This window comes from Mercurialis annua, linkage group LG8 (assembly GCF_937616625.2).
Source record: "Mercurialis annua linkage group LG8, ddMerAnnu1.2, whole genome shotgun sequence".
NCBI classification, from domain to species: Eukaryota; Viridiplantae; Streptophyta; class Magnoliopsida; order Malpighiales; family Euphorbiaceae; genus Mercurialis; species Mercurialis annua.
Genome location: NC_065577.1, coordinates 39,071,561 through 39,143,649, shown reverse-complemented (window position 1 = coordinate 39,143,649; position 72,089 = coordinate 39,071,561). Strand labels below are relative to the sequence as shown.

General features: G+C 34.2%; 2 protein-coding genes, 1 long non-coding RNA gene, 1 other non-coding gene and 1 pseudogene across 4 annotated transcripts; 3 read left to right on the top strand and 2 right to left on the bottom strand.

Moving 5' to 3' along the window:
* Window positions 1-21,134: 21,134 nt before the first annotated feature.
* Window positions 21,135-23,348, top strand: LOC126660362 (uncharacterized). The gene is made up of 3 exons (XR_007635333.2): window positions 21,135-21,222; window positions 22,741-22,813; window positions 23,218-23,348. It is a non-coding gene; the product is annotated as an uncharacterized LOC126660362 (long non-coding RNA).
* Window positions 23,349-44,318: 20,970 nt separating this feature from the next.
* Window positions 44,319-45,896, top strand: LOC126660361 (root-specific lectin-like). Its single transcript, XM_050353823.2, has 3 exons — window positions 44,319-44,557; window positions 44,704-44,835; window positions 45,656-45,896. Exons 1-3 carry the CDS (start codon window positions 44,374-44,376, stop codon window positions 45,730-45,732), a joined length of 393 nt encoding a protein of 130 aa, XP_050209780.1. The 5' UTR covers window positions 44,319-44,373; the 3' UTR covers window positions 45,733-45,896.
* A 2,397-nt stretch (window positions 45,897-48,293) lies between these two features.
* Window positions 48,294-49,810, bottom strand: LOC126662062 (CASP-like protein 4D1; annotated as a pseudogene).
* A 10,748-nt stretch (window positions 49,811-60,558) lies between these two features.
* On the bottom strand, window positions 60,559-62,896 carry LOC126660359 (B3 domain-containing transcription factor VRN1-like). The gene is made up of 6 exons (XM_050353820.2): window positions 62,541-62,896; window positions 62,015-62,444; window positions 61,788-61,927; window positions 61,407-61,683; window positions 61,138-61,298; window positions 60,559-60,916 (listed from the first exon to the last, which is right to left on the bottom strand). Exons 1-6 carry the CDS (start codon window positions 62,643-62,645, stop codon window positions 60,869-60,871), a joined length of 1,161 nt encoding a protein of 386 aa, XP_050209777.1. The 5' UTR covers window positions 62,646-62,896; the 3' UTR covers window positions 60,559-60,868.
* Window positions 62,897-70,793: 7,897 nt separating this feature from the next.
* LOC126662437 (small nucleolar RNA R71) lies at window positions 70,794-70,899 on the top strand. The gene has a single exon (XR_007635810.1). It is a non-coding gene; the product is annotated as a small nucleolar RNA R71 (small nucleolar RNA).
* Window positions 70,900-72,089: the final 1,190 nt, after the last annotated feature.

The following is a 72,089-nucleotide window of genomic DNA, read 5'->3' as shown; positions in this document are numbered from 1 at the left end:
AGCATGCTAATATTGGCAAAAAAAAAATAAGCATGCTAATATAGGAATTCAAAAATTAATTTTACCAAAATAATTCCAATTTAGGAAAGAAACACAAGATCCAGCTGTTTCTTTTTTGTTGGTCATTATCCGCACAGACTCTATCTTTTATCACTTTTCAAAAAAAAAATAGACCACACCTTAACTGCATCTACCACTATTAATTATTGGCTAAATCCATATAGCAGTCCCTGCATGGGCAGTTCTTTTACTTGCAGTTCTGATTAAACAAAAAAAAGTGGTCATCTAACCGCTAAATTTGGAACTCTATGTCTATTGAAGCGCAACACCTGACGTGACTATTTATAACAACCAATTAATAAAAAAATATATTTATTTTAAATAAAATATATTAAATAATTATTAATAAATATATTTTTATTAATTAATTGCCATATATGATTACGCCACGTGCCGTATATTAAATAAATGATTTATAATAAATGTTGTAAAAAGGCCAAATCTTTTATAAAAGTTTCACAAAGTCCTGATCTTTCAATTTTATCGATTTTGGCCAAAAACAGATTATTTGGTTTCAATTGTGATCAACTCTCAATTTGTTTTCAATTTTACCTATGTGGCGTCTACGTGGCATGCACATATATTGAAAGGTCAGGACTTTTGTGAAACCAAATAATACATTTTTGACCAAAATCGACAAAATTGAAAGGTCAGAACTTTTGTGAAACCAAATAATCAGTTTTTCGCCAAAATTGATAAAATTAAAAGGTCAGGATTTTTATAAAACTTTTTGTAAAAGGTTTGGTCTTTTTACGATATTTGGCCTTTATTATACTATGTGGTAGACTTGATTCACATGAGAATTTTTTTAATTCCACCCCACATATATGAACTAAACTTAAATAAAAAAAATCACATATATCATAACATGAAAGTTAGAGAATCAAACATATCATAACTATATTTTCTTTTTCTTTATTAATTCCTTTTTTCTTTTCTCTTTTCTTCTTCTTTTTTCTCGCAACCACCGTAGCTATGCATCGGTTAGTTCGGTTTAATTGATTTAAAATCTGTCAAAATCGACCAACCAAAATTTCTAAATGTTTTAAACCAAATCCAATCAAATTTTAAATTAAGATTACACTTAATCAAATTTGTTCGATTAAAAAACTGAAACTGTCACATTTTTTACTTTTTTACTTTTTATCTTAAAATCAGTTTATATATAAATTATTAGTGTCTAATAAAATTAAAATATTTATTAGCATATTTATATGTTGTATGAAATTTATTTACTAATGTATCCACTATAATTTCGTTGTAAAGACCAAAAAGGTTTAAAATATGTTATAAAAATTGGATTGGTTCTTTTTTAAAATCTTTTCAGCTATCTGTTCTTGTTAACGGTAGTCCTAGTAAGAATTTCAGTATGAGCAGACGAGTCAGACAAGGTGATCCTATTTCACCAGTACTTTTTGTCCTCACTGTAGAAGGTCTTAAAGTATTATTTGTGAAAGTTGTTGATTTAGGCCTAATTAATGGCTATTTCGAGCCAATTTCCACTCTGCAATTCTCACATGATACGCTTTTGTTTTTGCCAAAGGATATGGAGATGATCTAGAATTTATTGAAGATTTTTAGATGTTTCGAGTTGGTCTCTTGCTTGAAATTACCAATAAAAAATTGTCTATTATTGAAATTAATGTAGATGATATTTCTTTGGCTACAGTTTGTTGTATTCTTAATTGCAAAATTGAAAAATTGCCAATTACTTATCTTGGTTTGCTTCTATCTCTGAAGCTGATTAAAGCTAAACATTGGGATCCCATCATAAGTAACTTCTCCACTCAATTAGCGGTTGGAAAGGAAATTTATTATCTCATGCTCATAGACTTATTTTGGTTAAGTCCGTTCTTTGCATTCTCCCGGTTTATTATCTTTCTTCTTTTCACATTTCCAACTCAGTGATTTTGTCTTTGGAACAGTTGATGCACCGCTTTTTATGGAGTGGTTTGCTTTTAAACTCGGGTTTTAGCAAAGTCTCATGGGTGGATGTTTACCTGCCTTTTTCAAATGGGGGTTTAAATATTACTCCTCTAAAATTCAAAAATTAGAATTTACTTTTAATGTAGATTTGGAAACTTATTATCTTGGATAAACTCTCTCTTTGGTTTAACGTAATCAATTGCAGTTTGAGTTTGTCACATTTATTTGATATCGATCAGGCTGATACTCATCATTTATCTCATCATTAGAACTGCGTTCATTCCTCTTGTGTTTCAAATTAGCAGGTTTAGAGCTTCTTCAAGAATGGTTTACGTATCACATAGGTCCGGGAGAAAATGTGAGATTTTGGTCTGATCTTTGGGCGGGAAACGCTGCTCACTACGTTCCTCGATCTTCAAAGAAGACTGACTGAATTTTGGAATTCTGATAGGTTTATTTTATTTTGATACTATATATCCTACAAATATATTAAAATTTTCAAACCTCTTTTTCCTAGTTTGTTCCATCTTTGCCGCACCAATCATTCTTTTGTGTCGGATTTGTTCGATTCTGGACAATAGAACTTCAGTTTCATTTGGCAGCAGGGTTTGTGACTTGGAGAGCGGTACCATCTAAGTTCTCTGTTGGCCATTATTTCCAATCATTTTCCTTCAATGGGACCAGACCTGTTTAACAGGAACATGAAATTCTTCTCTCCGGAAGCTTTCTCCATCTCCTGGCATACTTCGGTTCTGTCTCCTTCTCTTAACCTAGGCAGATTTTGGAAATTCAGAATTTCTCGCATTCAATTTTTTTTGTGGCTTGTTGGCAAAATACTGCAAGCGTACGGTGCCAACTTGTAATACAGACTATGAAGTCCTACTAGATACACCCAATTATGATACTCAATTTGAATAGCCAAAAAATATTTGATTGAAGTTATTATACTAAATAAACTAAAATAGCAATTATGATTAAAATTAACTAACGCTGTAATAAAATAAGATTTAAACAATAATAAGAGAAACCGGGGATTATTAAGTATCATTATACTATTCATCAAATGAGTTACGGGATTGTTTGTCAAATTATGGTTCAGGCTAATTGAAAGCACCTATAACTCTTTTTCTCTCTCTCTCTCTCAAGTCGCTATAGGTAAAAACAAGAAATAATCACTTAAACAGGCAAATTACTCATTCTCATGTTATAATCAACCTAATTAACTAACAAATTGATGTTTATTAAGCAAACTCAAAGAGCATGTATTTGTTAACTCACTCTCGTGTTATTAACTCCTACGTTATTGATTATATTGATCTATATCAATTTAGCTCTCTCGAGTCGAAACTAAAACACAAGGCGATAAATAAATTGACCAAATAAATTCAAACATTAACGAGCAATAATTAATATATAAATAAGATAAAAAAACCATATATCCAATTTGATTAAATAAACATATATCAAGTCAATAATTCCCGAAAATGGGTTTAACTACTCATAACCATTAGAAAACTCAATAAATCATATATAGAATTCACAATTAAAAGAAAAAAAAAACAATAATGATCTCTCTATAATTACCGTACCTCGGTCACTAGAATTCCAATACAAAACTGAAGAGAAATCTAGAAAATAATCGCAAACGATGAACAAACTATAAAGTTACACTACTACAATGTTTATGTCTAATCTCGAATTAAAAAACTCTTGCTTCGATGTGTAAAATTTTTTATATGCGTCTTCCGGCTTCAATGACCTAGCTGCTGTCAACGACTGTGTCGTAATCACCAGCAGGTTTTGTTTCTTGCTCACCACGTTTGGAAGGAACCTATTCCTCCTCGACTTCAGTTCTTTTTCTGGTTGTTGGCTCGTGATCGGATATCGTCAAATCTTTCTTTGGTTACGCGGTATTCTTCAACACAATCAAGCTTCTTGTTCCCTTTGTCAGCTAGAGGAATCTAGTCTTCATATCGTCATCCATTGCGGTTTTGCCTGGGGTTTTTGAACGAACATTCTTTCAAAATGTCATGTTAGTTGGGTTGCACCGGATTCTTTAGAACACTTCTTCGATTTCTGGAATTCTTTAGCTGCAGGACGTCATCGCTCTCTTTGGAAGTTAATTTGTTTTTTTGGAGTTTTGCATCTTTGGAAATCTAAGTACAAACGTGTCTTTAAGAACGAAATGGAAGATCGGAACAACTTGATTTTTTTGACTATTTGCAAGGCGGTGGAGTTCTATCGTGCTAGGAATCATAGCTTCCCATTTAATGGGAATGATGTTTTTAGATCGATTGACTTCTTTTGTAATTATTCCTAGTTTCTAACTCTATTTTGCCGCTCGCGCTTTGCGGGTGAGCTAATCCACTTATCATTTATCCAACAAAAAAAGAATGACTTTTAGTCGAGCTATGGAGAAATATCAAAAGTACCCTCAAGATTTGTGGTGATCGGAGCTGTTTCGGTGCATTTTTATCTAATTCTGCCGTTTTTACTCAATAAGTGTGCGTTCGCACATTAAGGATTATGCGTTCGCACACTTCTCTTTTGTTTGGAGGTGTGCGTTCGCACACTTCCTTCTTCATTGTCTTTGGAAAATTATATAGTTTTTGGCAAACTATATGGTTTTTTTTTTGTATTTGGTAGTCGTGGAAAGCATGGAATAGGAAGAATTTTAGTCATGAAACTATGGACATCACTACTTTGGTGTATTTTTCTATATACAAAACGGTTGCTTATTACAAGGATAACTATAGGTGTTTTGGTTATTCGGCTAATCATGTTTTTAGAAATGTAAACTTATTCTGTAATTTCTTGTAGCCTATTTCTTTTTTGAAAACACTTTTATCTTTCACTGTTTTGTTGGTTGAGTTAATTCAATAATTATTTATCCAAAAAAAATATATTTAAATTTTAATAGTAATTTTTCTTTTGATGAATAATTTTAATACTATTTAAAATTATAATAGTATTTAATGTTCAATAAAATAGAAAATTTATTAGATTTTTCTATTATATATATATATATATATATATATATATATATCATAAATCGATACATATTGTAATTGTGAAAGCATCAATTTTTTTTAGTTTTATAATTATGGTTGGATTCATTCTTTTTGAGCTAAAAATTGAACTAATCGAAATAAATTTAACATGTTTAATGTAAATACAACATAACTATTGGTCATTTAATGAGTTTAATTCATAATTTATAAGATATATTAGTAACTAATTTATTAAATCTACTAAAAATAATTTTTAATAACTTAGTTGGAGAATTTTAGAAATTTTGAAATTTTTATCTAAATTATTAAAAATAAAATTTAAAGATCTAAATATGTAGAAATTTTATTTTTTTATAATTATTTATAGGAATTAATTTAGATATTTTATTAATCTGGATTGGTATCATCAATTCATTTCATATTAAAAGACCAATTTTTTTTTAAAAAAAAATTGTAAGATTTTATTTACAACAAAAACTATATGATATAAAATGAAGGGCTAATCACTCAAAAGCCCTTCACCTTTAAACTTTTCTTCAATTGCAGTGAAAAACTCTCTTAAAATCTTTCCATCTTTAAATTCCATTTCAATTGGACCCTAACGTAGGAAAATTCTCTCAACATTCCTCCATCTTTAGATTTTTTTTCAATTGTACCCTAAATTAAAAAAATTTATAGTTTTAATTTTAAAAAGTTACTAGATATAATTTTAGAAAGAATGATTTTTTACATTATAAATAATATTAGTGTTTAATTAGAATATAAACTAAAAAAAAGATTATTTTAAAAAAAATTATATAAAAAGAGGTCAATTTAATAAATTAAAAAAAATGATTTTTTATCAAAATAATTCCAATTTAGGGAAGAAACACAAAATCCAGCTTTTTTTTTTGTTGATCATTATCCGAATAGACTCTATCTTTTCTCTCTTTTCAAAATAAAAATACTCCATAGCTTCAAAAATAGACCACACTTTCAAAATGGTACCATTATAATTAATAATTGCATCTACCACTATTAATTATTACCCAAATCCATATAGAAGTCCCTGCATGGGCAGTTCTTTTACTTGCATTTCTGATTTAAAAAAAAAAAAAGTAGTCATCTAACGCTGAACTTGGGATTTTCGCTGTCCTGGTCCCTCTATCCATGACCGTTAACCAAATTTCACACTACACATACATGAACTAAAGCTAAATAAAACATATATATCGTTCTCTCGAGTTGTTACGAACAAAAATCCAATTAAATTAATTAATAAATAAATAACTAATTCTCGTATATTTATAAATCTAATTACAAATTAATGAACAAAAACATTTCATTTTCTTCTTTTACTTTCTCTTCTTCTTCTTCTTTCTCGCTACAATAAATATGTATCGGTTAGTTCGGTTCAGTTAATTTAGAATCCGTAGAAATTGACCAATCGAAGTTTATAAATTTTTTAAACGGAACCCAATCAAATTTTAAATTAAGATTACACTGAATCAAAATTAGATTAGGTTCGGTTCGGTTAAAAAACTGAAATTTTATATATTTATTTTTTTATCTTAAAATTATTTCTTGCTAGTAAATTGGGGCGGCAAATGGTAAAACCCTTTAAAAATCGGCCTAATAATTTAAAAAAATCTCACCTTGAACTTTTTTTTTGTTTATACCCTGACCTTGTAAAAAAAGTCATTTGTACCCAATTTTAGGTTTTTAGGTTTCATCTTTACCCAATACAATAATATAATTCACAATTTAATCAATTAAATGATATAAAATTTAAAAATAATTAAATAAAAGGTTATATCATACGTCTAATTAGTATATAAATATAAATTAAAGGATTATTTTAAACTTTTTTCAAGTGAAATGAGGCTATTATTTTAACTTTTTTTCAAGTGAAAAGAGGCAATTTTAGTACTTTTGGGTAGAGATGAAACCTAAAAATCCAAAATTGAATACAAATGACTTTTTTACAAGGTCAGGTTATAAACGAAAAAAAAATTCAAGGTGGGATTTTTTAAAATTAATTAAGCCTTAAAAATTTAAAGTGATTCTAGATAGTACAATTTTCATATTTACCTTCTCATTAATGACTATATGTAATGAATCAAAACATTGATGATAAATAATGATTAATTATTAAAGTTACATTAGTCGTTATCTTTAATAACTAAGATAAAAGTAACACTTCCTTAATTTGTATGATATAGTCTAGATGGACAGGGAAATAAAAATGAAGGGAGTATAATCTAATGATATTAAAGAAAATTTAGTAATTATTTTTTATTATTATTGTAGTTTGTGAACTTATAGTAGAAGAACTCTTCACCCCGTTTAAAAAGAGACATATTCTTTTTGCACATGGATTAAAAGGTTAATAATTTTTTTGATGAGGTTTCGCACAAGAAATAACATACAAAATGTATATTAGAGACTACGACTTACGAAAAGACAAAATCAAGAGTCTGAAAATAAAATACATAAAGGATTTCTAGAGAAATTCAAACCAGAATAAAGAAAGCTCGTATTATAGTTGGCATACAACCAAACTGCTTTAGAAAAACAGTTTTAAATCAAAACATACTTATTTTCAAAAAAATAATAATCCAAACATACTTCTTTGTGCCCTTTTTTTGAAAACTCTTTCATTTCTGCTCATCTAAATCTCTCAAACAATAATCATTTAGAGTACCTTCCAAAGTTTTTCGTATGAACCTCTCAAAATAGTATCTTGCCACTAATTCATAAAATCCACTAACGTAGAAGGAAAAATCCAATACATATCCAACTTCTGAAGTACACACATCAAATAATCCAAGCATATTGACAATGAATAAAAATATTTTCTTGCGTCTCCAACACACCGCAATTAGAACATAAAGAGCTGAAATTATAGTACGGACTGTCAGAAAATGGAGAGGTGGAACTCTATTACGAAAAAAACTCAGATAAAAATTTAACTCTTGGAATAAATCACACAAATTAAGAAAATAATTAATTTATAATAAATTACTGACTATTCACATCATCTAGTGCTCATTCAATTATTTATTTTGTAAATTCCAATAAAAAAATTGATGTATTTTTTGAAAAAAGAAGAAAAGTAAGAGAAACCAATATTTTAAAATTTGTACAGGTAATAAAACCAGTGTGATCAATAATAATAAACCAGTTGAACCGGTTAAATAGAAAGAGTTAAATGTGTAGTCTAACGAAAATAATAAGAAAAATGCTCTATAATCCACCTTTTTAACCAAATTCTTTTAACCCACCTAACGTGGTAAGGTTTCATTCGTCTAATTTCCACCCAAAAATGTGTATTTCAAAAAACAGAATCTAATCAATCCACTATTTGATTGACATATCAGAAGGTACAAAAAATGGTTAAAAATGTTGGGTTATATAGCATCACTCAAATAATAAACTGCTTGAACAAAAGATAAAAATTGTTAAATATTATGTGTGATGGAAATCCCACATTGGAAAGATATGAGTAGAATGTGGAATATATAAGTGGGATGGACTACCTAACCCATTACCTTAGGGTTTTGGGTTTAATGTGGTGTCCGGCCCACGGTTATATGTTTCACATTCTGGGCCTCATGAATGTATTCTCCCATACATTGCGCTCAACTTGGACCAACAATTGGTATCAAAGCCCGGTTCGGCTGGGTGGAACTTGGTGACTCCGGGTAGCTATCCCGAAAGGGTTTGAGTCTAGTTCCGAGGTAAGTTGAGCGGTCCAATGTGGAAGGGTATCACACTTAAGGGGGAGATTGTTGAATATTAAGTGTGATGGAAATCCCACATTGGAAAGATATGAGTAGAATGTGGAATATATAAGTGGGATGGACTACCTAACCCATTACCTTAGGGTTTTGGGTTTAATGTGGTGTCCGGCCCACGGTTATATGCTTCACATTCTGGGCCTCATGAATGTATTCTTCCATACATTGCGCTCAACTTGGACCAACAAAAATTAAATTTGAGGGTTTGTGTTTCTTAAAGCCTTACACTTATTAACCTTTAGCCTAAGCTTCTCTCATGTTACATTATTCGTTTATTTAAAAAAAATATACTTTTTAAAGGCTTACACTAATTAACCTTTTTTATTTTTTATTATTTCTTTTCTCTTTCACATTGGCTCTTCTATTTTTTTTATATTTTCTTCATCTTCCGTATCTTTATTTTTTCAAAAGGTTTTTAGGCCCTTAGATAGAATTCATTGATAAACATTAAGCTATATAAGGAAAGTCATATCATAAGGCTAAAATATAATCTTTCAATTTGTAGATATAGAAAATCATAACAACACCTATGATACAAGTTAAGTATATCGAATGATCGACAAATCTAGCCATAAATTCCGCATATAATTTGACCGAATGAGAAGCTAGACTTCCGTTGTAGCGGGACTTGGATAATGCGCTTGTTGAGAATAAACCCAACTCGTAGTAAATCCGGAAGTCGGATGTCGATCCCACGAGGACTAAAGGTTTAAAGTGAGTGAATTACGATCTTGAGTTTCAATTCGGAAAGCAACAATTAAAGATTGGTTTTAGGTGACAAATTCTAACAACTAACAATTAACTAACAAAGAACTTGCAATTAACAACTAAGAAACACTAATTATCAAAGATGTAATTCAATAAAAGGGAAACGTCAAGGGATTGGTAGTCCCACCTAGGTTATGCATTTCATGGTTGGTCAAATTGGAAGTTGCTAAGGACCGAGCGAGGTCTAAAACATCATTCCCGCTCTCTCGAGCCTCAAAGAATGAGAAAACCGCTATCTAATCATCTAATCAGTACCAAGCTCACTCTCGTGTCACACGGCAAAACCAAATCATTAGCTAGCGATTAATCAATCCACTCTAGGGCCACCTAGGTTCAAACCCACTCTCGTGGTGCTCTAAAATCTAGGTTTTCAATCCTATTAGTCAATCTAATCAACCACCTCTCGGTGTATCAATCAAACTCTAAACAAGAGTAAGGTAGCTAATCATAATCAAGCAATAAGCAATAGGAGTGAAACATAAGCATACAACACTAAGAACCAACCATTCAATAAAACCCTAGGTCATCATACCAACTCCCTAACAAGGGGGGTTTAGCCACTCATACTTAAAGCAAAACAAGCAATCAATGAATAAGAGTGATAGAGCATTATAAAGTAAAGATGGGTTACCTTAATTAAATGAGTAGAGCAATCAATCACAAGAGATAATGAAGATTCAATAATAAATAAGCTTGCAATAATAATGAAGATCTTGTTTATACAAAGCAAATAAAAGCTTCAAGAGCTTCAACAATGAAGGAAGCTATGGAGCACTTAATTCTAAAGAGATTCTATTCTAAGAAAAGTAATAGCAAGGGAATAATTCTCTAGAGTAAAGTTGTGACCTAAAAATAGAGATAATGTTGTTTTTATAGTACCCACAAAAGAGGAAAGGAAAACATTTATTACACAAGTGTTGGGCCCAAAATGGCAAATGAATCAAGCCTTGTTGTTGTTTGAAATCAATCACCCCCCCTCTTTTCCTCTTGGCTCGAATCGAGCTCACTCTAGCCAAGTGAGGAGCTCGATTCGAGCTCAATCAATCTGGGTTCAGATTGAGGTGGCTCGAATCGAGCCACATTGGTAGCAAGTGAGCTCGATTCGAGCTCACTCTTCTCGCTCCGAACCGCTGTCTTCAAACCTTCGTAACTTGTTGTAGACATGTCCGTTTGAGTCAATTCTCAAACCGTTGGAAAGCTTGGGACGTCTACTTTAACTTTCATGAAGAACACGAATTCATTTAAAGCTTCTAGCTGGTCCAAATTGGTCAAATAGTGCACGGGGTCTGCTTTTCAGATTTGCAAATGAGCTTCCGCATCTCTTTTGTCGACTTTTCCAACTTTTGCACCAAAATACTTCCACAATGCTCTCAAGTACCTGAAATAATAAAACACGTAATAAGGCATTTGGAATACCATAAAACCGTGATAAAATATAATGAAAACATGCGGAAAAGACACTCAAAATAGGAGTAAAATACTCATATCAAACCTCCTCACACTAAATCTTTGCTTGTCCCCAAGTAAGAAATGAACTTAGGTTGCGTTTAATTGATTGAAAGTATTTTGAAATTCGGTCGAGTTAGCGTTATTTTCTGTTTTTACTTTTTGTTGATTCATCTTGCGTGTTTTTGTGATTTACGCTAGGTTCTCTTGTCTTTGTTTGTGTAGGAATTTACCCTTTGTGTATGCATAATACACGACGTGCTAATCTCCCACTAGAACCTTTCCAAGAGGATCTTGGTAGTTACGAAAGAGGCGTGAGAAGAAGAGCCCGAATTTCTTTAGTTATGGAAGGTGACAGGCATGATTATGAGGTAGAAGAAGGATTCAATCCTCTAGTGGATGAAGGGGAACAACAATATCCACCCCCTCCTCCACTTGAGAATGTGAATCAACAAAGGCAACAAGAGCGACCAAGGGATGTTCGCCCTCGGGTGCAACCGCAAGTGCAAAATCAACCGAGGCAAACTTTGGGCGAGTTCTTCTTGCCGGATGTGGATAATTCCACGTTCGAATGTTTCACTATGCCGGTTCAAGCGGCGACTTTTGAGATCAAGCCTAGTACTATCCAACTCTTGGAGAACCGTTGTGCTTTTTATGGGTTGAAACATGAGGATCCAAATGCACATATAGCCAAGTTCTTGGGGGCTCTTAACACGTTCAAGCTTCATGGGATAACCGCGGACCAAATCAAGCTCCGGATGTTCCCCTTCTCTTTGAGGGATAAAGCTAGTTTGTGGCTCCAAACTCTACCCAATGAATCGATCCATACTTGGCGGGAGTTAGCTCAAGCTTTTCTTAACAAGTACTTCCCACATGGCAAGACAACAAAGCTAACCAAAGACATTCTCGAGTTTGTGCAATTCGACGGGGAGTCGCTCTATGAAGCTTGGGAGCGTTTTAAGGATTTACAAAGAAGTGTCCCCCATCATAAGCTTAACAAGGAGCATGTGATTCAAATTTTCTATGATGCAAGGAATGTGTAATAACCCGTAAAATTTTTAAATTTAATTTGCGACTTTCGGAAATATTTTGAATCGTTACGTTTCGGAAATATTTTGAATCGTTTACGTATTTTGAATTCGTTTGTTTGATTTGGGTTAGGGATATTTTTTTTTGGGTTTGGTTTTGGCCAAAGGCATTTTTCTTTCGGTTGGGCCTTTGGTTGGCCCAACCGAAATAATTCTTTCACAGCTCCTACATGCAGAGGCACGTTTCCCTCCCTCCCCTAACCAACTTCTACTCCGGATTTCTCGAGATTCACTCAGTATTTTAAAACGTTTTGAAAACCAAAATTGTTCACCACATATTCATCAAACCCTAGCCTCTCTTTTCCTTTCAAAGATCGTCCTGAATCCTCCTCCAATTTGCTCTGAAGTTCAGTAAGTAATCAAGCTTTAAATTCTGTTTTAATGTCTCTAATCGACATCTCTGTTCATAGCTGATATCTCTTTCGTTTCAGAATCGAAATAGGTTCCGTTTCCTTCCAGTGATAGAAGACTCGCGTATCTACAAATCCCAATTTTTGTTTTGTCAAACGGTACGTAAACGAACTCGTACCAATCGCCGCCGTTTTGCCGTTTTCTGGAAAATTCTGTTTTAAGTTTAATTCGATCCTTATGAAATTTAATTCGTTTGGCAGCCGTTTGGAGGTCGAAATCAATTCCGTTTGTTTCCCGTGAAAGTAGACTCACGCATCTACGTTTCTACACCTTTCGTTCGTCAAACGGTACGTAAACGAACCCGTAGTAATCGCCGCCGTCTCACCGTACTTATTTGTTCAATTCTGAGTTTTACTTGATTAATAGTTACTGCCGAATCCATAGATCTTGTAGCTTTGATTTTGCTTCCTTTTGGGGTTTATGATTAAGCTAGATTATGATTATAAGCTTGAATGTTAGAGTCATTAAACTCTTAAATAGTATTATCCTTCGGTTTCATAATTATCCGTTTTACTTTCTCGGTTTCAAGTTTCTGGCTTTGGTTTCTCTTATTGTGTTGGCTCGAATCTTTTATCTTGCTTAAGGTTTTATTCTTGTTAGGGGTTCAATGTGTCTATAGTTGGTTGAAATTGGAAAGCTTTTAATTTACTAAGTTGAGATTTGGTTCTGTACTTAGAAGTTGGGTTGGCGGGATAGTTTCATGAATTAGGAAGAAGATGATGAGGTGTCTCTTTGTGATTTGTTGTTTTAAATTTGTTTTGGCTAAGAGTTGCTTTTGGTTATTGAATTCTTGTGGCTTAATTAAATGAGTTCCTAAAGTTATTTATTAACTAAATTATATTCGATTTTATTAATTTATTATTTGACTTTGACTTCTAACTCGGGGATTTCATTTTTAAATTGAAATATAACAACTCGATAATTTATTTCTGAAAATTTTATTTAAATTCATTTATAATTAAATCGTTATATTATTTATAAATAAAAAAAAAAAATGGATCTTTATTTTTAATCTATAATTTTATAGATTCCCGGATGATCAATACTATTTTGAAATTTTACCAACTCAACAATATTATTTTAAATCTAAAAATAATATTTGAATCCATTTAAAATTAATTTATTATTGTCTTTATTATTTTAAATGAGGTTGAATATTTATTATCAAATTATAAATTTATGAATTTATAAATTTTCGGATGGCACTTTTTGGCTTAATGTGCCAATGTGATTTAATTTTAATTTAACTTTTAAATTATTTATGCGATTTATTATAAAAGAAAATATGATATTTTATCTAATTTTTGGTTTGTGATTTTGGCTTAGAATGCCAATTGGCTAAATTTATGATTTAGCCGTTTATTTGAATTATTGAATATTTAGTGAGATATTTTGCCGGTAATATTTAATTACTTGATTTTCAAGCTATTGAGTTCTATTTTGATATTAATTAATATTTTATTTAATATTAATTATAAACTGTGGTTTATAACTTTGGTTTTATGGTTGGGTCGGTTTGGACTTGGGTCACCGACATGTGAGTTTAACTTGGTAGTTTTGAAAAATTCGGCTAACTCACTATTTGAGGAATTGATTTTATTTATCAATTAAATATTATTTTAATAATATTTTCGGATTGGATTTAAGTGAGGACTCAATAGTCTTGAATTAATTACGGCATTATAATTTATTTGAGAATTGTGTTCTTCGGTGATTCATCTGGTTATTTAATCGTGCTAGTCCTACGTGGTGTTTAGTGATCTTAGAGTTAGGGGTCAACGGATTTTAACCTATTTATTATTTTAGACCCGTCGACTGTTCGTGCTTCGGAGTCTACGCAGGGTTAGCTGTTTGCCAAGATCACGTGGATAAGCAAGCAGTGAGTTTGTAGTGCTATTTACCGCTTTATTAAGTACCGCATCATATTTTAATATTATAAATGTTTGTGAACTGTTTTTACGGATTATGGAACTGGATTGAAACGAGCTACTCGATAGGCTTGTATCGAGACTGTGTGCACCGGTAAGTACTCTGGGAAACGGCAGACTAAAGTCTTGCTTACGCTGGTATATTTATATGACGAGGATTTGTTCCCGTCCACTCTGGGTTTATCGGTATGCTATGTCATACTTACGCTGGGATCATTTCAATACTGTTTTCCATAATCACATTATATTAGTATAAAAAATGTTTTGATTTAAGGGTTTTAAACTTAATAAATGTAAATAGTATTGCGAACTCATCTCAGTATATCTGACCCCGTTGTTTTCCCAAATTTTCCAGGTTTATGATTTGAAAGCTGGTCCACTCCGATTCTTTTGATTCCTCGGAGGTTTTTATGTTATTAAACTAGTTTCTATTTTTCGAACTCTTAGACCGCAGTAGAACTAGTTATTTATTTCATTGGATTATTATACTTTGTGATTATCGATTTGCTCGATTATTTATTGGCATGTTCACTCCGGATTATTTATTTTTATATATAAGGCATGCTGTTAAACTTTCCAGATATTTAAGTTATTTATATTGTTTATTGTTTTTCCGCAAGGCTTGCTACGGGTTTTGGTACGACCATACCCATACCCTAGCGCCGGTCACGATCCACGAAATTGGGTCGTGACAAAGTTGGTATCAGAGCTTTAGTTTCGAACTAAGGCCAAATTTTCTCATGTTACGTGTTTATCGCGTTAAGGCATGTTAAGTGTTGTTGTGTCATAGGATCTACTGCGGAATTAGGATTCAAGTTTTGTCTTTTGAAATGTCATCTTTTGTTTTTAAAACTTTCTACCTTCACCTTTAGGGATGTTTGAGTCGGTCTTATGTGTTACTAATGTTTTACTTTGCGAAATTTTTGCTTTACTCTGGAATGTTTGTGTTATTACTCTGGATAAATTGTTAATTTTTGAACTGTTTAATTATACTCTGGGTGTTGCCAAGTGGGCATTATTTGAGAATTGTTTGTTTCATTCTTAGGAATGAATACTCGTAGGCGTGCTGCAGCTCAGGCTGAGGCTGAAGCTGATGACGCTATGTCGATTGAGGTCGACCAACATGAACCAGAGGTTCAAGTTGGTAGGGGACGTGCAGGTGGAGTTCCGGCCGGTAGAGGCCGAGCTGGCAGAGGTCGGGGTGGCAGAGGTCAGGCTGCTGGAGGTAGAGGTAGGGGACGTGGTGGTGCAGGCGTTCAGGCACCAGGTGTACCACAAGCTCCTATCGATCCATTTGACTTCACGACGTTTTTGGCTGGGATCACTGCACTCCAGAATAATCAAGTGCAACTGCAGGCGGGACAGATCGCTATGCAGAACCAGTATGCTATGCTGGGACAGATCGTGCAGCAACAGGCACCACAGGCTGGTGGTGTTGCGGTTGGTGGTGTTGGAACCACTGACAGGGAGCTGGTATTGGCTTACATGAGGCTGAAGCCAACAGAGTTTGACGGTTCCGGAGACGCGCTGGATTTTCTCGAGGAGGTTGAGCAGAATGCTCGGCGACTACAGGCTACAGAGCGTCAGACCATCGTTCTGGTAGAGATGTCAATGAAGGGTTCAGCTGGGGACTGGTTTCGTAGCTCTGTTCATGCTGCAATGGCTACCATCTCCTGGGCTCAGTTTGTGGCGAGATTCAGAGCTTTCTTCTTGCCATTTTCAGTGACAGAGGGTTTCAGAGACAGACTGCTGGTTCTGAAGAGAGATGACAGATCGGTACACGAGTACACTACTGAGTTCGTGAGACTTAGTCGCTTTGCCCCAGATCTGCAGACTGAACAACAGAGGGTGAACGATAGATACGTGAAGGGTCTGGGTGCTGACTTTATTAGTCTTCTGACTGAGACGACCAAGGAATTTTCTGCTGTAGTGGACAGTGCCCGTCGGATGGAGGCAAATTTACTGCACTTTGGGAAAATGACTGAGACGAAGAAGGCGAGTGGTGGGCAGCAGGGTGGTAGCAGCAGCTATCAGCACAAGCCTTCCCAGTACAAGAGTCAGAAAGGAGGTGTTCGAAAAGGGTATCAGCCGTATTCTCACAGTTCGGGTTACAGTGGGAATAGCCGTGGATCTGGTCGCGGTTACAGTGGTACTTCTAGCGTTCCGTTTTGTCAGAACTGCAGGCGCAGACATTCGGGACAGTGCACAATTGCACCAGGTAGCTGCTATGCTTGTGGCCAGCAGGGTCACTTTGCTAGGGAGTGTCCATCGTCTGGGCAGCAGATGTCATCGGCTAGTGTTGCTCAGCCGTTCTTTCAGCAGCAGAGGCCCGTTTTCACTCCTTCGGCAGGGTATTCTCAACCTGCCGCTTCGTTTGGTGGCCAGCGGGGCCGTGGTTCAGGAGGGCGTGGTTTTGGTGGCCGTGGGAACGGTGGTAGAGGCTCGGGTAGTTACAGTTCTTCTCAGGCACCGCAGCAGGGACAGGGTCAGGCCAGAGTATTTGCTCTGACTCCTCAGGATGCTCGTGCATCAAACGCCGTGGTGCAAGGTACTATTCCCATTTCATTTGTAGATTCCTTGGTTTTATTTGATGCGGGTGCTACACACTCTTTTGTTTCATCGAGTTTTGCTGCTAAATTGGGTGTGACACCATCTAGGTTGTTAGAGCCTTTATCTGTATCTACGCCTTTGTCTGACTGTGTTGTGGTGGATGTGGTCTATCCTTCTTGTTCTGTGGTTATACATGGTAGAGAGCTTAGTGCTGACTTGATTATGCTTGATGTATTGACTTTTGATGTCATCTTGGGGATGGATTGGCTTTCACGCCATTTTGCATCTATCGACTGTCGAGGGAAGTCGGTATTGTTTGGGATTCCGGGTGATATGCCTTTTTTCTTCCAAGGGGAAAAGACAGAAGCGCCTAAGAATCTAATTTCGGCGATCAAGGCCAAGCGTATGATGGGCAAGGGTTGCCAGGCCTTTTTAGCAGTTGTTCGTGACTTAGAGGGTGACAGTGGTGATGTGCATAGTGTTCCGATAGTGAATGAATTCACTGATGTATTTCCAGAGGAGTTGCCTGGATTACCACCCGATCGTGACATCGAGTTCTGTATTGATGTTGCTCCTGGCACAGCTCCTATTTCGATACCGCCGTATCGGATGGCTCCTGCGGAGCTTAAAGAGTTGAAGGAACAGTTACAGGAATTGCTTGATAGTGGTTTTATCAGACCGAGTACTTCTCCGTGGGGTGCTCCGGTGTTGTTTGTCAAGAAGAAGGATGGGTCATTTCGGCTGTGTATTGACTACAGACAGCTGAACAAGGTTACTATCAAGAACCGGTATCCTCTTCCTCGTATTGATGATTTGTTCGACCAGTTGGAGGGTGCTAAGTGCTTTTCGAAGATTGATTTGAGATCCGGGTATCATCAACTTCGGATCCGAGACGTCGATGTGCCTAAGACTGCTTTCAGAACGCGGTATGGGCATTTCGAGTTTCTGGTCATGTCCTTTGGGTTGACTAACGCACCAGCAGCGTTTATGGATATGATGAACCGGGTATTCAAGCCGTTTCTGGATCAGTTCGTCATTGTGTTTATTGATGACATACTGATTTACTCCCGGAGTGAGGAGGAGCATGCTTTCCACTTGAGAACGATACTGCAGACTTTGCGTGGGCATCAGCTGTATGCTAAGTTCTCGAAGTGCGAATTTTGGCTGGATCAAGTTACCTTCTTAGGACACGTGGTGTCGAAGGATGGGATCAAGGTTGATCCGACGAAGATTGAGACAGTTATGGATTGGCAGAGGCCGAGGTCAGTTACCGAGATCAGAAGTTTTCTGGGGTTAGCTGGCTATTATCGTCGGTTCGTGCAGGATTTCTCCAGAATATCTGCACCGATGACTAAACTGACACAGAAAGGTGTTAAGTTTGAGTGGACTGACAAGTGCGAGGCGAGCTTTGAGAAGCTCAAAGAGATTCTGACTACAGCTCCTGTGTTAGCTTTGCCATCTGGCATTGAGGGGTTCACTGTCTATTGTGATGCTTCACGTATCGGTTTGGGTTGCGTTCTTATGCAACATGGTAAGGTGATTGCCTATGCTTCTCGCCAGCTGAAGAAGCATGAGGTGAATTATCCTACTCATGATCTGGAGTTAGCAGCTGTGGTCTTTGCTCTCAAGATCTGGAGGCACTATTTGTACGGTGCGACTTGCGAGATCTTCACTGATCATAAGAGTCTGAAGTACATTTTTGATCAGCGTGAGCTGAATCTGAGACAGCGGAGATGGTTGGAGTTACTGAAAGACTACGATTGTACTATTCAGTACCATCCGGGTAAGGCTAATGTGGTAGCCGATGCGTTGAGTCGCAAATCTTCGGGCAGTTTGGCCCATATTTCTGAGGTTGGACGGAGACCCATGGTTCGTGAGTGGCATAGTCTGTTAGCTTCGGGATACGGATTTCAGGTTTCGCAGAGAGGTTGTTTATTGGCACAGTTGCAGGTGCAACCAGTTTTGATTGATAGGATCAAAGCTTCACAAGCTGAGGATCCACAATTGAAACGAATTATGGATGAGATCCATCTGGATGGAAATTCTGAGTTTGTTCTGGAGGATGGAGTTCTCAGGTACGGTTCTCGACTGTGTGTTCCGGATTCGGATGGTTTGAGAGACCAGATTCTGGAGGAAGCGCACAAGTCAGCTTACAGTGTTCATCCGGGTTCTACCAAGATGTACCATGACCTCAAGGGTACGTACTGGTGGAGCGGAATGAAAAAGGATGTTGCAGAGTTTGTGTCTAAGTGTTTGACTTGCCAGCAGGTAAAGTTAGAGCATCAGAGACCGTTTGGATATCTGCAACCGCTACCTATTCCAGAGTGGAAATGGGAGCGAATCGCTATGGACTTTGTGGTTGGTTTGCCACGTACCCGACAGGGGTATGATTCGATTTGGGTGATAGTTGACCGTTTGACCAAGTCAGCTCACTTCTTACCGATCAAGGTTACTTATCAAGCTTCGAAATTGGCACAGTTGTACATCGATCGGATTGTGAGTCTCCATGGTGTACCAGTGTCGATAGTTTCGGATAGAGGTTCAGTTTTCACCTCTCGGTTTTGGAAAGCGATGCAGGAATCTTTGGGCACGAGATTGGATTTCAGTACTGCTTTTCATCCTCAGACTGATGGTCAGTCTGAGAGGACTATTCAGACTTTGGAGGACATGCTCAGGATGTGTGTTCTAGATTTTCAGGGTAGCTGGGATACTCATTTGCCGTTGATTGAGTTTTCCTACAACAACAGTTACCATGCTAGTATCGAGATGGCACCTTATGAGGCTTTGTACGGGCGCAAGTGTCGATCTCCTATCTGCTGGGAGGAGGTTGGCGAGCGCAAGCTCTCGGGAGCAGAGATTATTCAGATTACCTCAGAGAAGGTACCACTGATCAAGCGGAGATTGGAGACAGCTTTTAGTCGGCATAAAAGTTATGCTGATCCGAAGAGAAAAGACATGGAGTTTCGGGTTGGAGATTTTGTGTTTCTTCGGGTTTCGCCTATGAAGGGCGTTGTGCGTTTTGGTGTTAAAGGGAAATTAGCACCGAGGTATGTTGGTCCGTATGAGATCATTGAGCGTATTGGAGCAGTGGCGTATAAGTTAGCGTTGCCACCAGATATGTCGTTGGTTCACCCAGTGTTTCACATTTCCATGTTGAGGAAGTGTATTTCTGATCCTTCTCACGTGATAGTACCCCAGAGTGTTGAGATTGACCATGAGCTATCTTACGAGGAGCAGCCTGTAGAGATTGTTGATACGCAGGTTCGTAAGTTACGGAGTAAGGAGATTCCGATGGTCAAGGTTCTTTGGCGGAACCATTCTGTTGAGGAGTGCACTTGGGAGACCGAGTCGGATATGCGGAGTCGCTATCCTTTTCTTTTTCCTTGAGGTACAAAAATTGATTGTTGTGTGAATTTTTTTGTGAGCTTTATTTGCGTTTGTGTATTTTAAGTGCTATGTTTTTATTGTGTTAAATTCGAGGACGAATTTTTAATAAGTTGAGGAGAATGTAATAACCCGTAAAATTTTTAAATTTAATTTGCGACTTTCGGAAATATTTTGAATCGTTACGTTTCGGAAATATTTTGAATCGTTTACGTATTTTGAATTCGTTTGTTTGAGTTGGGTTAGGGATATTTTTTTTTGGGTTTGGTTTTGGCCAAAGGCATTTTTCTTTCGGTTGGGCCTTTGGTTGGCCCAACCGAAATAATTCTTTCACAGCTCCTACATGCAGAGGCACGTTTCCCTCCCTCCCCTAACCAACTTCTACTCCGGATTTCTCGAGATTCACTCAGTATTTTAAAACGTTTTGAAAACCAAAATTGTTCACCACATATTCATCAAACCCTAGCCTCTCTTTTCCTTTCAAAGATCGTCCTGAATCCTCCTCCAATTTGCTCTGAAGTTCAGTAAGTAATCAAGCTTTAAATTCTGTTTTAATGTCTCTAATCGACATCTCTGTTCATAGCTGATATCTCTTTCGTTTCAGAATCGAAATAGGTTCCGTTTCCTTCCAGTGATAGAAGACTCGCGTATCTACAAATCCCAATTTTTGTTTTGTCAAACGGTACGTAAACGAACTCGTACCAATCGCCGCCGTTTTGCCGTTTTCTGGAAAATTCTGTTTTAAGTTTAATTCGATCCTTATGAAATTTAATTCGTTTGGCAGCCGTTTGGAGGTCGAAATCAATTCCGTTTGTTTCCCGTGAAAGTAGACTCACGCATCTACGTTTCTACACCTTTCGTTCGTCAAACGGTACGTAAACGAACCCGTAGTAATCGCCGCCGTCTCACCGTACTTATTTGTTCAATTCTGAGTTTTACTTGATTAATAGTTACTGCCGAATCCATAGATCTTGTAGCTTTGATTTTGCTTCCTTTTGGGGTTTATGATTAAGCTAGATTATGATTATAAGCTTGAATGTTAGAGTCATTAAACTCTTAAATAGTATTATCCTTCGGTTTCATAATTATCCGTTTTACTTTCTCGGTTTCAAGTTTCTGGCTTTGGTTTCTCTTATTGTGTTGGCTCGAATCTTTTATCTTGCTTAAGGTTTTATTCTTGTTAGGGGTTCAATGTGTCTATAGTTGGTTGAAATTGGAAAGCTTTTAATTTACTAAGTTGAGATTTGGTTCTGTACTTAGAAGTTGGGTTGGCGGGATAGTTTCATGAATTAGGAAGAAGATGATGAGGTGTCTCTTTGTGATTTGTTGTTTTAAATTTGTTTTGGCTAAGAGTTGCTTTTGGTTATTGAATTCTTGTGGCTTAATTAAATGAGTTCCTAAAGTTATTTATTAACTAAATTATATTCGATTTTATTAATTTATTATTTGACTTTGACTTCTAACTCGGGGATTTCATTTTTAAATTGAAATATAACAACTCGATAATTTATTTCTGAAAATTTTATTTAAATTCATTTATAATTAAATCGTTATATTATTTATAAATAAAAAAAAAAATGGATCTTTATTTTTAATCTATAATTTTATAGATTCCCGGATGATCAATACTATTTTGAAATTTTACCAACTCAACAATATTATTTTAAATCTAAAAATAATATTTGAATCCATTTAAAATTAATTTATTATTGTCTTTATTATTTTAAATGAGGTTGAATATTTATTATCAAATTATAAATTTATGAATTTATAAATTTTCGGATGGCACTTTTTGGCTTAATGTGCCAATGTGATTTAATTTTAATTTAACTTTTAAATTATTTATGCGATTTATTATAAAAGAAAATATGATATTTTATCTAATTTTTGGTTTGTGATTTTGGCTTAGAATGCCAATTGGCTAAATTTATGATTTAGCCGTTTATTTGAATTATTGAATATTTAGTGAGATATTTTGCCGGTAATATTTAATTACTTGATTTTCAAGCTATTGAGTTCTATTTTGATATTAATTAATATTTTATTTAATATTAATTATAAACTGTGGTTTATAACTTTGGTTTTATGGTTGGGTCGGTTTGGACTTGGGTCACCGACATGTGAGTTTAACTTGGTAGTTTTGAAAAATTCGGCTAACTCACTATTTGAGGAATTGATTTTATTTATCAATTAAATATTATTTTAATAATATTTTCGGATTGGATTTAAGTGAGGACTCAATAGTCTTGAATTAATTACGGCATTATAATTTATTTGAGAATTGTGTTCTTCGGTGATTCATCTGGTTATTTAATCGTGCTAGTCCTACGTGGTGTTTAGTGATCTTAGAGTTAGGGGTCAACGGATTTTAACCTATTTATTATTTTAGACCCGTCGACTGTTCGTGCTTCGGAGTCTACGCAGGGTTAGCTGTTTGCCAAGATCACGTGGATAAGCAAGCAGTGAGTTTGTAGTGCTATTTACCGCTTTATTAAGTACCGCATCATATTTTAATATTATAAATGTTTGTGAACTGTTTTTACGGATTATGGAACTGGATTGAAACGAGCTACTCGATAGGCTTGTATCGAGACTGTGTGCACCGGTAAGTACTCTGGGAAACGGCAGACTAAAGTCTTGCTTACGCTGGTATATTTATATGACGAGGATTTGTTCCCGTCCACTCTGGGTTTATCGGTATGCTATGTCATACTTACGCTGGGATCATTTCAATACTGTTTTCCATAATCACATTATATTAGTATAAAAAATGTTTTGATTTAAGGGTTTTAAACTTAATAAATGTAAATAGTATTGCAAACTCATCTCAGTATATCTGACCCCGTTGTTTTCCCAAATTTTCCAGGTTTATGATTTGAAAGCTGGTCCACTCCGATTCTTTTGATTCCTCGGAGGTTTTTATGTTATTAAACTAGTTTCTATTTTTCGAACTCTTAGACCGCAGTAGAACTAGTTATTTATTTCATTGGATTATTATACTTTGTGATTATCGATTTGCTCGATTATTTATTGGCATGTTCACTCCGGATTATTTATTTTTATATATAAGGCATGCTGTTAAACTTTCCAGATATTTAAGTTATTTATATTGTTTATTGTTTTTCCGCAAGGCTTGCTACGGGTTTTGGTACGACCATACCCATACCCTAGCGCCGGTCACGATCCACGAAATTGGGTCGTGACAGAATGTCACCACTAGAGCTACTATTGATGCGGCTTCGGGGGGTCTTTGATGCAAAAGACGTATGAAGTGGCTCTTGAGTTGGTAGAAAAGTTGGCCATGGTTAGTAGCACATGGGGGCCCATGGATAGAAGGGCACCGGCTAGTCAAAAGTCGGTAATGACGCTTGATCAAGTTAGAGAGATGGAGGCTATCAAGGAAAAAAATGCTTCACTCCAAGCACAATTGTATGCTTTGAAGAAACAAGTTGCACCTAGAAATGCTCCGGTGGCTTATGTTCAAGTCGGGTGTGAGTTTTGTGGTGATTTCAACCATTCGGGGGGAGAATGCCTAGTTACGGGGCAAAGTATGAGTGAGCAAGTGAACTATATCGGGGGTCAAAGGCAAGCCAATGATCCTTATTCCAACACTTATAACCCCGGATGGAGGAATCATCCAAATTTCGGGTGGAGAAATCAAGAGGGACACGACAATGCTCAAGGGTCTATTTAAGCGGGTTCAAGCTTCCAAAGCAACAATAGGCCTCCACAACAACAAGGTCACTATCAAGGAAACCCAAACCATGGGAACAATTACGGTGGTAGACCACAACATCCTCCCGGTTTCCAACAACCACAGAATACGGATGAGGAAATGTGCTTGCCAAGGTACTTGAGAAATTGGAAAAAATGGAGCAAAGGGAGAAGAACCAAGCTTCCACTATTCATCATTTGGAAACCCAAATTTCTCAAATGGCTATCTCACTTCAAGGTAGACCTCAAGGGGGATTGCCATCCACTACGGAGAATAACCCTAGAGAACATGTTAAGGCGGTAGAGCTCCAAAGTGGGAGAAACCTTGAGAAAGCCAATGGGAAGAAGCATGTTGTTGAGGAGGATGAGCCTCAAATTGTGATTGATATAGCAAGCTCAAGCCAAGAGTTACCAAGGGAGCATGAGGAAGTGGCTATCGAGGTTGAAGAGCCTTATGTGAGGCTGCCACCGCCACCACCGCTTGTACCACCGGTCCCATTTCCAAGCCGGTTAAGGAAAGCTCAAGGGAACAAAAAATTTCATAAGTTCCTTGAGATTTTCAAGAAGTTGCAAATTAATCTTAGCTTGGCGGATGCACTACGTGAGATGCCACAATATGCTAAGTTCTTGAAGGATATCATCACCAACAAAAGAAGTTGGGATAGCGGCGCAACGGTTCCCATTCCAGAAGTGTGTAGCTCCATTATTTTGAATGATTTACCGGCTAAGTTGAAGGACCCAGGGAGTTTTTCTATACCTTGCACTATAGGAAATATAAGTTCTATAAATTGCCTATGTGATCTTGGTGCTAGCATTAATCTTATGCCTTTAACTCTTTTCAGGACACTTTGTGGAGACCAAACCGTGAAAAGCACCTCGATGGTACTCCAACTAGCGGATCATTCATTGAAAAGGCCGTTTGGGATTGTTGAGGATGTGCTTGTCAAGGTAGATAAATTCATCTTTCCGGTTGATTTTGTTATCTTGGACTATGCGGTTGATAAGGAGTGCCCAATGATCTTGGGGCGACCCTTCATGAACACCGGAAGGGCTTTAATTGATGTGCATGGTGGGAAATTGACTTTGCGGATTGATGAAAAAACGGTTGTGTTTGATATGAAGAAGGGTATGAGGGGTACCATTGAGGAGGAGGATTGCATGAGGATAGATGTGATTGATGAGATTATGGAAGAGAAACTCCGAGAGAATGTGCAAATGTTGAACGAAGCAAAGAGGGTAGAAATTTGTCCTCAACAAATCTCTCAAGTTTCGTTTCATTCCGGGATTGTGGATGATGAATACACCAAAGAGGATGAATCTAAGCCGGAAAATTTGAACAAGAGCAATGGTGTGACTCCACCATCTTCCGAGTTACCGCCAATTGTTGAGATGAAGCCACTTCCGTCTCATCTCCGGTATACCTTTGTTGGGGAGAATGAGACCTTGCCGATAATCATCTCGAACAAGCTTTCTAAGGATCAAGAGAGGAGGGTTGTGCAAGTAGTGAAAGAGCATGTGTTAGCCATGGGGTGGAAAATCTCCGACATTCGAGGCATAAGTCCTTAAGTGGTGATGCACAAGATCCACCATGAGGATGAAGCCAAGAAGTGTACTCAAAGGCAAAGAAGATTGAACCCCAACATGAAGGAGGTTGTGCACAAGAAAATAGTGAAGCTTCTAGACGCCGGGATTATTTATCCGATTTCCGATAGTGGTTGGGTTAGTCCGGTTCAATGCGTACCTAAGAAGGGAGGAATGACGGTAGTAGAGAACGAGAAAGGGGAACAAATCTCTACAAGAACGGTTACCGGGTGGAGAGTTTTTATCGACTATCGGAGGTTGAACGCGGAGACTAGAAAGGACCACTACCCGCTACCATTCATTGATCAAATGCTTGAAAGGGTGGCGGGTCACAAGTACTATTGCTTTCTCGATGGATACTCCGGCTACAACCAAATTTTGATCTTTCCGGATGACCAAGAGAAAACAACGTTCACTTGCCCCTACGGTACTTTTGCTTATAGACGGATGCCATTTGGATTGTGTAATGCCCCCGCAACCTTTCAACGTTGCATGACCTCAATCTTCAATGATATGGTGGAGGACATAATGGAGGTATTTATGGACGATTTTTCCGTTTTTGGTGATTCATTTGATGGTTGCTTGGCTAATCTTGAGCGAGTGTTGACACGATGTGAGGAGACCAACTTGGTGCTTAATTGGGAGAAATACCATTTTATGGTAGAAGAGGGTATTGTGCTTGGGCATAGAATCTCGAAAGCGGGTATCGAGGTTGATAGAGCGAAGATGGAGGTTATTGAGAAGCTAGTTGCTCCGGTCACGGTTAAAGGGGTCCGGGCATTCTTGGGCCACGCGGGTATTTATCGCCGGTTCATTAAGGATTTTTCATCTATTGCAAGGCCCCTCGCAAGTTTGTTAGTGAAAGATGCCCCTTTTGATTTTACCAAGGAGTGTCATGAGGCCTTTGAGAAATTGAAAGAGGCTCTTGTGATCGCGCCTATTATTTCATCTCCGGATTGGAGTTTGCCCTTTGAACTTATGTGTGATGCAAGCGACCAAGCTTTGGAATGCGTATTGGGTCAAAGAAAGGATAAGAAGGTGTGTGTGATATACTATGCTAGCCAGAGCATGGCGGGAGCTCAACTCAATTATACCACTACCGAGAAGGAGATGTTGGCGGTAGTCTTTGCCTTGGACAAGTTCCGGCAATATTTGCTTGGATCGAAGTCCATAATCTATACTGATCATGCCGCCTTGAGATATCTCTTCACTAAATAAGACGCAAAGCCTAGGCTTATTCGATGGATTCTTCTAATGCAAGAGTTTGATATAGAGATCCGAGACAAGAAAGGAACAGAGAATGTGGTGGCGGACCACCTATCAAGATTCGAGAATCCGGAACCAATTCCTATTGGTGTGGAGATTAATGAGCGGTTTCCGGACGAAACGCTCATGATGATTCGGGAAGTGGAAACACCGTGGTATGCCGATTTTGCCAATTACATTTCGTCGGAAGTCATGCCTCCGGGGATGACATCTCATCAAAGAAAGAAGTTCTTGTCCGACGTTAAAAGGTACTTATGGGATGAACCTTTCTTGTTTAAAGTTTGTGGGGACGGGATGCTACGGCGGTGTGTGGCCTTGGGAGAAATGATGCCTATTTTATCATCTTGTCATGAAGCCGGCCATTATGGATCGGCAAGAACCGCCGCTAGAGTGCTTGAAAGCGGGTTCTTTTGGCCTACGTTGTTTCGAGATGTGAAGGAGTTTGTCGACCATTGTGACTGGTGTCAATGGGTGGGTAACATATCCAAACGTGATGAGATGCCTTTGACCTCGATTCAAGAAGTGGAGATATTTGATGTGTGGGGAATTGATTTTATGGGGCCCTTTCCGGTTTCATTCAAAAACCAATACATTTTGGTGTGTGTCGATTATGTTTCGAAATGGGTGGAAGCGGAGGCTTTTCCCACTAACGACGCCAAGGTGGTATTGAACTTCCTAAAGAGGTTAGTGAACCGTTTCGGGACTCCTAGAGTGATTATTAGTGACGGTGGCTCGCATTTTTGCAACCAGAAATTTGGAGCTCTTATGAGAAAGTATAATGTGAACCATCGAGTCGCTACTCCTTATCACCCCCAAACTAGTGGCCAAGTTGAGGTTTCGAACCGTGAATTGAAAAGAATTCTCGAGAAGACGGTGAATGGATCCCGGAAAGATTGGTCATTGAAATTGGATGATGCATTGTGGGCTTATAGAACAGCCTACAAAACTCCACTTGGGATGTCTCCGTTTCGTATTGTCTATGAGAAGGCGTGTCATCTTTCATTAGAACTTGATCATCGAGCGTATTGGGCAATAAAGAAGTTGAACTTTGATTTTAAAGCGGCGGGGAGAAGCGGTTGCTTCAATTGAATGAGTTAGATGAATTTCGCTTCATGGCATATGAGAACGCCAAGCTCTATAAAGAGAAAACGAAGCGATGACATGATGCTCACATCTCCCCAAAGGTCGATTCGAGCTCCTTGTTTTAAAGAGGGAGAGTTGTTTTTTTTTGTGCTTTAAGAAAGGGGGGACTTGAGTTTAAATGAAATGTTCCTATTGGTTGGTGCTTTAAGGCTCTTGGATTGATGAGGTGTTTAAATCTTGGCCTTCCAATTAGAAACACACTTCACAAAGATTAATGACATGGCAAGATCTCCACCCTTCTCTCATTCATTTGAAATTTTACCACAAAAAGCACTCCAACACTTCTTCTTCTCCAACTTCTTTTCCTTCTTTAGCAAAAACTCCATAGCCAAGAACTCCATTCTCTTTCTTCTAGCCAAATATTCCCCAAGCTCTATCTCCACCATACTAAAGCCAAACTCAAAACTAAATACACTTCCAAACACCCTTTTCCTCATTCTACAATGTCTCAAAATACAAGAGCAAGTTGAGCCTCCAAGCAAAAATTCATCCCTCCTATTGAGCAAGAATTTCAAGAAGAACTTCCACTCCGAGATATCCGTGCTTCAAAGAAAACAACCACCTCCGGGGCTCTCTCACGGAAATACAAGGCACCCTTCGAAATCCGTTCGGTTAGTGAGGGTGAACGCTATGAAAAGCTTACGAAACTTGGTGTCACCGATGCCTATGAAATTTGTTGGATGACTATGGAGAAATTGGGCATTGATGAGAAGTTGGACGATATTATTCAATTCCTTTTTCTTGATAAGTTGATAAGGATACCGCACGAGCAATGCAAAGCGCTCACATACGAATTCTTCACCACCCTTGAGCCCATCAACAACACTTCTATTACCTTTCGGTTGGATGGCAAGGAGCGGGAATATTCCATGATCAACTTGTTTCAAGACTTTGCGTTGACCGACTTAGGAATGAAAGAGTTGCCGGAAGGGGGCGATTTTGAAGCAAACGTGATATGGAATAAGACATCGGGGAAACCAAGTTACGACTCACACATTTCCAAGTTGAAAGAGGTTAGGGATATTGCCACCATAATCTTGCTTAAGTGGTACGACCACACCTTCTATGGACGCCATGAGCATAACAAAGTAGCGCGGTCAGATTTGTTCCTTTTGCAAGCTTTGGATCACTCAACGGAACCGGATAAGCAAGTGCAATTGGCGTACCGGTTGATAAAGTTGCTCCAAGAGACTCCTAGATCTCAAAAGAAGAAAGGATTCGGATGGTTGGTGTTGTTTTTGGCACGAAAAGATCCGGAGTTCGATGAAAGCAAGTATCGGATTCAACCGCCATGAATGATAGACATGGATCACTTGAGTATCGGAGGGTATGTCAGGAAGGAAAGAGTTGTGGGCAAATACAAGCACGGTAATAGGTGGAAGCACATCCCGGCGAACCAATTCCGCCTAGATTGCGCGCATCACCAAGACAAGAAGTAGAGCCGAGTCGAGCTAAAGAGCTGGTGCGAAGGAAAGACAAACATGCGGCCGGAACAAGCGCCGAAGGAGGAGCGGTACCGGAGGGCGTGCAATGGGAGCCTCCCGCTCCTAATGTGAATGCAAGGAATGATTTTGAATCCACCCAACTCCGATTCATGGAGGATCAACGCAAGATGTGGGCACGTATCGAATATCGCCAAAAGAGGCTTCATGATTGACAAAGGCATCACGAAGAGAAATTACGTGACTATTTCAATGCCCAAGGGGGGCCGGCCTATCCATCTCCAACTCCATCGCCCGAACCACCGGAATTCGACTAAAACAAGATTTGCATTTCTCTAACTCAACTCATACAATTTTGCTTTATAATTCTTGCTTACGGACTAAGTTCGAAATAGTGTGAGGAGGGTTAGTCAATTGTATGTCGTTAGTTGAAATTTATCTTGTTTTATGCTTTAGTGTGTTTTATTTTGTTTTGTTGTTTTAGTTCGTGTTAGTGGTCTAGTTGTCGAGTCACCTCCGCTAAATCTTTGTTCTAAGCATGATAGTGAATGTTTCGAATATTTGTGATTGTGGCGGAATTTGGAAATTTATCAACTTGTGACATCTCCCGATCTTTAATGACATGAATGTGTTTTTCTAATCTAAACAACTTCTAAGGATAATTGATTGATGAAAATGCTTTTGTGTGACATATTTGATGGAAAATGGGTGAAAATGTTCTTTGGTAAAAACAATTGTGAGCATGATAGTTGCTTTGAGATATGGATGCATGATGTGCAATTTTTGAAAATTTTGTGTCATTTGTGAATAAAATTGGGCATGATTGGCATGAGGACATAGGAATTAAATAAGTGCATAACACCACATTCTTTTCTAAAATGTTGAGCCTTGATTATAATTCTTGTGTGTTGTGTAGTTATATTCCTAGAACTTGCTTGGTGTCCATTTAAGACTATATAGTTGAGTGTTGATTGCTAAATGAGTATGGCATTAGGATCACCATTTTATTTAAGACCACTTAAAAAGCCTACCCTTACCACTAGATCACCCCTTTGAGCCTTAAACCATTTTTTTTCAAATTTTAACACATATTAACACACCATCCCTTCAACAATTTATCCTTTGAAAATACCCCAAAAATGTGACTTGAATGACTCATAATTATTAAGAAATTTGTCTAGCTTGAAGAATAGGAAAAGCATGAGCAAAGAAGTAATTATGTGCCTAAAGAAAAGAAAGAAAAGCAAAAGAAAAAAAGAATAAAGAAAGATCAAGAAAAATAGAAAAAAAAAACAAAGAAAAAGAGCAAAAAGAAAAAGTTGAATAAAAGGCATGAAAATAAAGATGAAATTCAATTGTGCAAGAAAATTCTAAGTTAGACAAATAATGTGATCAATGATCTAGTCGTCAAGTCAAATTTTTGTAGCCAAACTATCCCTCTTTACCTACCCCCTAACCCCTAGCCAAGTTACAACCCATACAAAAGTCCATATAATAACAATTGATTACCGAACTAAGTAGTGGAGAATCGGACTAAGAACAAGCCTATGGTGAATTAGCATATTCTTGAGCCTAATTGTGTACACCCCAAACACTTGTGTGTTAGAGTGAATGTTGTGAGAATTAATATGCTTTTAATTGATGCCTATGTTTGCTATGACTTGATTGCCCTCTTATCACTTGACCAAGTAGTGCATGTCCCTTAGATGATCTTAGTGACTTGATTTGTTCAACAAGAACCTTAAACCAATGCAAGTGTAGTCTAATTGTCATCAAAAGTTGTCACTGAAAGTGCATTCATCCCTTGTGTGCATCATTAGCGGTTGTTGACTTTAGACAATATCATTTGAGCCATTATTGAATATGAGTTCATTTGTTGATACTTGTTCGAGATCGCCATGGTTAGTTACCGTTTGATTTGTTTAAGTTCATTTCTTGCTTGGGGACAAGCAAAGATTTAGTGTGAGGAGGTTTGATAGGAGTATTTTACTCCTATTTAGAGTGTCTTTTCCGCATGTTTTCATTATATTTTATCACGGCTTTATGGGATTCCGAATGCCTTATTACGTGTTTTATTATTTCAGGTACTTGAGAGCATTGTGGAAGTATTTTAGTGCAAAAGTTGGAAAAGTCGACAAAAGAGATGCGGAAGCTCATTTGCAAATTTGAAAAGCTGACCCCCGTGCACCATTTGACCAATTTGGACCAGCTAGAAGCTTCAAATGAATTTGTGTTCTTCATGAAATTTAAAGTAGACGTCCCAAGCTTTCCAACGGTTCGAGAATCGACTCAAACGGACATGTCTACAACAGGTTACGAAGGTTTGAAAACAGCGGTTCGGAGCGAGAAGAGTGAGCTCGAATCGAGCTCACTTGCTACCAATGTGGCTCGATTCGAGCCACCTCAATCTGAACTCAGATTGATTGAGCTCGGATCGAGCTCGGATCGAGCTCCTCACTTGGCTAGAGTGAGCTCGATTCGAGCCAAGAGGAAAAGAGGGGGGTGATTGATTTCAAACAACAACAAGGCTTGATTCATTTTTATTTATAAAGGTATCCATTTGTTTAAATTTTATAATTACATTTGGATCCATTCTTTTTGAGTTAATAATAGAACAAATCAAAATAAATTTAACATATTTAATATAAATACAACTATAAGTATTGGTCATTTAATGATTTTAATTCATAATTCATAAGATATATCGGTCACTAATTTCTTAAAATCTACTAAAAATAAATTTTAATAATTTAGTTGGGGAATTCTAGAAATTTTAAGATTCTTATCTAACTCTTTAAAATAAAATTTAAAGATTTAAATGTATAGAAATTTATAGAAATTAAATTAGATACTTGGTTAGAGGAAATTTTCTATGAACACGATTTTTTTATTTCATTTTTAACTTTTTTATATTGTTTTAAAACATATTTACATCTCGTATCTTTTTTTTAACCAAAAAATACCTTTTATAATATTTTAATTTCAAAAATTCCCTTTTCACCTTTTTAGGATTATTAATATTTTCTATATATTTTTTTGGTCCTTTTATGGTATTTTTTTGATATTGTTTTACTTTTTAAATTGTATATTTGTTGTGTAATTATATGTTTTTTTTGGTTTTGAAATGGTGTAATTTTGGTGTTTTTTAATGTTTAAATGGTATATTTTTGGTGTAATTATAATTTTTTAGTATTTAAATGGTGTAATATTGGTGTTATTTTACTGTTTAAATGGTGCAATTTAGATTTTTTTCAGTTTATTTTATAAAAAACACCAGTAAAACACCAAAATTACACCAGAAAAACACTAGAATTACCCTATATAACATAGATACACCAAAAATACACTGTAGATACATCAAAAATACATTATAATGTAAATACACCATAAAAACACTGCAAATACACCATAAATTAATTCCTTGGCTACAAACTAGTATCATCAAAATATAGAACAAATCTATCAATAAGAGAAACATAAAATAAGTATATGAACTTAAAAGAATTGTATAAACACAAAAATAATAGATCTATAATAATCTAGTTATAAAAAATCTAAATTTTTATAAAAAATCTAAAAAAATTAAAAACAACGTCGAGAAATCCATCGGAAGAAATACGGCGACGAGAAACCATTAAAAGAATTGCGATGATGAGAAATCTACCGAAAATAACGCGACGATGAAAACATCACGACAAAAAATTCACATGAATACACGTGACGGCAAGATGGAAGAAAGCGATGGTCAAAAAAAAAGAGGAAGAAAAAATTTGATAGAGAGAAAAATAAAAAAGAAGAGAGAAATTTAATAAAAAGAGTAGTTAAAAAAAATAGAAAGAGGAGTAGAAAAAAAATAGACTATTAGAATCAAATGATCTAAACTAAAATAAATTCCTAATATATAATAAAATATTTTAAATATTTTATTTTAAATAAAGATAAAAAAAAGATTAAAAAAACTGATAAAAAAGATATAAATATATTTCAAAGGAAAGTATTTAGAAAAATAATTCCATATGAATTGGTACATTCAATCTATTTCTTTTTTAAAAACCAGTTTTTATTAAAAGTAAAACGTGTAAGATTCTATTTTTACACAAAACTACAACACATGCTCTAAAATAAAAATTGCATGCCTCTCAAAAAAAAAAAAATTGCATACTATTACTAACGTAAGAATTCAAAAATGTATTTTATCTAAATAATACCAAGGCCAAACCCATTTAGAGGACTCTGTACTTTACACTTTTTTTTCCGTAGGTCCTTATACTTCATTTTTGTATTATCTGATCCTTCTACTTACCTAATTTTATTTTTCAAGTCCTTTTTGAATGTTTTTCAGTCATTTTGTGTGACTGGAGGAAAAAAATATTGTAAGTATAGGGACTGGAGGAAAAAACAATTGTAAGTAGAGGGACTGGGAAAAACTCAAAAAGGACATGAAAATCGAAAATAGGTAAGTAGAAGGACTAAATAATACAAAAATGAAGTATAAGGACTTACGAAAAAAAAAGTGTAAAGTACAGGGGCCTCTAGATGGGTTAAGCCTAATACCAATTCAGGGAAGACACAAAATCTAGTTGTCTCTGTTTTCTTGGTCCCTATCCTATCTTGATAGATTCTGTCTTTTGATCACTTTTCAAAATAAAAATAGGTCCCACCTTTAAAAATAGACCCCATTATTAAACACAGCCCATTATTAAAGATGTTGATTATCGAACCAAATTTAAAATATTAAAAAAAATCATAATTAAACCAAAACCGAATTACATTAAAATCGAATCAAATTTAAATAATATTTTAGTACGGTTAGTTATTTCGATTAATCAAAATAACCAAATTTTATTAAAATTAATTATTAAAAAATAAAAATAAAATCAATCAATAGTAATATTAATATTAATTTATAATTAATATACAATTTTAAGGGCAAACAGTATTTAAACCGAACCAAACTAACCAGACATTTTAAAAATGAAAATAAAAATCAGATCGAACTAACCAAAAACCAAATCTAATTAAAAAATTCAGTTGATTTGGTCAGTTAATTTAATTTCAACAGAATAGTGTACACCCCTAAACATTACTTATCAACTACATCTACCAGTATTAATTATCAACAGCATCTACCACTATTTATTATTGACCAAACCCATACAGAAATACATGCACTAAGCAATTCTTTTTTTGAGATGCTTATCTATCTATCCATCTATCATTATTTTATACGTGTGAAAGAGAGGTGGTGACAAATAAAATTTTAAAATAAATTTTATTAATGATACTCCCTCCGTCCCGTTTAAGAAGGGACAAATGAGTTTTGCACAAATATTAATAAAATAAGACAATATTTTATTTTGTCATGTCTACCCCTATTAATTAGTATGGTTTCTCCTAATAATAGAATAAATGTATTGTAAATTGCGTTGCATTTAATGCATATTGAAATAACTAAAGGGATAAAAGTGGAAGTTCAATATAAATTGGCACAGAAAACACGATATGGCTTTCTTAAATGGGACAAATAAAAATGGGATATGTCCCTTCTTAAACGGGACAGAGGGAGTATAATTTATATTTAAAAAAATCAAATTAATAGAAATTTAATTTTAATAAAATAATTAAAAAGTTTAATTTCCAACAAAAGTGAATTTTAATAATGACTCTCAATTATTTATGGAGATTATTTTTGAAATACCTGATTTTGAAATATATTTACACCCATTTTTAGTCATCTTTTCAATATTAGCATCGCTGCCCTTATAATAAATATATTTACACCCTTTTTAGGTTATTTGTAACACATAGCCGCACTTCTCTTCTTTTCTCTAGTCTACTTTTCTCAAAAAAATAATAAAAATTCAATTTCTTCTTTTCTCTTATTTTCTTCTACTTCCCTCAACTTTCACTTACGATCGTCCATTTTCGCCACACATCGCTTTCTTCCACCTCGTTGTCGCATGTCTTCTGGTGTATTTTTCGTCGTGTCTCTCATTGTCGCGTTTTTTCGGTGGATTTTTCATCACCGCGGTTCTTCCATTAATTTTCTCATTACCGCGTCTACTCAGATGGATTCCTCGACATATTTTTAATTTTTTTGTAATTTTCTAGTTTTTTTTGTAAAGAGGTTATTATAGATCTATTATTTATTTGTTTATAAAATTATTCTATTATTCATATAATTATTTTATCTTTCTCTTATTCATATATTTGTTCTTTTATTTTGATATTACTGATTTGTATAAAAACGAATTGATTTATAGTGTATTTGCATTGTTTTTATGGTTTATTTACGTAATAGTGTATTTCCAATGTATTTTTAGTGTATTTTTGGTGTTTTTATAGTGTATTTATGTTATAGTGTATTTCTAGTATATCTTTAATATATTTCTGGTGTATTTGCAGGATTTATGATGTATTTGTATGTTTTTATGATATACACTGCAAAAACACTAAAAATATACTAACGATACACTATAAAAATACTAATGATATACTATATATACACTAATGATACACTATATAAATATCATAGTTACACTAAAAACACAATAGATACATTATATATACACCATTTTTACACTAATAAAAATGATAAAAAAACAAAAAAAAATGCTAAGTATAAATCAGTAAAAAAGTGAAAAAGATATTTTGTGAAATTAGTAAATAAAAAAAGTGTAACCTGTAAATATAGTTAAAAAGAATATAAAGGTGAAAATAAAACATCGGATAATATTCTTTAATAAATTTCCTTTTATTTATGTAATTGGACTAACTTATAAATTAACTGATGGAATAAGACCACAAAACACATGGTTCACGCAAATCTCACATCGCCTAGGAAAAGTAAGGAATACACGCTTGCCTATAAGTAGATCAGTCCTAAACTCTTGCAGGGATCGGACACCCTGACACCTCATCAATATACTATCACACCGAATATATACCCTTAGTCTGATTATGTATCAAACTCTACTTGTAACATTGCCACATCTATCATTTGGCCTTTTGTGGAAATTGTTCTCAGAAAAAATTCTATTGATAGAAGCGAGAAAACGGTAAGAACAACACAAATCCACAACACTACCCGTAACCAAGCCAAGATGGACACACCAGGGAGAAACCTAGCTACCAAGAGAAAGAGAGCGACGAATGACAAAGATCCCCTAAGAGAATACAAGCGGAACAAGCCCATCTTACCAACGGTCGAGTGCAATATGGTTCCGAATCTCCAACAGGAGGAACCGGAAGGACCGATCGTAGTGATCGCAAAGGTGGGAGGACGTGAGGTGCGGAGAATATCGGTATATACGGGAGTCTGCGCTAACATCATCACGGAAGATGCCTATCGGGCAACAGGCGGGGGTCAGATCCGAATAAAGAGGAAACCTGGAGATGTGCAAGGAGTCGTGGGTGGAAAACTCCCGACAATAGGAGTAGCGGAGATCCGCGTTAGCTTCAAAGATAAAAAAAAGAACGGGAAAAGATGATAACCTCCCCATTCCAAATCATGAACAGAAAACTCCCTTACAACCTCATACCGGGGCGTCCATTCCTCTATGAATCAGAAGCGGACATCAACACAAGAAACAGAAGAATAATGGTCCCCATGGAAGAAGGAACAATGACGGTTGAAGGAAGCCGAGAAGAGGAACTACCGTGAGAAGAATCGACGGCCGAACCGATTGGTGAAACAAAGGCCTGGGAAATCCATGCTGGAAAAAGCGTGAAGATGGGTACCGACATGAGAAAATCAATGGAAACAGAGGTATAGAAGGTGCTTCATGAGTTTCAAGGAAAATTTACTATGAAGGTCTCGAAAATCAAAGGAGTAGACCCAGAGGTAGCATGCTACGAGCTAAATGTTAACCCAACCATGAAGCCAATACGATAGAAGAAACAAAGGCACTCGGAGGAAGGGCAGAGCATAGTAGCAGAAGAGATAGAGAAATTGGGGACTGATTGGAGTAAAATACTCTTATAATTCAAGTCACTTTTACATCGCTTTGTATGTTTTTTTATCATATGTTTTAAGTGATTATGTCTCTTATTACGTGTGTTAGTGTTGCAGGATAAACGAAGCTTATGTGAAGGTTTTTGGGTCTAAACGTGCAAAGTGTTGAAGATATATGGAAGTCGGAAGATGGATTGAAGCCTTGGAGCAAGTTGGCCATCAAGAAGACTATTTCAGCCTAGGTCTCGATCGAGAAGCCCCAGCTTCAGATGCTTCTCGATCGAGAAGTACTCCAAAAAGAAGCAGAAAATCGGTAAATAGCCCTTCTCGATCGAGAAGCTGGTTTTAATGAAGCCTCTCGATCGAGAAGAGGATATTCTCAACAATTCAAATCAATTTGGGTCCTTGTTCTCAATTGGCCCACTTCCATTTTTGGCCAAACACACTTGTAATAGGATGTTGTATTTCCTTATTTGCTTGACTATATAAGGCACCTTATCTTTTTAGGTCATTTTATCTAGCACTCTGTAAGACATCAATCAAGTAGTCATAGTTTTATTCCTTTTTTGTTCTCAAAATAGTGCAAATGTTCTTGGTGTTCTTGACATTAATTTCCAAATTTTGGGATTAAAACCCCCTTTAATACAAGTTATTATTAGTAAATCTTCATTATCTTGTGTATGCTTTATTGCTCTTCATTTCTTTTTAAGGTAATTATTCCTACTCTTATTTTGTCTATTCATTATTGCTTAGTTGTTAGTGTTAGTGTAGTAATGATTGGCTAAACCCCTTGTTTGGAGGTTGTTAATGAAGGCATGCTAGTGTTTAAGGATTAGGAGTGTGTTGGCTATGGTTTTGATAGAAGTAAAATACTCCTATTTACTTGAGTTGTTTTAGTCACTTTTATGCCATTTTTCATGTGATTTGAGATGATTTGAACACCTTATTACGTGCTTTATCTTTTCAGGGCATTTGAGTGTTTGAGAGCGTTTTTGGCCAAGTAAAGCGGAAGAATCATCAAAGAAGAAAAGAAGCGTCGTGCTTTATGCTTGGTTTGCTTGTTCTTGTTTGTGTAGGAGTTGCCTCTAGTGTATGCATAATACACGTCGTGCCAATCTTCCTCTCGAACCATTTCAAGAGAATCTCGGTAGCTTCGAAAGGAGTGTGAGAAGAGAGGATCGTAGACCCGCAATCATAGAGAATGTTGAAGATGACTATGAGGACGAGAGGTACCATCCTCAAGTTGAAGGGGGGAGACAACATTCACCACCTCCGCCTCCTCCACTTGACGATGGGAAGCCAAAAGGGCATCAAGGGCATGACGCCCCCAAGTACAAGGGTAACAACCACAAAGGCAAACCTTATGTGATTTCTTTTTGCCGGACGTGGATAATGTCACTTATGGGTGCTTTACTCAACCGGTCCAAGCGACCACCTTCGAGATAAAGCCAAGTACTATTCAACTCTTGTAAAACCGATGCGCCTTTTATGGTTTGGCTAGTGAAGACCTCAACGCCTATATTGCTAAGTTTCTTGGGGTGCTAAACACATTCAAGCTTCACAATATCATCGCCAATCCAATTAAGCTTAGAATGTTCCCTTTTTTCTTGAGAGACAAGGAAAGCTTGCGGCTTCATTCGCTACCCAACGAGTCGATTCATAATTGGCAAGATCTAGCTGAGGCTTTTCTCAAAAACTATTCCCATGGGCAAGACCGCAAAGTTGACAAAAAACATAACCAATTTCTATCAATATGATAGGGAGTCTCTTTATGAAGTTTGGGAGAGGTTTAAAGATCTCCAAAGAAATGTGATAGGTGTAGAATTACACCTATTATGCTTGTTTATTTGGAGTAATTATGTTATGTTTTGGTGTCCATTTGAGGTGTTTTGTTGCTCATTTTCATGTCAAAGCGTTTCAGGTACATATTGACGAGAAACGGGCAAAGTGGAGCGTAATTGGAGCAAACAAGGCCAGAAGAAGCAGAAGTAAACAAACCAGAAGTTGTTTCTATCGAAACAGAGAGTGTTTCGATCGAAACACTCCCTAGAAACCCTTATCTCGATCGAGACAAGGGTTGTTTCTATCGAAACAACAACATATCTCATCCAGGGAACATTTGGCTTAAGCCTATTTTGAAAGAAACGGTTCCATTTCTGTCAGAGACACCTCATTAATGAAGATACATGATTAGAACTTGAAATGGCACATGTGGACAAATCCTTGGTCTATTTTCATTGATTACTTCATTTAGACTTGTCATATGATGTAATTTTTATTCCCTTTCTATCCTTAAACTATAAATTGATCCCCTCTTTTCCATTTTTATGCATTTACTTTGAGACATTTGTAGCCACCATAACTTTAGTTTCCAGATTTTATTTTGCTCTTAGTGACATTTAAAGCTTTCATTGTGGATTCAAGTTATTATTATTAATAGAAGATTACTATTCCCTTTCATCATTATTATTCTTCATTATCTAATTAATGCTTGGGTTCTTCATTTATTATTACAAGGTAATTACTCTTTATACTATGTTTGCTTTTTGTTCTTCTTTGCTTATGAATACCATGTTAGTAGTTAGTAGCTAAACCCCTTATTTAGGGGTTGCTAATGATTGCCTATTAGTTGATTAGTTAATTAGGGTTAGTGTATTGATTATGGTTAGTTGTGATTGTTGTGATTAAATACCTAGATTAAGTTGGCCCCTTAATCTATGGATGGTAGTTTAGTTGATTGAGCGAGAGCTAGTTAACTAGACGGATAGTGGCAATCACAAACCTAGGACCTAATCACGCGAGGGCAGTTTAGGAAATAGGTGGTCTATAAGTTTGCTCGTTAATCACGTTTGATTGATATAGGCGAAATCTAATTACGCGAGGGCGATTTAGATTTCGACTTATTAATCAAGGTGCGATTTTCTTAACTCTAGACTCGAGAGAGCGAATGTTGAGGCCTTAGGATAGCTTGACCCAAATCTACGTCAATACACGATCCTGATTAGCTAGGATTCTTATGGTAGTTATTAGTGACCTTTAAACGCCTTTTAAGTATTTGTTAAACACGTTTTATAATTGATTGCTTAGTTTATTAATTGCTTGCTTAATAATTTAATTGTTCATTTAATTAGTTTTTAATTCCGATACCCGTACGTCTAAGTTGCCCATTGGACCACGTGTTCTGATTCAAACAGTAGAAGTTTGAAAATAAAAAATTTATCAGTATATTAAAGGGAATTACATTCCGACTAAATAAGTAATTTTAAGGAATCTCAAAAATTGAGAATAATGGAATTGGAGTGATGTCGGGACTAAATATATTTTATTAAAATAAAATAACTTGAGTATGGATAGATAAAAATATGAAGTTAAAATCATATTTTATATTTTTGAATAATTTTACACGTTGAATGGGTCTTACTAGTCATGTCATATTATCTATTTGTCTAAGCGTATTAATCGTATTATCCATTTAAAATCTGTATCACATTAGAGTTGAAAGTTTTAACAGAATAAAGTGAAGGCTTAATCGTCGAAAAATATCAAACTTTTGCGAGTTTTGTCAGTTATATCCAAAATTTTAAAAATCGGCTCATTTAGCACATTTTAGCATATTTAACACCTTTAATAGTCATTTTTTTGAATCGAACTGATATTTTGCCAACATGTTTGCCACGTCACTGACAACTCATCGAATTGCTAACGTGTCAACACTCCTAATCAAACCAAACCATATAATAACTCAACCAAAATCAAATCATTTCTTTAAATGTAATTAATTAATGATTGTAATTTAATTTCATAAATATTTATTAATGTTCTAATGTTTAAAAAAAAGAAATTCTATCAAATGTTTTAAAATATAAAGATTGCATTTGATTTTGGTTAAATTATCATGTATTTTGTTTGGTTTTGGAGTGTTGCCACGTCAGGCAGTGACGTGGTAGACACGCTGGTAAAAAATCAGTTCGACTAAAAAATGGCTATAAAAGGTACTAAAATGCTAAAACGGGCTAAATGGGGCTACTTTTAAAGGTTTGCATATAATTGAAAAAACTCGCAAAAATTTGATATTTTTGGTGATTAAGTCTTAATTAAATGGGTCATGCCAACGAGCTTTAATTTAAATGGTATCGCGTTAGAGTTGAATTTTTTTCAAGATTGTGGTTATATTCCTTCCACATGCGCGCTCTCTCTCTCCAATTATAAAATAAAAATAAAATGGGTTATACGTGTTGACCGTAATCGCGTCAATTAGTGGTTTGACACGACCAGTCGCAGTTCTAGAAATTTTATATGGTAGGGTCCGTTAATATTTTAAATTAAAATAAAATTAATAATTCGTAACTATACCATATCGAAATATATTATTTTTATAATTATCTTCGACGAATATTTATAATTAGTTAATTAAATCGTTAATCACATATTAAATATATCCTTTTTAATGTATATTAATAAATAATTATTAAATAGTTAATCACTCATTGACTTCATAAATTACTCTTTATTAATTTTATTAATGATTGTATTTTTTGATATAAATGTTAGTGTGTCGAGTTAAATAATTTAATAATTGATTATTTATTTGATTCAAATTAATTTTATTTTTATAATATTTCAAAGTGATTTATGAAAAAATATACATACGTGTGACTAAATTAGAAATCGTTCAATAAAACTCAAATGGAAAATTGAATATATATATATAAATGTAAATTTTAATTGACATCGACAAATAAAGTAAATTTTTATAATTTTTCAAAGTATATTTGTTTATAAATATAAAAATATATATGTACATTAGTGGTTTTTTTCTCTAGTTATTTAAAATTTAAATTTGTGCATAACAATTTCTATTTTTCAACATAAAGTTTTCATTTTAATTTATATGCTACCTATCATTTTTCATTTTGAACTTTACCTTTTTGTTTTAATAATAATAACGCTAGGACAATTCATGAAATTTTATATTAAAACAATAAATAAATAAACAAGTTGGATAATAAACTTTGTTATTTTATAGATTAAATATTAAATTTATGGGTTATTAGGAGTATTAATAAAATATATATATGGTGTCTGAACTTGTTAAATAATTTCAAATTAGTTGTTTTAACCGATTTCCTTTTGGTAGCAGTTAAAAATATCGGTTAGTCATCTGTATATTTCCGCCACGTATACGCCATGTCACCTTTTTTGACATAAACCAGTTAGAACAACTAACTTGTAATTATTGAAGAAGTTCACTCATCAGTTTGATATAAATTTTTATTAAGACACCATATTATTATTTTTTAAAAAATTCAGATACCGAAAAATTATTAATCCCATAAAGAAAAGGGACCCCACCCTTTACGGAGTGCATCCGCCTCTAGAGACGACACCCCCTAATTATAATTTTTAAATACTATTAAAATTATTCATTAAAAGGAAAAATATTATTAAATTTAAATATGATTTTTTTGGATAAATAATTATTGAATTAATTCAACCACAAAACAGTGAAAGATAAAAAAATATTTGAAAAAAGATAGCCTTCAAAAAATTATAGAAAAAGTTTAAATTTCTAAAAACATTATTAGTCGAATAATCAAGCTTGTAATAAGCAACCGCTTTGCATATTTGTTGTTTTTGCCAGTTTCGTATTGTTAGCATGTAAAAACACCGGTTAATCGACTGTATATTTCAACCACGTCATATGCTATGTCACCTTTTTTTGACATAAACTAGGTGTACTACCAACTAACTTGTAATTATTAAACAAATTCAATTACCAGTTTGATATGGATTTTTGTTAAGACACTATATCATTATTTTTAAAAAAGTTCAGAAACCGAAAATTTATTTATTCCATGAAAAAAAGGGACCTCACCCTTTACAGAGTGCATCTGCCTTTGGACACGACACCCCTAATAAATGGCGGATCCAGAAGTTCTATATGGTGGGATCCACGTATATTAAAAAAAATTAATTAGAAAATATATAAATTTTAGCTAATTGATTTTAGAATAGCTAAGGATAGTAATTTTTTTTATATAATTTTCTATTTTTTTAAATTTGTATACTTTTAACTTTATAGAAACTAGGTATTTTTATTACAAAAAGCCTTAGCCGTCTCCATCCAGAACGGAAATATTTTAATTTTGAAATTTAATGTTAAAAATAAAACAATTATGAATAATTTTTATTAACATTAAAGTAAGAAAATGAATAAACGATCTATCTCTGCTAAACTACTGACGTATGAAATACACGCACTTTATTTTTATGGCAGAAAAATTTAATGTCTAAACTTAAACGTATGGAGATTTAATGTTTATAAATAAAAGTGTAGGAATTGAATTTCAAAAAATGAACAAACAAACACTACAAAAAATAAAGTATTTGACAACAATAATTTTTGCAGCGAATGTTTATTTTTTTGCTGCTAAAAATTATTTGCCACCAATAATTTTAAAAGTTGTTGTCATTAGTTAGTTATTTGCAGCATTTTACAGTAAATTTTATTGCCAATAATTTAAGACAACGTTTTATTAGTAGCAACATGCCACAATTTTTTTTATTGCTATATGTTAATAGTAACAATTTTAACACTATTAGCATCAAAAATATATATTTGATGCTAATTGTAGTATTCATTGTAGTGAAAGGGACTCAAATATATATTTTATCTAACTTTTAAATGCTCAAATTTTAGGATTATTTGGGTTTGTTTTATTTTATTTTTCCTTCACATATATGTATAGGTAGGAAATTTTTCTTTTTTTCAAAAAGGATGGGGTCCAAGGCATGCATCCGCCTCTGCCCTAATTATAAGACAATACAAGCACATGTTCCTCTATAAATACAGAGCCTCTAAGCTCAATTCAATCATCAAAACAAAAGAAAAGTAGACTAATATCAAAAACTACAAAAAAAAATGAAGGTTATTTGTTTAAGTGCAGTGTTTTTTCTATTGTTTCTTGGAGGAATAGCAGGTGTTCAGTCAACCGAGTGTTCTAAGACTAAGCCGTGCCCTGAACTTTGCTGCAGTCGATGGGGCTGGTGTGGTTTAGGCCCTGACTACTGTGGTCCAGATGCCGATCTTAAAAACTTCACTATAGGTAAAGAAGATGTGGAAGTTGATAAATGGGATATTTTTTTTTATGGTTTTGCATTTTTTTTGTCGTGTTTAGTAGCTAATTTTTAATATTGTGCACAGCTTAAACATAATTCACTATTAATTTTTAAATTTTGTTTTTGTTTTTAGGAGGATCAATAGGAACGGGGGCAAGATGTTCTAAGACTAACCCATGTAAAAACTGCTGCAGTCTATGGGGTTGGTGTGGTACTTCCGAAGTTCACTGTTGGGAAAATGGTGATCTTAATAACGTCACTATAGGTAAGGAAGAAGTGGAAGTTCATTTATGGATATCATATTTTTTTTTTTTAAATTTCGAATAAATTTTTTAAACTATTGCGAATAGTGATAAACCACAGTTTATAATTCAAGTATCAACAAGAAAAATGTAATTAGAGCAAGTTCTAAAAACATATCTCTTTTTTTTACATCTAGTTTTTTTTTTGATGAATAATATGTTTATTAAAAGCCACGAGAAGTGGCAAATGACCATTTCTCAAAGTTTTCGTACAAGAAGTGGTACACTCAAGGTGACACACTAGCTGCAAGTTTATAACTGATATATGAAAAATTATGATTACGGCAGTCTCTAATTTTGGCGACTAACTTCTAGTTACCAAACTTATATTTCGCCGCTCAAAGTTTTAGATACTCAACGATATTTCTCGCCATTGCCGTTGCTATAAGTGGCTAATCCGAAACAGCGACCGAAATATGGTTTCGTCTAGGAATATAGTGCGACAAATTCTATTTGGTTACTAATTATAGAATATTGAAAGAAACATTGGTAATTGAGCAAATGGTCAATCCAATTTATGAACTTGGGATTTAGGATCAAATGATTCAATCTCATATTATATAATTTTATTTTTAGTTGACCTAAAAGTAAAAAATATTGGCCTTAATTAATCAAAATGATTTAAAAATAAATTATTTAACTTCCAACCATAAGTTTTTTTGCTGATTAATAATTACTACATGATAAAAACATTTTTATTCGACCTATGACTTTGTTAATGTAATTTCTTTATTTATTTTAAAAAATAATCACTATTTTTATCTTTGATATTTTTGTTTGTAGGAGGCACATCAGAAAAAGCTGAGAACAGTGGAAGAAATGGCAAACTTGGATATGGAGTTCTGGATATGGTGGTATAGACACCAACTATTTCCTATGTTTGAAGCTATCTCTATGGTGGTATAGACACCAAGTATTTCCCATGTTTGAAGCTATCTCTAGTTATATGGAGAATAAATAAAGCTTTTTCTGTTCGTTTGTAACCTAAAATTCAATTAATAATCAATAATTACTTGTTTTTTTATGAATATAATAAATTATTACTTAAAGGCCCGTGTTATAATTATATGAACTAGATACGGCCTTCCTGACTCGAATATGAATTAATTTCAACGAGGCTCAAAAACATCGATCTGTAATTAAGATTCTACGACATCTCATGATTAAAAAAAAATATATGATTTTTTTTGAATATATATAAATAAAAGATAAGGTAAAAAAATGATTGATTTAATAATATGCTGTGCCATTGACTATTAAATGAAAATCAGACAAGGTGAACTAGAATGAAATTGTCTCTCACGCATGGATTAATGGAAAAAGAATGATCAATTTTCATATGGGAGAATTTTATTTTTATTTCTATATAATTAATTAAAGAATAATCATTAACTGGTTAAATAACCGGAAAATTCGGTCCGCTTCATTCAACAACAAATGAACCAACATTGCTGTTATCAAAAAAATAAAGAATTTAGATCCACATTGCTAGTACTTGAACCTGTGTTGCTATGTATCTAGTAGAAACAATGAAAACCACTGGGTTACCTTCGTTTTGTGATTATGTTTTTTATTTAATAATAATTATAATTATTAATTTTTATAATTTTTTACACAGGTTTAATTCCGATTGAAACCCGGTTGAACCTTAAACTCTTAACCCTCTAGTCTTGCCGGTTTTATCACCGGGCCGGATTCGACAACATTGCTATATATACACTAATCTTACACTATATAAAAAAACTGTTGGTCGGTTCCGTCAGTTCGGTCGGTTCGGTCGGTTTGGTTGACCGAACCGAAAAAACCGAAAACTGAAATTAAAAAACCGAAAAGGTATTTTGGTAAATAAAAAAAAATAAAGTTAGGGCAAAAATTCAAAAAATAAAACTTAAAACTTGCAATGTAAAGTTGTAATTATTTTGGCGAAACATGTATTTAGGGAAATTAGCACTAAAAAATAGGAATAATTTTTAATTTTAATTATGGTGTAACGGAGTCGAGCCAACTCGTAAACTATTAAAAATTGATTCAAAAAATATTCGAATTTAAATCGAATTTGAACTTCAAAATACTCAACTCTATAAACTTGCGAGTCTAATCAAACTTTATTATTTACTTGTTTACTCTTTATAATTAAACTTTTATATATATATATATATATATATATATATATATATATATATATAAATTAACCCTAAATAGGTATAATTGAGTTAAGTCGAATCAACTTTGGATTTCAAATATTTTAATAATTTCGATTTTTAGGTTTTAAAATATAATTCGATCGAATTTGAGTTGAATTTCGAGATTTACATTTTAGAATTGCATTGAGTTCGAGTATTATCGATTTACACTTTAGATAACACTCCTAAGTTTAATACTTCACCATATGAGATCTGTTTACATTCTTCCAAAACAAAAAATATCTTTTAATGAATCCGTGACAAAAGAGCTAATTAGCTGAAATTAAAAAAAAGTATTTGGAATTTATCCAAAAAAAAAGTATTTGGATAATAAATATATATAATACATATATTTTTTCTAGAATAGGTCTATTTATTTAAAATTCAAACTAAAAAAAACACGTACCCACGCACACGCACGCACGCGCGCGCACAACATGTTAGCCAAAACCGCACGTACGGTATCGCTTGAAGTAGTAAAGGACTATAAAGTCCAGGTTTTCGAACCCACGTGGACAATTTGACTTAATAAACCGATTTCAATTTATATCTTTCATTCGTTTAGCAAAAGAGATTTAAAATGATTAACGACTAAATTAAACAACTAGGTAACTCAATTCAACAAACGACAATTAAGCAAATGTTTCAAAGAGCAATTAACTAACAATTATAAGAATAAATATAGATAACGGGTAAAACAAATGGACTTAAACGCTCAAGGGTAGATACTAGCAATTAATCATAAAAATCATGAATAATGAATGTTTATGGCACACTACAAGAACAGAGTTGTTTCTAAAACATCAATTCGTGGAGTGCAAAGATCCTCACTCTTACTGATAATGAAATATATTAAACTAAGGAAATTCGATTAGATTTGCTAGATCTTAGTCGAGTGTGTTGATTTTCAAATTCAACTTAGCAAGTAACTCGTTATAGAGTCCATTTTAAATATTTTATAAGTCAATTACGATGCGCAATAAAATTTGAAATAGGAAGGACAAGAATTTTACAAATCATTGACTATTTACTTAGAAAATCATATTGTAAATATGTTAAGTTTCAAATTCGACTCAGCAATTAACTCATTATTGAGTTCATTTTGAATATTTTATTAGTCAATTACGAGTAACGCGCAATAAAATTTGAAACGTGAACGACAAGAATTAACAAATCATTGACTATTTACTTAGGAAATCGAATTGTAAATTCAACATCTAATAACATAATTCTAATCTTCAGGTTTGAACTTTCTTTGGCAATGCGTAGGACGAGAAGACGGATGAGGATGAAATTGCAATGAAAAAGAATCCGAAAAGAAGAAGACTAGCAGAGGCATAGCCCTTGTTAAATAATTCATCGGCGACCCCTGACCCTGTAAATAAAGGCTTCAATTATTTTGCTGCAGCGAATTCGGCAGCTGCTCCTGTGGCTAGTATATACGATATTACCTGCATAAGATAGTCGAGTCAAGCTCTAATTAGGTGTGTGTAAAAACTAAGTCGAACAAACTAATTCAATTTGGTTTAAAACTGTTAATTTTTTTAGTCTTTTGCAGCGGTTAATTTTAGATGAACCGCGGCTGACTCATGCTAACCGATCGATGAACCTTTCTGTCCGGAGAACGGAAAGATCGTTCGCCACTTTTTTTTTATTTTCAGTTCACATTACTATAAACAGTAATAAAATCAAACCAGCCTCACTAGTTCAGTTTACTTTAATTTGAAATATTTAAAATTCTAATAAAATAAGTTTAGTTAAAAAAAATAAAAATTTAGTTGAACCAAATATACACATTATTATCTCTAATAGTAATAATTTTTTTATTTTTTTCTGTCATAATTAATAGTTTTATTTCGTATTGTAATTATAAAACACGCTAAATTTTATGATTTTTCTTGCAATTAATCCTTATTATTATCCTTAACTATCATCATGATGAAATGATTTAGAAGGTTATACTGATAAAATACCTTGTCCCCGTAGAAATCAAACAGAAGATTTGCATCACCAATACTCAAAACCTTATTCCCTGTGATAACATTGTATAAAGTGAAAGCAATTTGCAAAATTGTGTATGCAAATCCAATCACAATTGTTGCAAGCATATACCTGCATTTACTTTACAATACTGAGAAAATTATTTATATTATAATTTATTTACATTATAATTTCACATATTATATGCATTTTTTGCAATATAGTTATTTGTTTAAAAAAATTGGTAAATAGTTACACCAAACTACCACTTCTTGACATATTGATAGTAATTTGATACATTGAAATTCTATAATGAAATTGATGATTTGGAAGCCGGAGTTTGCACGTCATCTAAACCCTAAACCAAAACTATTTTAAAAATCTGACTTCCACATTATCAATTTTCACTGAATTTTCAATTGATATATCGATTTTCCATAAAATAATAGTTGGTGTATATATTATCCACTTTTATAAAACGTAAAACAAATTGATACGCAAATAACCCAAAAAGAAAGTAGTGCTAAAAAATTAAAAGATAAAAAATTCATTGAATATTGACTATAGTTAATTAAGGAATACCTGTAGGCAAAAACATCCTTAAAATGAACTTTCAACTGAACAAGATTAACTACTGAAGTGGCAGTATTAGTTGTGAGGATGACCAATGAAGTTATGAGGAACACAAAACTAAGAATCCTCAAAATCAAAGGAACCATACGAGAACACGTGGATGACGATGATGGTGTCATTTTAAATTTTTTGTTTTTGATTTCTTTTTTCTTACAACTGAAATGATATTGTCTGTGTTAAGGTTATTGCCAATTTATAAGGTTTCGTTTAATTTGACTTGATGTATAGCAAGTTGCTTAGGTTCATGAACAAAAATACAGCTATGCAACGTCCATCCATTTTCATTTGGCTTTCTTAATTCAGAATTAATTAATTTAGGATCAATTTAAATTTTACTTAATGACATTTAAAGATGTTAAGATTTGTATCAAGATAAATAATTTACATAGTAGTGATATCAGAAAATGGAAAATGAGGCGAGAGACAAAAAAATCAGTGAACATCAAGACTATTAATAGGTAACTTAACCCATAAATTAACTATAACTATAGCACAATTTAATTGTAGTTTTTCCTATCGTACATCTAATAAAATAAAGAAATGGTATAAATAAATTAATTTTTAATTATATACGAATTTAGAAAATTGATATCTAACTCCAATAAAAAGTACACAAATACCTAAAATTTAAAATAATTGTAACAACAATAATAATAATAATTATAATAAGATATAACTCAGTAATTCAATCGTTTTGGCTCGGTTAATTTGAAAATATCTATACTGAAAATCGAACAAAACTAAATGAATCAAAATTTTCAAATTTTTTTAACCATAACCAAACTGATTTAACCAAAAAACAAATCGAAATTAAAATTTATTTTGGTTCGATAAATGAATTCTGTTTTACCCGAATAGTGAACATATATAACTTTCAATTCCAGCTGATATGGCACATGACTTTAACAAATCTTAAAGAAGAAGAAAGAATTTTATTGATCAAATGAGAAATTTTTATTAACAGAAAAAGATGCTCCTTGAGCTGTATTTATACAAGAAGCTAATCTATCAATGACCAATGAAACTAAAGCACACAGATTATGATCTGATTGCATCTGGACCATTTATCTCGTGTCACAAGGATGATGAATATCAACATGAGAGAAGCATGTTGCTGAGATGCCAAAAATCGTTGGAACAACAGTTAGCAAGATGAGCTGGCAGTGAGCTGGCAGTGAGCTGTATTACCCTCCCTCAAGCTGAACATATATGTTAGAAATGTTCAGCTTGGAAACAGCAGAATGAAAGGTAGAAGGAGGAAGTGCTTTGGTAAGGCAGTCAGCAACTTGAGAAGTTGTAGGCACTGGTAAGAGATGAATCAATCCTGCATTGATCTTTTCCCTCACTACATGGCAGTCTAGCTCAATATGCTTAGAATGTTCATGAAAAACAGGATTCTGAGCAAGCTGAATCGCAGAATCGCTGTCACAATAAATCTGAACAGGCAACTTCATTGAAACATGCAAGTCTTGTAGTAAATACACAATCCATTGAACTTCACATGTAAGTGCAGCAAGAGCACGATATTCAGCTTCAGAACTAGATCGATTGACTGTATTTTGCTTCTTAGAACGCCAGGAAATTAATGAATCACCCAAAAATACACAAAAACCTGAGACTGATCTTCGTGTGTCTGGACAAGTTGCCCAGTCAGCATCTGTGAAAGCTGTAAGGCAAGACTTATCAGAAGCAGAAAGGAATAAAACTTGGCCAGGTGTACCCTTTATATAGCGCAAAACTCTGTGAGCTGCAGAGAGATGAGCATGAGTAGGACAGTCAAGAAATTGGGAGAGCTGCTGTATGGCAAATGAAAGATCAGGTCTTGTGGTGCACAAGTAAAGAAGCTTCCCAATAAGTTTTCTGTATTCTGAATTATCAGACAGTAAATCCTGATCATTTTTTACTAATCTGCTTGAAGCCAACATAGGAGTAGGCACAGGTTTGGATTCCAGAAATCCAGTATCTGTTAACAAGTCAAGTGCATACTTTCTTTGAGAAAGATGTATCCCAGAAGCAGATCTGGCAACCTCCAGACCCAAAAAGTATTTTAAATTGCCTAAATCTTTTATGCTGAACTCTTGATGAAGATAGGATTTAATGGCTGCAATCTCAGGTAGAGAGTCACCAGCAATAATGACATCATCTACATAGATGACCAGAGCAATAAAAAAAGATGCAATATGCTTAATGAAAAGTGATGGATCTGAAGCAGCTTGTGTAAAACCAGAAGCAAGTAATGAAGAAGTTAGTTTGAAGTTCCATTGTCTACTAGCTTGCTTAAGGCCATATAGAGACTTTTGAAGCTTACAAACTTTACCAGTTGAGTTTGCAAAACCAGGTGGCATATGCATAAAGACTTCCTCATTTAGGTCTCCATGTAGGAAGGCATTGTTAATGTCTAACTGGTGCAGGTGCCAGTTTTTCTTTGCTGCAAGAGCTAGCAAAGTTCTTATTGTTGTCATCTTGGCCACAGGGGAGAAAGTATCAAGGAAATCAATTCCTTCACATTGAGTATACCCCTTTGCAACAAGTCTTGCCTTGCACCTATCTACTGAACCATCAGATTTGTATTTGACTCTATATACCCATTTGCTGCCAATGGGAATTTTGCCTGCTGGTAAATCAACAACAATCCAGGTTTTGTTGGCCTCCAAAGCTTGTATTTCTGCTTTCATAGCATTTTTCCAACAAGTATGTTTTATGGCCTGATTATATGTTTTTGGTTCAGTGAAGGAACTAATGTTTAGAGCAAAACGTTTATGAGCTGGAGAAATCTTATTATAAGATATGACAGTGGAAATGTGATGAGGAGAGGTAGAGTGTGGATGAAGAGAGGATGGCAAAGTACAAGAGTAATCTGCAAGATGTTTTGGAAGTTGAGGGATTCTGACAGACTTTCTTAATTCAGGAAAGTCTGCAGATTGAAAAAGTGGAGGGGTAGGGTTGGAAGTAGAAGTGGTTGGGGATGTCCAAACTGATGGAATATTGCTATGAGGTGCAGAAGCAGTGCTAGGAATAGATTGTGCAGGTAAAAAATTTGGTTTATGCAAAAGCAGCAAGTCACAATCTAAGTCATGAGAGTTAGGTGTTTGATGTTGGGGATAAGGGAATTCAATTTCATAGAAAATAACATGTCTAGAAACTAATAGAGTTTTGGTCTGCAAACTATAAAGCAGATAACCTTTAGTGTTTGGGGGATATCCAAGAAAAATGCATTTCAATGCTCTAGAGTCAAACTTTTTTCTGTTTACATCTATTGTGCTAGCATAACACAAACATCCAAACACCTTAAGATTATCAAAAGAGGGCAGTCTGTTATAAAGTTTTTGAAAAGGTGTTTGATTAGAAATAATAGGTCAAGGAGTCCTATTTATTAAGTATGTTGCATGTAAAATGCAGTGAGACCAAAAATGTAGAGGTAGAGAGAATTGAAACCTGAGAGCTCTAGCCACATTTAGAATGTGTTGATGCTTTCTTTCCACTGTGGAGTTTTGCTCTGGAGTATAAGTACAGCTGGTTTGATGCAATATTCCATGCTTCTTATAAAATTCTGCAAACTCAAATTCTAGACCATCATCTGATCTAAGGATCTTTATTCCTGTAGAAAACTGATTCTTAACATATGTTAGAAAATTCTCCAAGTGATATCTTGTTTCAGACTTAGTTTTTATAAAGAAAATCCAAGTGAACCTGGAAAAATCATCCACTATAGTCAAAAAATATTTGTAACCATTGATTGACATAGTAGAAAATGGGCCCCATATGTCCACATGTATGAGGTCAAATATCTTCAATGTTTTTGATTTGCTAATAGGAAAAGAAAGCCTTTTTTGCTTAGCAAAATGGCAAATATCACACACTTTATTTTTCTGTACAGAAATAGAAGATTCTAATTGCTGTAGAAGTTTCAATCTGGGACTATACAAATGTCCCATTCTGTAATGCCATAGATCAAACTGATTCTGACTAGTAGTAGCCATTGTTGTTGGTTGATGAACAATTGTATTATCTGATTTGGACACCAGCTGATAAAGCCCTTCCCTTTTCTCAGCTATACCAATCATTTTCCATTGTTGAATTGCCTGAATAAAACAGAGTTCATGATGCAGAATCAAACAAATATTCTTGTCATCTGTGATTTTGCTAGCAGAGATCAAGTTGAAGTCAAAGGAAGGTACATAGAGTACATTTTTAAGAATCAATGAAGGATTAATCTCAACAACTCCTATGTGTGTGACTGGAATCAATTGTCTTGTAGGCAACTTGACACTTACATTTTGCACAGGATTATTACTTTTGAAAAAAAAGCAAAGTTGCATAAAACGTGATCAGTTGCACCTGTGTCCAGAATCCATGTGTTCTGGTAAGATTTACTTGTGAAATTACAGGAATGGATAACACCTTGATCAATAGATAATGATTTGAAATAAGCAGTAAGAGAATTCACTCTACTGTGTTCAGTTGCTGGTGTCATGTTTGAAGATTGAATAAGTGCCATAATCTGTTGGCATTGCTCAGGTGTAAAAGGAAGAATAGTTGGAGGTTTCTCTTTTGGTTCTGCATCATGTTCATAAGTTGATGATTCTCCACATTGTACTTGATTAGCAAAAGATGATTCTGACTTGAAATTATGTTGTTGCTGCTGCTGGTTAAAATAACCTGGTGGATATCCATACTTTTTGTAGCATATGTCCACAATATGCCCATCTCTTCCACAGTAAGAACATTTCTTCTGTTTGTTACTGAAATTGCTATATCCTCCTCTTCTGAATGTATTGTTTCCTCTATAATTGTGCATGCCTCTTCCTCTAGCATAGCAAGCTGTAGATTCATATTCAGTTGTATTTTCCTGATCATAAGGCACTTGTTCCATGAAGGCATTGGATTCTGGTAAGGCTCTATTTCCATAACCAGGAAGCTGCTTTTCTTGTTGATTAACCATTGAAAAAACCTTGTTCAGTGGTGGCAAACGTTCTTTCATCAAGATCTGAGTTCTAATATTCCCATAGCTATCATTCAATCCTTTCAAGAATTTAATGACTTGATCATTTGACCTCTCTGTTTTTATAGTATCCATCAATCCACAAGCACATTTTGGATCACATCTACATGTATAATTCTGCTTCAAACTATAAAGTTCATCCCAAAGAGTTTTCAGTTGAGTGAAATAATCACTAACAGACAAGGTATTTTGTTTCAAGGCATAGATTTCTTCTAATAGATCACCAATTCGATAGTAATCTCCTTGAGAGAATCTATCTCTCAAATCTTCCCATATCTCAAAAGCAGTATCAAAATTAGCTATACTTTCAGCTATAGCAGGTGAAACTGCTGCATACATCCATTGCATCACAAGAGTATTGCATCTCTCTCAGGCAGTAAATAAAGGATCATCAAACTCAGGCATCATTATAGATCCATTAACAAATTTGTACTTATTTTTGGTAATTAAAGCCATTTTCATCAATTTAATCCATGTATGATAGTTGCCTCCATGTAAAATCTTAGAAACTAAAACAAGTGAAGGATTTTCACCTGGATGTACAAAACAGGGACTGAAAAATGATTCCTCTGGTCTTTGAAACTGATTCGCCATTAATGAAGCTTCAATTTGATTGAAGAAGAAGAAATATCTACTGATCAAAGGAGAGATTGGAAGAATCCAGCTCTGATACCATAACAAATCTTAAAGAAGAAGAAAGAATTTTATTGATCAAATGAGAAATTTTTATTAACAGAAAAAGATGCTCCTTGAGCTGTATTTATACAAGAAGCTAATCTATCAATGACCAATGAAACTAAAGCACACAGATTATGATGTGATTGCATCTGGACTATTTATCTTGTGTCACAAGGATGATAAATATCAACATGAGAGAAGCATATTGCTGAGATGCCAAAAACCGTTGGAACAGCAGTTAGCAAGATGAGCTGGCAGTGTGAGCTGGCAGTGAGCTGTATTAGACTTGGAAGCCTACATGGCGCACGTATGGTTACAATTGGAGCAAGAGCAAGAAAAGCGGAGAGAATGCATGGTTACAAATTGAAAACGGAAAGTGGGCTGTCAAATTAATTATCACCATTCATCGTATCTTCGAGGTCGGTTGTCTGCCGGATTTAGTTTATTTGCAAAGGAAAATAGTCTGAAAGCAGGGGATGTTTGCATCTTTGAGTTGATTAATGCTGAATTGTTTCTGCTTAAAGTAACCGTGTTCCGAAACACTGTGAAGTAACTTTCTGGAAACCTTTTATTTTTGTAGTGAGGAAGATATTAGACAGTCTTATTACTCTATTAAATTCTCACTATTTGTTATGCTAATCAACTAATTTATGGTTCTGTAATTGTTTAGAAATGTTATGCTTTATGGTTCTGTAAAGTTGGTACAGAGTTTGATTTGCTAAGTGGCTCACCTCAAGTTCTTATTTCCTCCATTTTCCTCCATTCCACCATTAGATGACTTACACTTCATTATAAAATCATCTAATGGTCTAAATTTGCTTTAAAAATTAAAGATAACATCTATTATATATTATTTAGAGTTAATTTCCAAAAAAATCACGAACTTTACACGGAGTTTCATTTTAATCATGACCTTTAAAAGTTGTCATTTAAAGGCACGAACTTTCATTTTATTTCAAATCTATCAACAAATTAAAATTCTGTGTATTTTATCTGACTAAAAATTCCTAATCCTAGATACTCTAACTGAAAGATAATAAGATTTGATGTTGATTAATAACTTGGGTTTTTCATTAATGGTTTAGTGAAGAATTTAGTCAATAAAAATACATTGAAATGATGAATTTGAAACAATATAAAAGTTCGTGCCTTTAAATGGCAACTTTTAAAGGTTATGATTAAAATGAAACTTCATGTAAAGTTCGTGATTTTTTTAGGAATTAATCCTATTATTTAAATAAAAATGATAAAAAAATTAACAAAATTTTAATCTAAGCAAAAACATATAAATACAACAATAAAAAAATATCTTTTAAAACTTGAGAAATTCACAAAAATACCATAAAAAGATCCTTCATTTTCATCATATACAATTATTTAATCATTTATAACAGCCCTACCATTTTTCCTTAAATTATTTCATTAATACCACCTTTTTCTTGCGTCAGCAGATCTGACACGCGTCAGACCTGCTGACGCGTGAGCAGGTGCACTTTGGTGCACCTGCTCACTTAAACGAAAGACCCGCATGAGCAGGTCTTTCCTTTAAGTGCACCTATTTATTTTTTTATTTTTTTTATAAAATAAAATTATTTTAATTTGAAAAAAGTTTATATAAATATTAATTTAAATATTAAATATATTAAATTTTAAAAATTCACAATAATACAATTTTAAAAAATATAGTTTTATAAATTATTATCGGATTCATTTTTAATACATTTCAAACACGGATTAATGCATGAATAATATATTTTTTATGTATAAATTATGTATTGATGATGTATCAAATATGTATAAAATAATATATAACAATGTGTTAGAAATATATCTATTAAAATATTTAAAATATATATATCATATATAAATTATGTATCAACGATTTATCTATTTAAGTATATTTAAAAAATATATCTATTGTATATAAAATTATATAGTGAAAAAATACATAGCATATATAAATTATGTATCGGAAATTGTATCAAATATGTATCTGTTAAGTATATCTAAAAATATATCTATCATGTATAAATTCGGTATTAACGATTTTAAGTAAATTTTAAAATACCTACTAGTTGTTTTAACTATTTATGTTTTAAATAAGGGTTAATTACATATAAAATCACCACCTTTACACGAATTTTCAAAAATAACATGACCTTTAAAACGTGTCAATTCAGGGCATCACCTTTCATTTCTTTTCAAAAATAACATAAGCACGTTTTTAGATAAAATTTTGCTGACTTGGACACCCAATGGGAGTGCCACGTGTCATGCCACGTCAGCAAAAACGCCACTAAAAATGTGCCCATGTTGTTTTTGAAAAGAAATGAAAGGTGGTGCCCTGAATTGCCACGTTTTAAAGGTCGTGTTATTTTTACAATTTCGTGTAAAGGTGGTGATTTTATATGTAATTAACCCTTTAAATAATAAATCAATAATCATCTAATATATCTGAGATGTGTCGAAATGTATCAATCATGTATAATTTATGTATCAGCTATGTATCAATAAAGCTGAATCAATTTATTTCTCAACAAAATATTATTCCCCGGTCAACCCATTCCGGGTCAAGAATCTCTAATTAACCACCGTGCTTTGTTAGAAAACAAAGTCCTCTACAGCCCCACATCAGACCTTGTTTTTACTCTTCAAAGCACCACCCCATATGTATCAGAGGTGTATCGAATATGTATCAAAAATATATCGGAATGTGTATCAAATATCTATCAAAAACTTGATAATTTTTCGATACAAGATTTTGGAAACCCACCAATAAATGTATAAATTATGTATCAGAAATGTATTTATTAAATAAATCTAATAAATGTACATATCAAATATGTATTTAGTGGTATCGGAGATGTACCAACTATGTATCTAAGATGTATCAAATATGTATCGAAAATGTATCCAATATGTACATCGCAATATATTTATGATATAAAATTTTGACAATCATCTATTTATAAAATAAACTACAAAACTAATAATAAATGTACTAAAAATATAGCAAACATGTATCAGAAGTATATCAAATATGTACCAAACTTGTATCAAAGTTGTATCAAATATATATTTGATTATTTTTTAATTTTTAACGTAATTTGACAATGTTTTATTTAAATATATATTTTTAGGATAAAATTGACAAATTTTTTTTGAAATAAGTTATTATATCTCATACTTAATGTGAAAAATTAAAAATATAAAAATGAGTCAACTAAGTATATATACTAGCCTAATGATTCAAGTAAAATTACAATTAATAAATTATTAACGAAAATATTAAATATAATTTTAATAAGAAAATTTTAACATTTAAATAAATTATCAGTACTAATAAAATAATATTGTGAAATTAGCATAATTACAATAAGGCTAAAAAAGTAATTATGTATGAAAATATTGGATAGATTTCTCATGTTTAGTATGTAAAACAAAAAAATGAATTATACATTATTACAAGACAAAAAAGGGATGAGATAGACATTATCCAGTTAGCGCGTAAGAAGAAGGCAGGTTGTCGTAATCATGTGCAGTCCTTATCTATTTAAAAAGAAAAATATGAGTTTTGTGGGTGTGGGTATTTAAAAAGGAAAATGCTATTTAACCCACTTAATTTAACCCACCTTATTGTAACGCCTTACGTGGCATGTTTTTATTTGCACAATTACTATCCAAAAGTGTATGCATTGATTTCTCTATTTAAATTGATCCACTCGTTTGTTGCCACGTCAGGTGGTACAAGAAGGTGGGTTAAAATAGTTGGGTTATATAGCACTATATTCGGATAGAATCTATCCGGATAGAAAACTTTTTTTTATTATTTAATTATTTAATTAAAAAGCTAATTACTGTTTTAGCCTTTTGTAACTTTTTTTTACCATTATTAGTTATTTAATATTATTTACTTTAACATTTACTTTTTCAAAATTTTCTACCACTTATCTTCTATCACCAACGTTTATTTTTTCTCTAACTACTTTTTAGATTAGATTTTAATTTTCTCTCTATATAGTATTTATTATTAAAAAAAAGGTTTTAGCCTTTTAGGTTATTATCAAACACCTTAATATTTAATTTTGAATTAATCAAATTAATATTAAAAATTAAACTTCGAAAAATAAATAATAAGTAGTAATAGTTTAATAATATATGTTATTTGTTATATTCATTGTTGTAATATTTTTTTTCAATATTTTGAGATGTGCCTCATTATTGGTTTATATATTACATAAAGCACGTTACTGATGACAATAATTTTATACTTTATTTGCAAAATGATTTATATGAATATTTTAACAATTTAAGAATTTTGTTAGTCCAAATTCTTTTCTGCTATGAAACGACCAAATTCTTTTTCACATGCTTGCTATACTTTTAATAAAAGTTTGAAGGACTGTTTTGTATCTTTTACAACAAAATGAGTTGCAGCCGCACGAAAAATGTCTTTTTTCATTCAAATTCAATTATCTGTTTTGAAATATATTCACTTTGATTTGTTTTGATGTTTTATTTTTGATTAAGTTTTGAATTATATATGAGTTAGTTATATATTCTGTTTTGATAAAATCTTTACACTTAAATGTTATTCTATCTTATTTTATCTAATATAAATTTTAAATTTGTAAATTTACTAAAGGTTGTAATCGTCATTTGATTTTTGCTATTAGATTAGATGACTTGAATATCCCTTATTTATTTTGAAAAAAGACTAAAATAGGTCCTTCTATCCGGATAGATTCTATCCGGATAGTTTTTTCCTTTAAAAAAATGGTGCTGGTGAAAAGTATTAGACAAAAATGGTAAGGAAGTAAACTATGTAAGAAAGAAGGTATTGTATAAAAATAGAAGCTCTTTTTGTGATTTTCTTGTTATTTTCTCTTAAAACTTAAATAAATATATGATCACTAACATATAAACCCAAGAACTATAGATTTTAATTATAAACAAACTAACTTAGCAGTAATCTACAGAAACTCAATTTTAACTTTGAATAGCTATTTTTTTTTCAGTTTGTTCTGTTACTTTTATTTTTAATGTATTTTTGCTTAGATTAAAAAGTTTGTAATTTTTATTATCATCTAAAATAATAATTATTTAGGCCAATGTAAATGGATTTTATCATTAATTTTTAAAGCAAAATTTAGACCATTAGATGATTTTATAATGAAATGTAAATCATCTAATGGTCGAATGGAGGAAAATGGAGGAAATAAAAATTTGAAGTGAGCCACTTAGCAAATCAAACTCCGTACCAATTTTACAGAACCATAAAGCATAACATTTCTAAACAATTACAGACCCATAAATTAGTTGATTAGCATAACAAATAGTGAGAATCTAATAGAGTAATAAGACTGTCTAATCTCTTCCTCACTACAAAAATAAAAGGTTTCCAGGAAGTTACTTCACAGTGTTTCGGAACACGGTTACTTTAAGCAGAAGCAATTCAGCATTAATCAACTCAAAGATGAAACATCCCCTGCTTTCAGACTATTTTCCTTTGCAAATAAACTAAATCCGGCAGACAGCCGACCTTGACAATACGATGAACGGTACATTCTGCACAATTACAACAATAAAACTTCAGAATCAGTGTGTTTCAGAACAAAAGCACAATTAAAATGTTATGTTACATGGAAACTTATCAAGTTTTATATTTCCGTATTTCATTTCCATTTCTGGAAATGTTTCGGGAACATAGAATATTCCGACATTTAAGTTTCTCTACAACATATATATATGAAATGTATACTATGCATTAATATTGTTCTAAACCCTACCACTGTGCCAAGGTAAGATGATATATTCGCTTTGAAGAATGGATTCACCGATGTAAATTTGTTGGCAGCTTCAACAGCCTTAGAAAAATTTGAGCATAAATGCCTTTGGACAGTCTTCATATCACCGCAACTCTCTTCTTCCTTTATTTTCTTGTTATTTCCTGAAATGTTTAAATGAAAAATGGCGAAAACGTTACGTGTTTTCACAAACAGAAACAAAATGCGGAAATATAAGACTGTACAAGTTTCGGTGCAACTCGTGTACTTACCAAGTGATGGGCTCTTGATAGCTTCTTTGCTATCTCGAAAAATGGCGACTTTCAATGTAGTATTAGTAGGCTCAATCAGTTCAAAGACGCAAACATCTCCGATTTCTAAATGATTTCGGATCGCAAATTCTTTCCACCCTTTACTCACTACTGCTGAAGCTTTCCCAACGGAGACGTAATACTTATACTCAACAGGCCATAAATTCCCATCAATACTAAGAATGGCTCTGCCTTGTTGCTTGTTGAAATATTTCTTCACAAAGCTTGCTGGTATAGACTACCCAAACAATCACACAAAAAAGAAAAACAAATTACAGGCCTGAGAAAGAATCAGAAAATGTGTATTTTAATCTAAGTTTTAAATCAAAAAAAAACAATTACCAGTCTATAATTAACACGGAGATGAAGATAACTTGGGTGCATTGCAACCATGAAGAAAGGATTTTTAGATTTGAAACTTGAAGCTGCTCTTTTAAGTGCTTCAACTTTTTCTTCAGCTGTCAATGTTTTCGCTCTATTTCCTGCAAAAACCAAGAACTCGAGACTAATTAATCTGCAGAATTATTTAAATTCAAGAACTTGTAATATTTTCAGCAGAAATTGCATACCTTCTGCGGAATTCTCAAGCTTAATTTTCTTATTGGGAGGCTGAGGTAATGTTACTGGCGATTTCCCTTTTGTTTTGTGATTCAAGATTTCAACCGAAACATCACTTTCAATTTCATCATGAATCTCTTTCTCAGGAAGAGACTGTTCATTGCTTCTGTTGGCGATCTCTAAGGGATAATCTATTTCTGAAGCACTCGTATCAAATATCGTCACATTGAATTTGGATTTTTCCTGATTGTATTCGAAAACTAGAAACGACCGATAAGCGATAGAGTAAAACTTGACAAACTCTTTCCAACCCTTCTGGAACCAAATCTCACCCTCAGATTTCACTAATTCTAGTTTCCATTTTGCACCACTTGGAACCTTTAGAACTACTGAACTTGGCAGATTGTTTCCGTAGAGTCTGACAAATTTTCTTGGAATGTGCTGTGCATGCATATACATGGTGAAGTTAGAAACTCTATATTCTTCTTATAAGTTATGCAGATCAAAAAATTGATTAAAAAGGATAAAAAGACTTACAAGCTTGCCATCACGAAGGACGTCATCAAGAATAATCTTGAAAAACCGGGGTATTTTTGATTTGAACATCGGCCTTCCGTCGTCTCTTACAGGATAAGAATCCATTCGGAAACTCAAAACTCAGTTTGTTGTTCTGTAATGAGAGTGAATGAGGTGTGTTTGAACTGCATGCGGACGGTAGTTGGCTCTTCAATTTGATGAGATGGTGAAGTTAATAAGACAAGAAAGGTACGGTACGTAGAGATAAGAACTGTTTGATTAATTTGATTAGCAAGCTCATGATGCACTCTATATACTACCAGTTACTTGCTAAATCTTTAACCCTTCTGCTGCATAAGACAAGACATGTTCCGGCCATTGAGTAATTTATTTGTATTTTTTATAAAGTGATGAAGATAAAAATCTGGAGTTAATGTTATTGTTCATACTTTAGGCATTGAGAGTGATTGTATAGGGGCTAAAATGCAGTTTGCCAATCTTAATTATAACAAACTGAAGACCCAAGTTTGATAAAAAATTAAAACTGAACCGGACCGAACTTTAAATTTAGACTACACCTAACCGAACAGAAAAGTTTGATTCGGTTAAAAACCAAAATTTTTACCTTTTTATTTTTTATCTTAAAATTAATTCAAATATTAAATAATAAGTGTCCAGTAATATTTTTTATATGTTTATTAGCATATTTATATGTTGTATAAAATTTATTAATTTATATATTAAGTATAATAAAAGAATAAATTTACACATATTTATATTATTTTATTATTTTTTATTTAGATTGTTCGGTTTTTCTGTTTTCAAAACGCCCAATCAAACCGAAAACTGAATACTAAACTTTTACCTAATGAACCAAACCATATTCACCAAATAACTGTACCATAATTACAATTTCAGTTTGATTCGGTTTTACGGTTTGGTTTAGTTCAGTTTGATTCGGTTCGGCTTGATTCAGTTTTTATACATAACATGCCTTATTTTGAGTCTTAGATGAAATGAGCACACTATCATTAGCAGTATTTTATGAGATCCAGTAGTATGATAGAAGGAAATCATTTTTTTCTCGTATATATAGTTGCATTATATAAAAATATAGACTTAATAGTACAGGTGTGCACGATTCATAGAAATATGGGGATTGATTAATCGAAATCGTATCAAAAGTCAGAGATCTCTAAAATGAGAACTCGAAAATCGTATAAATCGATTTTGTTCAGTTCATAAATTTTATCTTTTAGTATAGTTTGGTATGAAAATTCAATTTAACAATTTAATACAATTTTGCACGGATATCACTATAACAATGGATATCTTTTATCTATAACATCATTTCCAAAATCTCATCTGCTATATTAATTTGACTCGTCAAAATGGTTTTTTAAGCTTTGTACCTGATAGCTAAAAATGCAACTCCTGCAAGTATACAGAATGTAATTGTAGCAAACAAGGTCGTATCCACAGAGACAACGGATTAACTATTATTCGTATTAATTATAGCTAAGCCAATTAAAATTTGAATGTAATTTATTTAAACTAATTAACTAAAGTAAATAGAGCGACAAATACTAAGATGTAAAGATAAATTAATGGTGAAGAACACTAGAGTTTCGGGATTTCACTTAATCATAAAATACATTGTCATCTATGGAATTGATGTGATTCAATGACGGTATTCAAAATTGCTTTAGTATTCTCTCGAATCAAGAAAGCCTATTCAATTAAAGTGAGTTTAATTTCTCAATCCAAACCCTAATTTAATCGAATGATGAGGGATTACAACCTATATGTCATACACAAATCCGTAGGTATATCTCTATCCCACGGTAGTTATGCGAATTAATTCTAGATCAGAATTTATGTTTCATCTCTCAATACTTCACATAAATTCTAGATAAAGTTTAATTGACGGCCAAACAATCAAACAACGATAAACACAAGAATTAATTACTGAAAACACGATATTAAACAATCTCTTGCTAATATAAAACTTCAATCCATAAAATAACAATGAATCTCATAATTAAACTACGTCCCTAGCTCTAATGTAAAAGTTTAGCTACACATAATCTGAGATTGGAAAGCAAAAACAGAATTAAAAGAGTTCATTGAGTAGAGAATAAGGAAAAACTCTTTGATTCCAGATTAGATCAATCGTCAGTTGATTTCCTCCTTCGATCGTTAAGAATCCTTGATCCAATCACCAATTCGGTCTTTTTCCTCCTTGTGGTTGCTTACAAAGTCTCTGAGTTGTGTAAAAATCGAACCCTAGCTCAGCTCCTCTTTTTGCCTTTTATAGTCTCCAAGTCTCAATAGAAAACCTTCAAAAACGGACTAAAACACGCTGACAACCGGACCTGCTGACCGGATCTACTGGGAAGGTCAGGCTACAGGTCCGTGATCCGTGTACACTATCACCTTTGAACCTACAAGATAAGAACGAAACTTGTCAAATGCATAAACCACAGCTAAAAATTCCTTCTCAGTAGTGGCATAATTTATCTGAGCACTATCGAGAACCTTGCTCGCATAGTATATTACATGTGACTTTTTATCCTTCCTCTGTCCTAAAACAGCGCCAATAGCAAAGTCACTTGCATCACACATTAGTTCAAAAGGGAGTGACCAGTCAGGGGAAACAATAATGGGGGCAGAAATAAGAGCTTTCTTTAATGTGTTATAGGCAATAAGACAACTTTCATTAAAGTGAAAAGTAACATCTTTGATCAGCAAATCACAAAGAGGTTTAGCAATTTTTGAAAAGTCTTTAATGAACCGTCTGTAAAAACCTGCATGACCCAGAAAACTTCTTACTGCCTTCACTGAGTTTGGAGGTGGCAACTTCTCTATTACCTCCTGTAATACCCCGTGTTTTTCCGGCTAGTTCCGATGAACTTTCCAATATACCTTGGATTTGTTTGAGTTGGTTTGACTTCTCGAAAACATGGTTTGAAGGTTCATGACCTCTTGAATGACGTTTTATGATGTTTTGAGTGTGGTTTGGGTCATCGGATCGATTCTGAGCTTAAAGTCAAATTTCACATTTTTTCCTTCTTGGGCAGAAAAGTTAGCGGTCGCCAACTTTAGTTAGCGGTCGCCAACTACTTTGCGGTCGCGAACTGTAGTTCGCGGTCGCCAACTTGCACTGTACAGTTCGCCGTTTTTCTATAAATACCACCTTATTCGACCTAAATCAATTTTGAACTTTTCTTAAAACCCTATTGCGGCTGTCACTCTCAGATTATCATCTCCTATTGATTCCTCAACCTATTTTCTTCAATTGTAAGTATTTTAATCAACTATTTCAACATTTAATCCCTTAAAACTCATTCAATCGATTTCTTATTAATTGTTCTCTATTATATGTTGCTATAGGCTGAATTGAGTTATTATTTTTCTGGGTTTTCTCTATTGGATCATTATTAATCTATTTCAAGAGGTTAGTGGTTCTAATCCTTTGCTTTGAATTGTAGAGATTGTTAGATATTGGTTTACTTTATTACTTTGGGTGATATAGCATGTTGTATATTCTGTTTTGACTTGATTGAAATATGAGATTTCATACCTTGGGTGTTGTTGTTGTTAATTGTTGATGTTCTTACTTGATTAGCTTGGAATCATTGTTTAGACTAAGGGCTATGTGATTTGGTATGTGGTTATGAATTAAATTATGTTTCTCCTTCTATAAAAATCTGGAAATACGTATATAAATTGGTAATAGGTGGCTAGTTAAGAATCTTACATTGGGTGACTTGAGATCATTGGCTAGACTTAAGTGTGGTACTAAATTGTAGGTTTCTATAAGTAATCCGATGTTTTAAAGGCATATAAATGTGGCTGGAAATTATCTTTTCAAAAGGGTTATTTTGATAGTTCTAATACGTTGGGCTAATTGATTGAATTGGAAATTGTTGGACAAATCGTTTATAAGTTAAGATAAGTTACCATTGTTTTGATAGTGGATTAAAAAGGTAATTTCAAATCTGAATTGGTTAGTTTATAAGTGTTCATAATCATTGTTGTATCTATTTAAAGTGATTTAACACGTTGTGTTTATTTGGGTAATCTTTTGCCAAGTGTTGGCTTAAGTGTTGGCGTGTTGTTACAATTGGATTGTTAGTGATGTTAAGTGTTGAGTTCCTTTGTTTCAAGTTAATATTATTGTAAAGATATTCCGGATTTTTAAATTTGGTTTATACATTGGTTTTGGGTGGGTTAGACTTTGGTCGCCTGACATGTGGGAAGAAATTGAGCATAATGATGACTCAGTTGACTCACTACCTTGGAATCACTTATTTGAAATAAAGTTGATTTGGGTTTTTGCCCACTCCGGTTTATGTTTTAAAGGTCGGGAACTTAACTTAACATGACTTGTTGTTGGCTTGTTATTTTATTGAGTATTGTGTTTATTTTGATGGGCTTTACCTTGACTTGTCGTTTGTGCTAGTCCTATGTGGTGTCTAGTACTCTTTAGAGTTAGGGTATGTTTTTAATTATTATTTATACCTTGTTTAGACCCGTCGACCGTTCGTACTTCGGAGACGAACCATGATTCGATTGCTTGCGAGGTTGTCACGTGGATTAGCAAGCAGTGAGTTTATATCGCTATTTACCGCTTTATTAAGTAAATTGTATTTTTGCATATATACATATATATTGTATAAACAGCTTTCGAACTGTTTTTCGGCATTATGGATCTGAATTGGAACGGGCTACTCGATGGGCATCATCGAGACTGCGTGCGCACCGGTATGATCATATATGGTATTTGAGGTAGGTTAGAGATACGTCTCACCTAGTGAGGGCGCCGGTGGAAGATACGTCTCCTGGGACTCACGTGTTTTATTTGAGTGACAGTCGGGGATCGGTTATGGAGATACGTCTCACCGACACGATAACTGGATTTAGATATTTGTAGTTTAGGGTTTCAATGCTTATCCATAATGGTAAAATGCTTTACAAATGTTTTAAGGTTTTTAAAGGTTTTCACTTAATAAATGTAAATAGTTGTATGAACTCATCTCAGTATATCTGACCCCGTTGTTTTCCCAAATTTTCCAGGGTTATGATTTGAGCGAGTCAGTTGGTCTCCGATTCTTTATTTCCTCGGAGGTTTATTTTATTTTATTAAAACTATTAAACTGATTTTATTCTTAGACCGCAGTAGTAATTAGAAATCGTATTTGTCTAATACTTGTTATCAGAATTATTCTATTGATTTAAGTGTTGTTTTGACATTAATATAATAACTTGGGTTATTAAATATTTATGCTATGTTGGAGACTCGGAATTGATCGACCATATATTATATAAATGTTGTATTTTATGAACTGCTAGAACTAGGTTGAAGTCTCGGTTGACCCCGAGCATTGGTTTCTTGCAGGTTATGTATTTATAAGGTTATATGTAAGGCTAGCTACGGGTTTTGGTACAACCATACCCATACCCTAGCGCCGGTCGCGATTCATGAAAATGGGTCGTGACACCTCCACTTTCGCTTGGTCGACCTCAATACCTGCAGCTGAAATTTTATGCCCAAGGACGATTCCATTTTGTACCATAAAATGGCATTTTTCCCAATTCAGAACTAAATTGGTCTCTTCACAACGCTCTAATACCCTGTCTAAATTGGATAAACAAACGTCAAAGGAAGAGCCAAATACAGAAAAATCGTCCATAAAGACCTCAATGATCTTTTCTACCACGTCAGAGAATATAGCCATCATGCATCTCTGAAAAGTACCTGGAGCATTACATAAACCAAATGGCATTCGGCGATACGCAAAAGTGCCATACGGACATGTGAATGTCGTATATTCCTGATGTTCAGGATCGGTAGGCACTTGATAGTAACCCGAATAGCCATCTAGAAAGCAATAAAATTGATGCCCAGCTAAACGCTCTAACATCTGATCAATGAAAGGTAAGGGAAAGCGGTCCTTACAGGTGGTCGCGTTCAGTTTGCGATAATCGATACATACTCTCCAACCGGTGACCATCCTCGTCGGAATCAGTTCATTGTTGTCATTCTTGACCACGGTTGTGCCTCCTTTCTTTGGTACAACTTGCACAGGACTCACCCAGGCGCTATCAGAGATAGGGTAGATGATTCCTGCGTCAAGAAGCTTAATCACTTCAGCCTGCACAACCTCCTTCATGTTCGGGTTGAGTCTTCTTTGTCCTTGGACACTAGGGCGATGTTCCTTCTCCAATCGAATCTTATGCATGCAGATCGATGGATTAATCCCTTTAATGTCATGAATCGACCATCCTATCGCCTTGCTTCGATTCCTCAAAACCCGCATTGTCTTCTCTTCCTGCACATCAGATAGACCAGAAAAAATAATAACAGGATATGTGTCGTTAGGCCCAATGAAAGCATATTTCAAATGAGATGGTAGCTGTTTTAGCTCTAGCTTTGGTGGTTCTACAACTGTTGGTTTTGGTTTTGGTTCCCATTTAAGCTCATCATATTGAGGCTTGTATCTATAGGTCCTGAAACCTTCACCTTCTAATCGCATAGCACACTCAGCTATTTCAGGATTTTCATCCTTCTCATGCGAACTCAAAATTAAACATGCTTCTAATGGTTCCTTGAATGATTCCTGTTCAGCAACATGGAAAATAGCATGGTCAATCACATCAACACTAAAACAAGAATCATCACGTGATGGGTGTTTCACCGCCTTAAGAATATTAAATTCTTCTTTCTCACTCCCCATCCTAAAGGTAAGTTTACCTTGAACAACATCAATCAACACACCTCCTGTAGCTAAAAACGGTCTACCTAAAATCATAGATAAATCATTTTCATCTTCTGTTTCTAGAATAAGAAAATCTGCAGGAAAATAAAACTTGCCCACTCGCACAAATAAGTCTTCTACAATGCCTAAAGGATATTTGATCGATCGATCAGCCAATTGTAGAGACACAGTTGTGGGCTTCATCTCTTTCATACCAAGCCTCTTATAAAGGGATGCAGGCATAATATTCACACTAGCACCAAGATCACACAAACATTTAGAGATAGTAGTAGCACCAATAACACAAGGAATAGAAAAACTTCCTGGGTCCTTAAGCTTAGGTGGTAGCTTCTTTTGAAGTATGGCACTGCATTCTTCAGTTAAAGCTACGGTGGTGTACTCCTCTAGCTTGCTCTTGTTGGAAACTAGTTCTTTTAAGAACTTGGCATAGGAAGGCATCTTAGCAAGGGCCTGCAAAATAGGAATATTAAGCTCAATCTTTTTAAAGGCATTAAGAAAGTGCTGAAAATTGTTGTCAGTAGTTTTCTTCTTCAGCCTTTGTGGATATGGAATAGGTGGAACATAAGGTTTGACTGAAGGATCAGCCACCACTTCCTTATCAAGATTATTCCCTTGCTTTGCATCGTGTTCACTCTCTTCCTTGTCGTCCCCGTCGTCGACAATCTCAATTACTTTCTTGCCCTTGCTTCCAGTCTCCACCTGAGTCCCGCTCCTGAGACTGATGGCCATAACTCCCTCCTTTGGATTATTTTCAGTATTACTAGGGAGTTTGCCTTGTTCACGTTCAGCAACAGTTCTTGCCAACTGACCCAGCTGCAACTCTAATTTGTGAATTGATGCTTGACTTGACTGTGCCAACTGGTCAATTTTTGCATCCATCTTCTTAACAGTGGTATCTTGAGTTGCTAAAAACTGAGATATCATCTCTTCCACAGAAGGCTTCCTGTCCGGATTATTCTGTTGTTGAGGCGGAGGAACTTGTCTTTGTTGCTGAAATCCCGGAGGTGGTGCTTGCCTATTCGCTCCTTGATCCCTCCAAGAGAAATTTGGGTGATTGTGCCATCCAGGGTTATAAGTGTTTGAGAAAGGGTCATTCTTGACTTGTCTACCCTGGAAGGCTCCCATGAAATTGGCTTCCTCACAGTTTGGTGGTGCCAATTCAACGTTTGCGCACACATTTGCATTGTGTCCAAACATCCCACAAAAGGCACACGACTCTTGATTGGAAGTATCTCTGTCTACAAGCATCTTGACTTGCTTGGTTAAATCAGCCATTTGTGCTGAGAGATCAGAATGAGAACTGATTTCATATACTCCTGCTCTTTTCCCTCTGATTGCCTTCTGCCTCGAATTCATCGCTAACTTTTCATAAGTTTTCATGAGTTCTGCAGCTGTTGTATCTCCATAATAACCTCCAGAAGCTGTGTCAACCAGTGTTTGACAATTAACATTCAGGCCATCATAGAAAAACTGAGTCAGCAAATTTTCTGGCACTTGGTGATGAGGGCATTGAGTCAAGAGCAGCTTAAACCTTTCCCATGCTTCATGAAAAGATTCTGGATCTCGTTGCACAAAGTTGCAAATTTTTGCCCTGAGATCCATGGTCTTTTGTGGTGAGTAGAACCTCAGCATGAATTCATTGTAGACATCCTCCCATGTGAGAAAAACACCTTCTGGTTGGTTCAACAGCCACTGTCTCGCGTCTCCTTTCAGACAATGAGGAAAACACCTCGTCCTTAGCTCATCCTCATTGAGATTGTTCAGCGGTAAAGTCTGCACAATACCATAGAAATCTCTGATAAAGGCTAGTGAGTCTTCAGTAGCCGTTCCATTAAACTGAGGCAGCATATTGAGATGGAAAGTTTTGAGCTCATAGTTCCTTGCTGCTTCACTCAAACGGATACATGACGGGTTAGCAGTAACCGTTGGCCTTTGAATATCACGTAACCTTTGTGCTTAATTGGGATTAGCTAGTTCGTCCATGTTTTCAGCTCTTTCTTGTCTTCTTCTCGCTCTATTTGCACGGCACGTTCGTTCAATCTCTAGATTCAGCTCAAGTATTTCTTCGTTATTAAGACTTTTTGATCGTCTCAATAGCATTCAAAATCCTGAAGATGACAAAGAGAATTGAAAGAAAGAAAAAAAAACTAAAAGTAAAGACTAAAATTAATAAAATAATAATTAAAAACAACGTTGTCCCCGGCAACGGCGCCAAAAACTTGATAGCTAAAAATGCAACTCCTGCAAGTATACAAAATGTAATTGTAGCAAACAAGGTCGTATCCACAGAGACAACGGATTAACTATTATTCGTATTAATTATAGCTAAGCCAATTAAAATTTGAATGTAATTTATTTAAACTAATTAACTAAAGTAAATAGAGCGACAAATACTAAGATGTAAAGATAAATTAATGGTGAAGAACACTAGAGTTTCGGGATTTCACTTAATCATAAAATACATTGTTATGGAATTGATGTGATTCAATGACGGTATTCAAAATTGCTTTAGTATTCTCTCGAATCAAGAAAGCCTATTCAATTAAAGTGAGTTTAATTTCTCAATCCAAACCCTAATTTAATCGAATGATGAGGGATTACAACCTATATGTCATACACAAATCTGTAGGTATATCTCTATCCCACGGTAGTTATGCGAATTAATTTTAGATCAGAATTTATGTTTCATCTCTCAATACTTCACATAAATTCTAGATAAAGTTTAATTGACGGCCAAACAATCAAACAACGATAAACACAAGAATTAATTACTGAAAACACGATATTA

Bases quoted from the DNA above. Each gene is read 5' to 3' on its own strand.
- LOC126660359 (XM_050353820.2), bottom strand. From the start codon at position 62,645: ATGGATTCTTATCCTGTAAGAGACGACGGAAGGCCGATGTTCAAATCA. The intron at 62,445-62,540 runs GTAAGTCTTTTT...ATGCATGCACAG, and splicing joins TCCTTCGTGATGGCAAGCTT to CACATTCCAAGAAAATTTGT. The intron at 61,684-61,787 runs GTAATTGTTTTT...TTGTTTGGGTAG, and splicing joins TCCGTGTTAATTATAGACTG to TCTATACCAGCAAGCTTTGT.
- LOC126660361 (XM_050353823.2), top strand. From the start codon at position 44,374: ATGAAGGTTATTTGTTTAAGTGCAGTGTTTTTTCTATTGTTTCTTGGA. The intron at 44,558-44,703 runs GTAAAGAAGATG...TTTTGTTTTTAG, and splicing joins TCTTAAAAACTTCACTATAG to GAGGATCAATAGGAACGGGG. The intron at 44,836-45,655 runs GTAAGGAAGAAG...TTTTGTTTGTAG, and splicing joins TCTTAATAACGTCACTATAG to GAGGCACATCAGAAAAAGCT.